A 72,089-nucleotide genomic window follows, 5' to 3' on the forward strand; every position below is an offset into this window, starting at 1 on the left:
TGTAATTCAACCGATGTTCGACTCAAATTAAATTAAGCACTGCATCAATCTTGGACGCTCATCTTAACCATCAACAATAAACTCTTTTACCACTGTGAGAAAATGAGTTTTCCCATCCATGTAGACCATCAAATTGGTTACGAAAAGGATAGGGTACCAAGTACACCACCAACTTTTTCGTTCGGAAACCAGTGTGGACAAAGCCTAATAATTGCAAGTTCACCAACTTAATAATCTTTTACAATATGTATATAGAGTTTATATATATATTTTTATCTTGATAATCACAAAGTCAAGACAACAAAGTACGTGAACCTGAATGTATAGAAGAGTAGTTGACGATCTCAAAAATCAATATCCAAGATCAACCTAGTCTTTTACAAATTTTCAGATCCGAGTTCTACCTTATCTATCTTTCAAGATGCGAATTATACAAGAAACAAGTCACGTAATCGATCTTAATTATATGGACGTGTATACTGGAATTGAATACACACTACTTGTGTAAATCTTATTATAAATATAAACAATGTAATGCGGAAAGGGAAAAACACAAGACACCAGGAGTTTTGTCAATGAGGAAACCGCAATAGCAGAAAAACCACGGGACCTCGTTCATATTTGAATATCAAACTGTATTAAGCCGATACAGATAATAACCTACTATCAAACTTCGGATTGGAATGTAGTTGAGACCGAATTTACCCTCTAAGCAATTCAACTACAGTCGTGCTCCTTATGTCTCTTGAAACTCGCGAGGGTCTACGCAATTGATTCCCTTAGTTGACGTCCTTTAAATCCTAAGAGTTGTTTCATCCTAGGTGAACACTTTTGATACCAATCTTCCTCTAACAGATAAGACAATTTTATTTCCCTTTTGATCTTTCGATCTAGGTTTGGAAATCTGTTTATAATAGACGAACCCGGAACACTTACACCTAGTTAGCTAAAAACTCTGGATTACTAATCAAATCTCGAGAACAATAGAAATAAATCGAAGAAGAGTTTAAATATCTATCTTGAGAAATCACAAATCCTGAGACGAAGAGATCTTTGTAATTTTTATTTATCTCGTTCCTAATATGAGATAACAAGAACCTCGAAGATCAATAAGAACAATATCTGGACACAAAAACTATTAGGTAATCAAAAAGATAGTCAAATTAGACATTACAAATTGTTAGACCACTGCTCGGTCAAACTCGCAAGTGTTTCTATATCAATCTTGTTTGTCAAGTTTAGGTGATCAAAACTGTTAGTCTTGATTTCTAGTCTACTTATAGCTATGTCTCAGATTAGGGTAGAATGTGTAGTTGGGAATTAAACTTCACGGCGTTCATCGATTGAAAGTGAAGATCTACTGAGGAGAGCTTGGAGGAACTTCATCAAAAAAAGGTATGTGGAGACTAAAACTTTTCTATCACCCATAAGTCTATTCTATTTTGTCCCCTAATGAGACTAATTCGTATAGCTATATAGACGTTTACATTATACACATTTGATATTTCGAACTGAGTTAAACTCCAATATATATTTCGCAAAATATGTGTTGGAAGCTTTTTTCTTTAGCTACGTTCATCATTATTCTTGACGAGTTTAGTTGGAAACAATTTATTTGTTGGAAATTAAATGATATGTCAAAATATTATCATGTGAAAATTGCCTTGAAACATCTTACATGATTAGTGTGAGACAGTCATTTGATGTCGACTCGGAATGTTTCGTATTGATCATACGATCATTTGAAAATTACTTATAAGCTAATGGTATATGTGAGACAGCCATTGTCGTTTTCTAAGGATGTTTCAATGATTGAAATGGGAGTTTAGAACAATTAACCTTTGTCTGGATATAACACAGTATGCGTACCAGCATGCAAACTGTTGTGGTATGATTCAGGTCTGGTAACCAAGTTTGCGTACCAGTATGCGAACGGTTTTAACTGTCAAAGCCCGTGAACCAAGTTTATATATCAGTATGCGAACACTTATACCTGAGTTATGGTCAGAGATGGCAGTGTGCGTACCCGTTTGCAAACTGCTGGACAAGACCAAAGTCTGAAACTAAAGTTTGCGTACCCGTTTGCAAACTTAGTGGTTAAAGTTCTAAAATCGGTTAAGTATAATTTCATACTCATGGACAAATACATTTATAAATTAAGGAATGCAATCTTTGCAAATCGTGGCTTAATGTTCATGAAATGATACTTGTATAAGTACTTTGTACAATCATGAATCAAATCTGATTTTGTTTCAATTGTGTCTTGTATACTTCTATGAGATATAAACAATTGAAAAACTCTATGAGTAACACAATTAGATTCATTTGATTATCTTTCATGATTGATTTATCATTATGTTTGATCTAGAAGTGTTAGATGAATGTGGTTAATACAAAAGTGTTCATATGGCTAACTTCGGTTAACTATTGTTGAGCCAACTCAATATACACGTTTAGGTAATGTTACCCATATATAAATCAAGGTATATTTCATTTGTGTGTAACAAGCTAAGACCATCTAATGGTGGAGAGATATTGCTTTGGTTTTAAACAAACTTAGCTTGAATCTTAAATCAGGTTTTCATATAACGGTGAATATTAAATGCTTTGTTACTAAACCACTTTAGCTTTGATTGAAAGCAACCCTGATTTGAAAGACTATATAAGGGAGAAATCTAGCAACTGGAAAACCAAATCCCGACACTTTCATGTTTCATAGTTGTGACTAGAGTCGATTCTCCTTTAACCTAGTTTTTTCCAAAATCATTATAGGTTAACGACTTGAAGACTTCATTTGGAATTCGTGAAGCCAGACCCAACTATTTTATCTGTAGTTGTGTGTTCTGATCTTACTTGTTTTATCGTATTGAGTACTATCTTCTCTAAGATTTGCTCGAGATTTATCTCCGATAGGTAAGATATAAAAAGTAATCACAAAGCTCTTCATCCCATTCTTTATGATTCCATAATAACTTCTTCTACTACCATATAGTTAAGTTATTGTGAGGTGATTGATATTTCTAGGTTGTTCTTCAGGAATATAAGACCGGATTATCAATTGGTTCCTTTTCACCTTGATTTATCAAAAGACGGAACAAAAACTTCGTAGGTACTTTTGTGGGAGATAGATTTATCTATCAAAATAGACTTATCCGTGGGAGACAGATTTGTTTATAAGTCTTCAACTTTGGGTCGTAATAACTCTTAGTTGTGGGTGAAATCAGCTAAGAGAATCAAGTGCGTAGATTCCTGCTGGGATTCAGAGACGTCAAGAACGCGACTGTACCTTAATCGGTGTGAGACTTGGTTAGGGCTCAACTACATTCCAGTTCGAAGTTAACTTGTAGTGGTCTAGTGTCTGTAGCGGCTTAACACAGTGTGGTGTTCAAAACTGGACTAGGTCCCGGGGTTCTTCTGCATTTGCGATTTCCTCGTTAAAAAACTTCTGGTGTCTGTGTTATTTATTTTCCGCATTATATTTGTTTATATAATTGAAATATCACAGGTTGTGCGTAGTTCAATCAATTGGTAAATCCAACCTTTGGTTGTTGATGTAGATTGACTGACACTTGGCATTGGTCTTTGGTACCGTCCAACTTATTTCTCATATCAATTAGGCTCACATATTTCTATCTGTTCGATTGCAGATTGTATTGAGAAATTGAGATATACCTCTTGGATATTTTTCCTTGATTGAGTCTGACTGTCTAGTTGATTCTCTTGGAATCATATTGGAGTTAGTCCATACAGATTTTCGAACGAAATATTGGGTGTGGTTGTTAGACCCCCGCTTTTTTTCAATTGGTATCAGAGCAGGCAAACACGTTTAAGACCTCATAAGTCTGTGTTTGTAGCAATATGACTATATGGACAGAGGTGCTATCTCAAACAACGCATCACCAGCTCAGAAACGTTCTGACTTGGTTCAAAGCTTTGTTTCTCTTGAGAAATATCCCACATCTTTTCCATTGTCTGAAACTGTGTATAACTGGTGTTAGAGCGTTGCTCGGTTGAACCCACCAAGCGTTGGTAATGTCAAATTTGGTTGTCATATTTTAGTGAATCAAAACTCATGTTAAGAGTCGCTTGATTATTTACTAGAGTTAAACTTCGTATACGTTAGGTTGAAAGTATTAGGATATGAGACATTACAAGTATTGCGAAGTCTTGAAGATGTGAAGAAGCAAGGAGATACAACGACAACAATCATCCTTCCACTTGAGGTTAGTGATATTTGACTTGAACTGTTTCATTCCATAACATATCTTTCAAGTCGTGCATATTGAAAATACAACTGCGAAACATATATGAACTCTAGATAGACATAGTATTAAGGAATACAATACGAGATTTATTTCTTAACCATTAAACTTTGTAGATAAGACATCGCCATAATCATTTGAATGCTATTGTGATTATGTATGGGTATGAGGTGAGGATTTCATTCTAGGGAACAATGTTTACATGTGTTCTAAGGAAGTAAGTTCATAAATTTGTTTGTGAGCCGAAAAGGAAATTTCCAGGAGTTATTGGTTTTGTTATTCATTGCATATCTTATGAACAACCAATATGTATGATATAGTATAACCGCTCACAACTTGTTGTGTTCTTGGTAGAACTATTCACAAAGTCCTGACTTATGTATTGGTATAACTTTTATTAGTAAAACCAATCTTAAGTAATCACCTGTGGTATGATCGGATTATGGATGAACTTGGGGAAAGCGAACCGATCCTAGTAAGGGAAAGGGAACTGATCCTTGTATGGGGTGCAACAAGGTTTATACCAGAAAGGGGAACCAATCCTATGGACATGTGCAACACATATAAGTTAGATACCATATATATGTGGGGAACCGATCCTAGTACCTAGTCAACCGAATCTTTGGGAAGCTAGTGTGACTATGCGTAGTACTCACATGGAGGTAGAACCGAAACTTGTTTTGGTAGAACCGAAACTTGTTTTGGTAGAACCGTTAAACCCATGATTGTGATTGAATGTTGGTTTGATCAATCACATAGTTCTAGAAAGTCAGATGAACCAATTCTAAACTTGTTTGGAAGTGTGGCAAATCGGTTTCAAGGTTTTAAGTGTGAAAGAGAACTTACAAAGTAAAGATGTCGACAAACTTGAACACGTGATGTGAATGTTTATTTCTATAATTGTTCAAAGATATTCCTTAACGGCTAAGGGAAGAGAATCCCAGGATCGAAACATAAGTAAGTTAAGAATCTTTTAATTAAGGTTATTAATTTTACTTTGTAGGCAAATTACAGAATTAGTAATGTGCATTTACTAATTAGATTTTCCGAGAGATTTTGATCGTTATTTTTGGACATAGCATTTCCAGGAATTATGGAAACCGAATTTTTGATTTAATGAATATCTTGAGAATATTTTTGGTTTTGGAAATTCCTTGGTGTCCAAACTTCCTTGTCTATAAATACACTAAGTTTGCCTTTCTAGCAAACTAATCCTTCGTAACAACAGATTTACTCTTTTGTTGTTGTTACGGGTGTAGCCGCCTATCGGAGAGGAGAGTAATCTAATTAGGTGAAATCTCTTACCGCCGCTCAGTTTAAAGTATTCTTTTGGATTGAGAAGCTCTAGCGCGACCCGTTGGTGGGAAACTAGATAATTGCGGTTTATCTTTGTTTTCGATTGATTTGATTGACTAACGGCGGTTGAAATATGATTGCACCTAGTTTGTCTATTCTTGAGAATCTTCTCTTCTGATATAAGATTCACTCAAACTAGTTCAGAGTTTCGACAGAGATCTTTAGACTGTTGTTAGTTCTAAAGACGATCTTGTGATAATCCATTGTTAACAGACTCCGTTCTGTCCGTGATTGATCACAAGAGATTCAAGTGATTGTGTGCAGGTTTTTATTGAAGATTTAAGAAGATTTGAAGACAAAGAAGATATTGAAGATCTGACTTGGGTTTTACAATCTTTGGTATGCACAATACTTATTTCGGTGAAAGAGGATCCGATTAATAATCGGTTTATCCTTGTGGTAGATTGGATTGATTAATTGAGTAGATCGGCATCAACACGGTTCTTCGGATTAAAGGTGTTGTTGGCTTAATCTTAATCGATTACCTTTGGGTGATTTAACATAAGATAGATCTAGACCTGACGAAGGAGTTTATGTTGAGATAAACGGAAGAGCCTTTGTCCGACTACATCACTTGGTTAAATAGAGTTGATACCAAACAGATTTCTTGTTCCTTTACTGTTTGGAATACGAACCAAAGGGATTGATCCAAGTACGTGACTTATTATAAGTTGGAAGTGTGGGAATACATACGGAACTAGGTGAACTATAGGGTTAGTTACTTGGTCTCAATTATACGAAGTTAGTGTAATTTTGTGTAGCGGCTTAATCCTGAGAGTATTCAATTCTGGACTAGGTCCCAGGGTTTTTCTGCATTTGCAGTTTTCCTCGTCAACAAAATCTTGCTATGTCATTTACTTTTATTTTCCGCATTATAATTGTTTTATTATAATTAAAGTAAATTGCACAAACTTTAATTTCTATTTACTTGATAAGCAATCCTATTGTGTTTGGTTAAGTCCGAACCTTTGTATCAAGTAAACATACTTCGTTGTTGTATAATCTCGATCTCGTATCCATAGACGATCACACGAAGTGTGAACCGATTAGTTGTATTGTCTCGACTCAGTCCATAGACAATCACTTTCGGATAAAGGACTTATAGGTAGGAAAAGTTTTAGCTTGATGTATATTTGGGTACCCTTGCCTTTTCAGCTGGAAGAAAACTTGAAAATTTTTAACCTTAGATCAACAAAATTATCCACTATGTTAGGAGCATGTAAGAAATATCGTGATATACGGGGTTTGGGATATGAAGGAATAGACGCTCCAAGTAATAGTAAAATTGATTTTGTTTGTACTAATAACAATTTCCAGCAGAAAAATTTACTAATGAACAAAGTGGAGAATTACCTTCAGCAGCGGAAGGTTCAAAGAAAAAGAGTAGTCAACCTCCAAAGACAACTCATGTGAGAACAATTAATAGCATTCCTTTCAGTTGTTATTATAGCGGAAACACGGGTCATCTTGAAAGGAGATGTCGTTTTCGACTGCGAAATGAAAAACTTTATAACATTCTTATCTGGATGTCTAAGGAAGTAATCAAACATGTTTCTCATATTACTAGTTTTAAATGTACAACTTTCAGACAAGAAAAGTGTTGTAATGAGCCATTTCTTGCCTGTAAGGATAACACAAAACCTTTTTACAATTGAAAAAAAATAATGTTATAAGCAAAATGACTGCTTTGTTGGTCCAATGAGTAAGAAATCTTCAAAATCCTCTTCCATGGCTGAAGGAAGTGTTGGATCAAAAGTGTCAACCGTTCCTCAACATATTCATATCAATAATCGTGTTTCGGAACTCAAGACCAGTATAAATAGACTCAAGCGTACCATTAAGAACGAAAGGAAGGCAACAACTTCAGGTATCTCTTGTCCTCCTTTTATTGATTCTCTTGAGACTAAGTCTATTGAATTCTCTAATTTTATTCAAGAAATAAAAGGATAAATGACTTCTTTGAATCCAGACACTACTTTGGTGTGTCCTAGTTGTAACTAGAGTCGTCCTCTTCCTAACCCTTTTAGGGTTTAGTGACTACAAAGACTTCATAGGAATTCGTGAGGCCAGTTATATTTCCTTGATAAGTCGAGTATCCTGATCTTGATCGATTGTTGAGTGTTCACTCGATCAAGATAGATAGAAATCACCAAAGTTATCTTCGTCCCAAACTTTGTTGATTCCACAAGTTTTATACTTGTGATGTGAATAATAATCTAGGCTGCACTTCGGGTTGCATAAGTCCGGATTTTGAGGTTAGCTAGACTTTGTCTATCGCTATCGATTTACATCACCTTTGATCAAACTATTTGATTGTAAAAATAAATCATATATAAGCTTATTTTGTGGGAAGCAGATTTGGTTTAAAATCTTCAATTGAGTTGAAGCAACTCTTAGTTGGTGTGTCGTCAGCTAAGGGAATCAATTGGGCGGAATCCTGCTGGGATTCAAGAGGCATAAGGAGCGCGATTGCACCTTAATCAGTGGGATACCTTTTAGGGCTCAATTACATTCCTGTCCGAAGTTAATTGATAGTAGTTTAATGTATGTAGCGTCTTAATACAACTTGATGTTCAATCTGAACTAGGTCCCGAGGTTTTTTTTTCATTTGTGGTTTTCTCGTTAACAAAACTTCTGGTGTCTGTGTTATTTCTTTTTTTCGCATTATATTGTTTATCTTTATAATTGAAATATCACAGGTTGTGCGTTAATCAATCATGGTAGATACATCCGACCTAGTTTGTTGGATACTAGTTGATTGATTCTTGTACATTGGTCTTTGATACCGTCCAAGTAATCTCTTTGTGATTAGGTTCACAGATTTGCTTGTGTAAACGTTTTAATCGCAAGAGGGAGGGAGAGATATAACTCCAGATATTATTCCTTGATTGAGTTTAACTCTCGGAGTTGTATTGAGTTTGTCCATACAGATTTCCTAAGAAAAAGTTGGTGGTGTATTTTAGTACCCCCGCGTTTTCATTTTCCATAAAACCTGGTGGTATTTTTGGAAGACTTGTCTCATGTAGAAAGATGAAGTTGATATATTGTGGATATCAAGTTTAATATTATAAATTGCCCATTAAAAATTGATTCTAGGAATACCACGTCTCTTGTTTCATTCATGCATGGGGCTATCAATGACATTGGTAGGGACCTGCACTGGTAATATCTAGATGACATTAGAGATAATCATAATAATAGTTGGGTTTTGATAGGAGATTCAAATTACATTCTTCATAGTGATGAAAATGAAGGTGGTAATATTCCTATCCAAACTGATCTAGACTATTACTATAATGATTTGATTCATATCAAAGGTCTTCATTGTATAAGTTATATTGGGAATCCCTTTACTTGGACTAATAGGAGAATGATGAATAATTGGTTCTTAAAATACCGGATAAAGCATGTGTTAGTCTTGATTGGCATAACACCTAAAATAATGTTGGTTTGTATCATCTTACAACATTAGGAAGTGATCATTGCCCTATCATGTTTGTCACCTCTAAGATGGATAATATTACCAAAAAAAACCCTTTAAAGTTAACAAAGCTTGGTTTGAGGATGATTCTTGTTCTTTTTAAAAAATAAAAATAATAAGTGGGTGGTCATAATACTGGTTCTCATGCTTTTGGGCTTAATAGGAATCTTTTTGAAACTAAATATATCCTTAAATATTGGAATTATAATTATTTTGGTAATATAAAACAAAAATTATTGAAATTCAGTCTCATCTGGTTGTCATTTCTAGGAGTAGAAGTACTCAAAACTCTGAACTTATTAGAGAGTTAACTGAAAAACTTAAGTTTTGGTATCAAGTTGAAGAGGATTACTGGAAACAAAGGAATAAGGATGATAAATTAAGGTTTGAAGATAGGAACACTGCTTATTTTCACCAAAAACCTAATTTTAGAATGCGAAGTCTCAAATTGATATTATACATATTAGTACAGGTTGATGGCTTACTGAGAGGGAAGCGATTGTTGATGAACTATTGAATCATTTTCCTAATATGAGCAAAACTACTAATCCTAGCAATCCTATTAATTATTTGAATAATGTTTTTCCTTGTATTTCTTCAACTGATAACAGTATGATCATTGATATCCCTTCTTATGATGAAGTTAAGTAGGTTGTTTTTGATATGAAACCATGGACAACTCTAGGTCCAGATGGTTTCCCAGCTGGCTTTTATCAAATAATATGGGAGACTGTGGGTCAGGATGTAGTAAACATGGTTAAATCTTTTTTTGAATCTCAGCAAATTTTAAAACAACTCAACCATAATTTTACTACCCTCATTCCTGAGTTCAATTGTTCTAAATTTGCAGTTGATTCCAGACCAATAAGCTTATGTACTGTGGCTTATAAAATAGTATATAAAATTTTGGCTACTAGGTTGAAAAGGATCCTTCATAAGGTTATTATTCCTAACCAAACTTCTTTCATTGTTGGTAGACTTATTCAGGATAACATTGTTATATCTCATGAAATGATTCTTTAAAGAAAACAAAAGCTAAAGATGGAGGTATTGCTATAAAACTTTAATGTGCCAAAAGCATTTGATAAATTTGAATGGTCTTTTTTTATTGCTAAAAGCTTTGAGTTTCTCTGATATTTGGTGCAAAATGATTGAACAATGCATATCTACAGTGTCAATTTCAATTCTTCTTAATGGTGTTACGGGTAAGATATGATTTCCTCAGATTCCTTTTGTGTATGGAAGCTTTTTCAAGGGCTTTAAAAACTGCAAAAGATTTTAATCTTATTCATGGTTTTAAGGTAACTAAAGATGCTCCTCCCATAACTCATTTGTTCTTTGCTGATGACTGTCTAGTTTTCATTAAGCTAGAATAAGTGAAGCTAATCATATAGCATCTATTATAAGTCAGTTCAGCAAAATTTTCAGGTCAAGCTTTAAATTCTAATAAATCTGCAGTTGCTTTCGATCCTAGAGTTCCAGGTAATATAAAAACAATATTTTTTGATATATCGTAAATTAAAAAGAATGGCTCTATAGGATAAATACCTGGGAGTGCCACTTGTTTTACGAAGAGATAAGTCTTAGTCATTCTCTCACCTGATTGATAGTTATAAGGTAAATTTATCTACTTGGAAAGGTAAACTTTTTGCACCTCCAGGTAGAACTGTTCTTATTCAATCTGTTTTAGGGAACATGGCTAATTACCATCTAGCTGTTTTTCCCATGCCAAAAAAGATCATAGATAAAATAGATAGTGTTCGAATGAATTTCCAATAGGGTAAAAATGAAACTGGAGGGTGTATATGTCCAAAAAGATGGCTATATGTTGTTCTTCCTAAAGTTCTAGGTGGCTTAAACATTAAAAGAACCCTTCTTACTAAGTTAGCTTGGAGTCTGCTTAATAATCAGGATGATTTATGGGTAAAAATAATAAGATGTAAATATTTTGTTAATATTAATCCTCTTATTAATGTTGTGAACTCTCAGGGTTCTTCGGTGTGGAAAGGGATATGTCAAGGTATAGATATTGTCAAAAAAAATTATGTCCGGGAGGTTGGAGATGGAGAAAACATATCCATTAATTTGGAAGAACAACTGGATACCAAACAAGAATAAGCCTCCTTACTCTGTCAATTATTCTACTAATATGATATGTGTTAGTCAGTTAGTAGGCAATGATAGTAAAACTTGGAAAGTAGATAATCTTCAAGCTCTATTTGATGAAGAGACTGTGAAAGAGATAACTAGCATAAGGATTCCTTTCTCTGGTTATGATAAACTTAGATTCTTCTTATAATGGTGTTTTCTGTCAAATGAATCCACTAGAAATATTATAAATGTAAATTGGAAATCCTTCTAGAGAATTAAGTTTCCACCTAGAATTCAACAGTTTATGTGGAAATGTCATGCCTGTCTCCCCACTAAGGATAGACTAGCAAGACTTACTAGGCATAAAAGTGTGTCTTGTCCTCTTTGTGACAATGGTATATAAACTGCCTATCATGTTTTAAGATTGTCCTGTTACTATTAGTTTCTGGAATATAGTAAATCCTAATCTCTATCATACTCTAAGAAACTATAATTTTCATAATTGGTTATGTACTTTTTTCAATACTAATAATATAAGTGTGCAGGTTGATCAAAGAAATTTTGAGTATGTCAGTTTCATATCCTTGTATATTTGAAAGGAAGGTGCTCTAAAATTTTCGATAATGTTGTGATGGATATTAATATCGTTTTTGAAAATATAATTAATCATGCTGAGGAGTGGAAGCTCACAAACATTGACAGATTGATCAGAAACAATGTTCAGGATAGACATGTCATGATACATCCTTCAGGATAAACATTGTGGAGAAAATTAATTTTGATGTTTCATACATTGATAACACTGTATCGTCTGTCATTGGACTAATATTTAGGAACCGTGGAGAAGAATGCAATGGAGTGAGATGCATACCTACAGGGGCAGTAGATCCAGAAAAAGCTCAAGCTTTAAGAGCTCTGGAAGCAATTTTATGGGCTAAGGAAAAAGGAGCAAGGAATATCCATCTGGAGGAAGATTACAGTAATGTTGTGAAAGCTATTCGGTAACATCCAACGACTGTAAAATGGACCAATAATAATATCACTACTAATATTATATCTATTTTAGCAAGTGTTGATTTTTGAAAATATAGCTACATTCATAAAGATGCAAATGGTTTGGCGGATTCATTAGCCAAATTTGCAAGAACTCAAATAACTAAAGTAGAATGGTACAATGAGTGGCCTGCTTGGATCGATAATATGATCTTAAGTGACCAAAATAATGTTTAATTGATTTATTTTAAATAAAATACTTCATTTCCTATTTTGAAAAAAGAGTGTTTTTGTCTCTAAGGCTGAGCCTAGTGATGCTCCCTTTCAACCATTAACTTAATCATTTTAAAGAACTGGGGCTGAGTCTCTAAGGCCGAGCCTCGTAATCTTAAAAGGGAGTTAGATCTGGTGGTTTAAACTGATTTAAGACATGTCCAAGGACGTAGTTCAGTGTTATCCCATCAATTCCAGTAAGGAGGAAGTCAGAGGTTCAATCCCCATCACAGAGGTTGGTATTAAGTTGTATAGAGGGGTTTGGCGGAATTGGGTCTGACAGTAGGACCAGTCCAACTGGCTGGATTCGAGTAGGGACCTGGATCCGGCTTTAGTTTAGGGGGACAAAAAGAAAACCATTCAAGACATTTAGAGTCCATCTATGTGCACCCCTACTTAACCAGGGGTGCACATTCCTCCCCTCAACATTGGCTCATATCTAACCTTAGATATTATAGTTTTTTATAAGTTTTGTATTTTAAGAAAAGGTATATGGTTCTATTGTCCCCTTATCACTTCTAAATCTATTGCTATTCTCTTTTTCTTTAGCTCTCTCGTATCTGTGTTGTATCACTTGTTATTTCTTTTTTTCCAACTTAGATAAGCAAGGATCCATGACAGTGTGTATTATGAATGTTACTGCATAAGTTATGTTTCCGGTATGAGCCTAACAAAAGAACGATCCAGATCTCCAATATGTAGTAAATTTCATCTGAGTAATCTTAAGGTTCTAGTTCTACTGGAAAGAAATGAATTTCTCTCTTTCTATGCTTCTATGTACTTCCCCAAGTATGAACCTCTCTTTTCAAGACGAAGAACATTTTTTTTAATGGAAATGGTAAGAAGAAGAAGATAATCAAATGGGTGCTATATGTACCATCGTGAAACACTTTTTTGTTTAGGATTCAGTAGGATGAACTATTTATTTTGGACTTGTGAATCTATTAGAAGATGACTACTCAATCTCTTTCAATAGCTATTGATTAAAATAAATCAAAATATCAATCACAATAACAGAAGTGTATAAAAGATTTAAAAGAAAAAAGAGTGGAAACAAGGTTGTACGTAATTTCTATGCCAAATCATCAACAATCATCAGTTTGCTTAGGATCATGGATTAACTTTTTTTAGATGAAAATAAAAAGAAACTAGGTCCCCATATATTTAATACTTATGAATCTGACGATGATTATGATTTTTCAATCTCCCCTAAACAAAAGTTGAAATTTTTCGCCACTTATCTTTTTCTCTTGATCAAATAGTACTTGGATAGTTGGATAAATCTTTGAGTTTCTTACCTATATATATATATATATATATATATATATATATAAGGACCCTCAAGCTCGTCAACGCTATTTGACTGGTCTAGCGATGATCAAGAGCCGACTTAGTCGCTAATGACCCGATTAGTTAATGTAATTTTAATTACTAGAAATTAATCTAACAACGATCTAGATACGAAATTAGTACCAGATAAATAGGTCTCGAAAAGTTATACGCAATGGACTACTCGAACGTGTCAATCGGATACCGGACGAAGAAGATAACATCAGAATTGTACAAGGGGAAAAATAATCGTTTTACATCTAAACCGCCTGGCTGCCCTTATCAATATCATGGGCGCCTTCATAAGTTTTGATGGTCCTTATACCATTACGTGTCGAAGAGAAAGTCATTTCTCTTTTCTTCTTCTCTTTTTTTCTCCTTTCTTCTTCTTCTTCTTCTTCTTCTCTGTTCCTCTTCTCCTTCTTGATGTCGATCTCAGTTCAGAAGAACTGAGTTATTTTCATGTGACATATTCATCGAAACTTATTAGTACGTTGAATTGAAGGAGATGAAGTTATAACTGGGGTTGTTTGAACTCCATAATGGGAAGAAGGTGTTGTTGAAGTTGAATCGAAGTTAGGGTTCGTGTAGAACGGATGATGTTATAGTATCGTTAATGGATGAAAAATTGAAGGGTTATCACCGAATTGATAAAGTGAAGCTGTTCTGAAAGTGAATCGATAAAAGGTAATTTAGAGTTTCGAATTCATTGAAATTGCTTTATGATTTTGATGTGGTTTGATTGATTATAGAATGGGTTTGTTGAGATCTGAAACCGATACGATAAAAATCCTTTGATTGGGGATTAGCCACCAATTGACAAACTTCAAAACTCTATATATTCATTGGATAATTAAAACCATAGAACAAACTAATATATTTATAGAGAACATATCTTGGGAAACAAGTAAATAACCCTAAATTAATTACTAAAGGCACCCGTATTTTAGATTGGTGTTGGTATCCCAACATCCCCAATCCCTTGAAACACAACTTGTCCTCAAGTTGGATCCTAAGACTAAAGTAATAACCCTTGATTCGGAAAAAACCAAGTTTCTAAAAACATTATTTTTAATTAAATCCAAAAGCTAATAAAAATCTTAAACTAACAAATCCTAAAAGTGCCCAAATATTTTGTATTCTTCGTGCATTGTAACTCCTCGCCAAGGCGGCTTCCATAACCTTATCAAGCTTGAACCGTATGACGGAACCACGTTACCATGGCCTAGAAGACATGCTCTTGTTATACGATGCACTTGGAAAGTCAACTCTCGCTCCGGAACCATAACAAGAACCGCCAGCATGATGCTGTTGAGTTTGATTGTGGACCTTGATGGCTTGCGGACAAATACCATGGAGCCTTTTGTTTTAACGTGCTTGATTGTGGAGGTTGCTGTTGACCTTGATGTTTACAACCAATAATGACGAGACCTTGTATTTTGTTGTGGCACCTTGTCAGTTATTGTTGTATAGTATGTAACCAACAAAGAATAACCAGCAACTTCACCTTTCCACTAACACACGCCAACCAATTTGTTTGTCGTCGTACTTTACTCCTCCCAGATAGATGATGCTACTTCCTTGATAGATTGTTGCGACAATCTTTTGGATTTCTTTTTTTTTTTGTTTTTTTTTGATTCGTTGACTTGATGCTTTTCGATAAATAACGTCAGCAGCAATCGTTCATTTTTCGTCGGCTTGATGCTTTTCGATAGATAACGTCAGCAACACCCGTTCGTTTTTTTTTCTTTGCAGCGGAAGATGAAATGTACCTGCTCTGATCCAAATGTTGAGATCTGAAACCGATACGATAAAAATCCTTTGATTGGGGATTAGCCACCAATTGACAAACTTCAAAACTCTATATATTCATTGGATAATTAAAACCCTAGAACAAACTAATATATTTATAGAGAACATATCTTGGGAAACAAGTAAATAACCCTAAATTAATTACTAAAGGCACCCGTATTTTAGATTGGTGTTGGTATCCCAACAGGGTTTGTGTTAATTGAGGTGTAAATAGATACATGAAGTTTAATTTGAATTTCATATAGAACTAGGGTTTGTTCTGTTCTTCCCCAATTTGAAATTAGTGTTCCTGAATTAGAAACTTTGGATGATTATAAAGATGTAGATGTTGCTGGTGGAGGTGGAGAATGAATTGAGTTGGTAATGGTGGTGGTTCTGTATTTGTTGGTGAACCTTAAATAAAACCCAGAAGTTAATAGAATAACATATGCTGCTACTGCGTGTATTGAATGAGTTGAAGATGCTGGGTTGATGCAGGTGGTGTTAGTGAGCTTAGAAATAGGTGTTACAAGGGTGGTGGTGTGATTAATGTATGGACTTTCTGTACTGAAGAGGGTGTTGCAAGTTAGGTGTTCAACTGTGGCAGAATTATGCAAGACAAGGAAGAGATTATGGTAGTGTTATTTAGTGCAAAGAAGGGAGCTGAAATGTGTATGAAGTATACTGGTGATGAGTATTTGTGGTGGTTATGGTGTATTGGTTCTTGTGATGATCTTAAGAAGATGATGAAGATTGATTTGTGGTCTTGAATTGAGGTAGTAAAGGGGTTATGTTTTAATTCAGCTGAATTGGTGGTATTTGATGTGTTGAGATTAGAAGATGAACTATGGATTGAGATGATGATTGCAGTTGTTGCAGGTTGAGCTAAAACAAATCATTAGTTAGTTGCAACTAGGCCTGCACAAAAACCGAACCGCAACCACAAACCGAACCATAACCGCACAAACCGAACCGTAACCGAACCAAACCGATATCCAACGGACGGTCACGGTTTTAATTTTGATAACCGTTAGATCTTCGGTTCGGCCAATGGCTCCACCATTAACCGCACCCTAACTGAACCGAAAACCCGATCATCTATAACCACTCATCTAATTATATCCTGGCCATCCATCTCAATATATATTACACAAACCCTAAACATCCGACCACTTCGTTTCCTTCTTCATCTTTCTTTCCAGCAGCGGCTCTTCCCTTTCCCATCACCATCACCTACATCACGTTCACCACAATCACCACCTTTCCCCATCCTAATTTCTTTTCTCCATCAGTGATTCAGTAATCATCTTCAGCAAACAAATCTTCAACTTCAAATCAGTTATGGAATATGATGAAACCCTAGCTTTATATATGAATTTAATCATCTTCTTCTTCTCGTTTTGATATATGAATCATAGCTACCATATGGGAAACCATACGAATTTGATTTTTAGTTAAACAACATATGAATCATATTCTTCTTCTTCTCATTTTAAAATCGTTTTATTTTTATTAGTGTTTTCATATGAAACAACAGATAATCATATGGGCCATATAAATCAAATTTGGGTTTTTCATGTAAATCATGTCTTTTTGAATTAGGGTTTCTGTAGAGTTGCAGAAGATAATTCGAAGATGGAATTGATACTTTTTGTTTAAAATTGATATTCTGTTTTAATTTATATAAATCATGGATGGTGTGTGTTCGTGCCAATAAAGAACATGGGAAAGTGGTTTGAGTTATGGGTTTGTGTTAGAATTGAATCTGCAGGAATTGGGGAACTTCACAAGATGATTCATTGACGCGGAATGATACCACCAAGTTATGCAGAAAAGTTATTTGAGAAAACGCCTGAAAGATCATTTCTTCTAAATTGTTGTTGTTTGTTATTCGTTGTAATCTTGATTCAATTGATGACATTAATTATTGAATTGAATTGTATTCTTGATTCATTATATCTGATTTAATGGTAAGGTTCATTTTTGATTTAATGGTAAGTTTCATCTTTTTTCTTGATTAAATTTATGAATCGGTGAAAACCAATTAAAAGCCGTAACCGATTGAATCGACGTGGATCGGTTTATAACCGAACCGATTCCAACACAGTTCGGTTACGGTTTTTAAAGTGGAAACCGTGCTATACACGGTTAGGTGAACGGTTTTAGTCATAACCGCACCGAACCGCACCGTATGCAGCCTTAGTTGCAACTTTTGGAAATGGGATGTACAACGTGCATGGTAGCTGGTGAGAACATGAGGAAGATGTTGGTGATGCTGAGGTGAACTGGATTGAAGTCAGCTCATGGTTTGGTTGCTGTCAGGAAATCTGTATGGGCTGTGTGAAATGTAATCGAAGTGAAGCTGCAATTGGTGTAAGAGTTTTAGATAAATGTGTAAGAAGAATGGGTGATTGATGTAATGAAGTTGCAGTTCATGGAGTCATGGAAATATAACGTCTGAATTGAAACAAGGGAGGGATAGTTAAGCTGTGTACTTTTGCAAGGAAGTTATAAATGCATTTTTCTTTAGTCATGGCATGTTTGTGTTGCATAATGAATGTGCATTAGTATGTTTGGCCTGTGCAATGGCTCAGTCCAGTTTCCTTTCAGATCAATCAGATGCCTAACTGATTTGGCCTTCCTGACTGAGTTGATTCAGTGTTTTGATCTGATTTGACTCAGTTGACTACTTTGACCGAGTTGACCATTTGACATGGACTTTAACCTTGACTATTGACCAGGCCTTGGATGTTGACTGTTAGTTGAGCCATTGACTGTTAGTGACCGTTAGTTGACACAGTTGGGCCATGGCTTGTGTAATGGTCCGGATTAATGGACTTGGCTTAGAGCCAGCTTTCTTATCTTGATGAATTGGATTCCTTATGGTCCGAATTGACCTTTGATTCCTTCTACAAAGTTGTATATCTTCTTAAGACCTATCTAATGGACTATAGAACCAACCTAATTGAATTAGTAACCTGTGTTAAACATAGATAAGAAAAAGGTGTAAAACCATTAGATATTCACTTAACCGATAACTAGAGATTTGTATAATGTTATGTTATGAACCTTGTGTGAGCCTATTGGATAATATCTTAGAGTGCTTGTATGATTAACAGTTAGTCTTTATTAACAACGATCGATTCAAAGGATGAACCAATGGATAGTGTATCTCGAGGTAGGCATGGCTTGTCATCAAATCAGGTGGGAACTCTGTAACCTTCTTGTAATCATTAAGCTTTATTTATCTGCGATCATGATGAGACTTTACTATCTGTTTGCATTAAATTACTTTATCTGCGAGCATGATGCGTCCTTATTTTCTGTGAGCATGTTGTTGTAATTGAATATGTTTGTGTTTGATATGCATTGTGAGATTTCCCTGCAAGGATTGTCTGTGTTTCCCCACGGCTCTTAGCTAAGTTAAGTAAGGCGGTAACTCATCCGTCGACAATATTACCTAGTAGGGCGGTAATACATCTGTATGCTATATTATTATAACTATTTCATTAGTAGGGCGGTAATTCATCCGTTATAGTATTATTGCTTATTAAGATAGTAGGGCGGTAACTCATCCGTTTGAATATTACCTAGTAGGGCGGCAATTCATCCGTTATGATATTATATATACTATTCTATTTGAGAGAAATCACTTGTGTGCATATTATACTTGTTTGTCTAACTTTCTGATCTTGATGGTTATATTTTGAATCATGGTTTGTATGGGCACTCTGTGTGGACGATGTTATTATTATTGATTAGAGTTGCTTTTGCATCGTCTTCTCCAATGAGTTTGGCGTGGTTAGAGTGACACTTGCTTCGTGATCTATAAATTGTTGTATGATTAGTTTCTTCTTATTTTCTTTCAATTTATATTCTTTAGAACTGTGAGGCATGTTAGTGATTACTTGAAAGTTATATGTTTCCATCGGGCACCCCTTTGGGATGATATGCTCACTCGTTCCCACTTCAGTTTCAGTTTTCCGAAGAGATGGTATGCTTGAAGACATCCGCTTCCGTAGTTAAACCGATAGCCGATTAAGAACGTTTTTTTGTATTTTTCTTATATATGAATTCTTGTTGTTTGTAAAACAATACACATATATATTAATATCTTTTGGGAGATTTCATCTATAAAGTATCAGAGTGCTTGGGAATTAGTTTTGTTTTACTTTATGTAATTATGTTCCTTAAGATCGATGATCTAGAAGTTGATACTTCAGGTTTAGGCTATAATCCTATTGGCTAAGAAGGTTTAAGATTAGAGGCGTGACAATATCTATATTATAAGGGACAATGGTGTTTTACCATATCGACGGTTATCCACAGTTTAGATACATAAAAGACGGTTGTGATCGATCCAATAATATCTACAATTTGGACATATAAAGGATGGTCCTCATTCAATCTGACCATAATTGGACGGTGATTTACAGATAAGAGTACTCAATCACCTCCCTTCAAGGCCGTGCTTGCACTTACTCACCCAAATCTCTCATTTATTTTGTGGAGTTAATTCTCATTGAAGGCCAAAGCCGTTTCTCTTTTTCCTAATGATGACACTTACACGTATAAATGTGTGAAGGAAAAACCTTACATGATCTGTTTACTCGGGTTTTTATTTCTCACTCATTAGCGTTGTTGAGTACTCCTATTTCTTTGATCGAATCTATTTCTCATCCATACAAAAAAAACAAAAAAGTATTCTGATCAGGTATTTCCGCCATCGATCATGCCAGAGGATAATAATTTAGGGCTTAGTTTTAATTTGATTATTGAATTGTTTTATTGTGAATTGAATTTCTTTGATTTTTCTTTGGTTATTCATACAATTCCGATTATAATAATCTCTGTTTAAAAAAAATTAGGTTACAAGAATTATGCAGTAAATATTTGATCTCATTACAACATGTAAGTTTATCTATCAATCGTTGTTTATGTTCATCATTTCAAATTAGTCTGTTAGTTTATAAAAATTGTGAAATGTAACTACCTTCGAGTCAGATTTGGAATATGATGCTTTACTGATCATGTGTTTAATTAAAAGGATCTAGGATTTGCTATATATTCCTCATCAAATGTTAGTCCATGTTGGTGTGTGCTTGATGTGTATTTGATGAGATTGAACGTGCTGGCTCTCAGCGTTACAATGGAAATAATCTTTCGGAAAAAAAAAAGCATTTTTATCAGTTGTGACCTGTATATACTTCTTTTGTCGTTTGATAATCTATCTTTTTCTCTTTTTTTAGTGCGATAAAGAAAGATTTATTAGAACATGAGGGAAATCCAAAGAGGCAACCCAACCAACCACCAAAGCAAAAAACAAAACAGGAAGAAAGCTTGGACAAAGCCAAACTGGATGAAAAACCAAAAGAGAAAACGAAGGCAGTAAGGGAGAGCTAAACAAACTGGTGACGTTAAACACGAAAGTCTCTGGCCTTATGTTTTAATACAACCAATGGGGCAAACCAATTTTATCAGCTATATTAATGTTTTGATAGTGCAAGGAAACTCAGTGTATATGTTTTTCGTCATTGCATATACTTAATTTTCTATTTTCTGTTATTGGTTGTTGCAGATGCTTAATCGTTGGTCTTCTTAACAAGCTTCATCCCCTTGAAAGTGGAGTTCATTGATTAGCTCGCAAGTTGTTTCTTTTTATCCCATACTATAGAGATTTGGTAGAAATAACACTTTTTTGGCCTCTGTTTGGCAATAAAAAGATGTTGGCAGTACACTTTCTTAGTCCTCTGATTCACTAAAAACCAAAATTATTCATCCCGGTTACTGCAAAACTCAAGCATGTTATTTAGAAAAACAAATTAATCATGTTTTTTGTATCTCATTGCGCGATATAGAAATTTTAAAGCTGTTCAAAAACTGCGGGTTACTGCTATTTCTTTCTTTGAAATTAATCTTAAGGGTACAATTTTTACTATATATTATGTACTATGATGTGGACGCCTACGTCGACACCACACAACTGCTTGGACGGTGTGAGAATGATTCTGTAAAGGATTGTTAACTGTACTTCAGCAGATTTGTTATAATGAAATTTCCTGTGCGTTTTAGATTTTACAACTTTGGATTGGAGTGGAATGGTCTCCTAAAATTCCACGCGTTATTGGTTTTTTATATTTTGAAACGGAAATGCTATTCACCTCCCTATTCACCTCCCTCTAATCTAAGCCCTACATCTCTATCGAGATCCGCATTCAGGTTCAGGTGGGGTTCACCATTCCCTTAATATGGGGTTTAGATTGTAGGGAGGTAGATAATAGGGAGTTGAATAGCATTGCCGATTTTGAAACTGTAAACGGGAGAAAAGAAAACTCAACAAAGACTAGCAAAACATAATACCAGAAGATACGTAGTGTACACTGTACAACAAAGAACAGACTCAATTGATTATATGTGATATAGGATGTGCTGTTTCGGTTAAGACTTTATTTATACTGGGCCTGTCTGTTCTTGGGTTTTTATAATCAAAGGAAAACACGGGGGCATGTATACAACCAACATCACAACCTGTCCTATGATCCCCCATTGCAATGAATCAAAGTTGAATGATTTCTAACATCAAGCGATACTTTTAGTGCTTATGATCATATCTTTTTAACTCATGGACGTTTCTTTTAACATTAATTTCTCTTCGTGATTAAAAAACCCATAAAAATCATTTATATACCACCTTAAAATTGTTTACAATTGATAATGAAAATTAACTCACGGGACCATTTTCACAACACCCAATTGTATAGCTTGTCTTATCAAGGTCATACTAAGTTTGTTACAACTAAGATAAGTCGGACCCATGTATCAAAAAAAAAAATTATACACTAATAGGATAAGAGTCAGATACATCAAGAAGCTATTATTCGGCGCTAGCAAGAACATACCAAAGCCCGTGTCGTTACGAAATGGGTCATATCCTAGTATATATATATATATATATGAATTTATATGTCACTAATGAGTTCATATTTCCAAGGTTTGTTTCTCTTTCCCCTTAAAACCAAGGAAATGATTATAGTTAGATATGAAGCAATAATGAGAGGAGGGGTGCACATAAATGGACTCAAACATTTTCGTTAAAAGGTTTAGTGTAATGAATACATGTCGTTAATCTATAATGGTGGGCCTACCCAAACCATTTTGAGAAAAAATAAAAAATATTGTGCGAAATGGTTTGTTATTTCATGGTTTTAGCAATCCCTTGAACAGAGAATAAAGGTGCTGAAATTGCTTTCTGGTGGGCAACACAATGGAGTGGTCATGAAGTAACTTTTCAGAGTGATTCAATGCCTACTTTGATGCTTCTTAAAGGAATGTAGATTGAAGCAAGAAAACTCAGATACTCTATTAGTAATGATTTCCAAAATATCAATCCTGAAGTAGCGAACTTTAAAATTTCGGAACTTATTTTTTGTAATAGATTAAATGTAATTTGGGCAGCCCACACTGCAGTTTTTTGTAATATCGGATAGGAAATGATCTAGGAGGCTTGCTTAACTCTTTTAATTATCAGTTTTTTAATGAACCTGTTCCTTGGTCGAATTCCAATCCGATCTTGGTAACAGACTATGAAAAAAAGGCAATCCCTTGAATCATAAGTTGAACCAAGTGAACGGGCAGCGGTTTTAACAGTTGAATCCCAATCTTAGACGACCACCGGACTTATGATCCGTTTGATTGCGGAATTCTAAAGGTACAAACTTCATATGCCTTTTCTAGAGCAACAGTCACCGTCGATGACTAGAAACTCGAGCCACATGATGTTGTTCCGGTACTCACGAAAACCTAAATATTTTCGCATTTTCTTTCTTCTTTTTTCGTATTTAATTCCTTTCGTCCTTCACTTATTTTTCAAAAACTTATGCGTCGCGCTTATCCATTGATGTAACTTCTGTTAATCAATCCGTGAGTTTTACATTCCTCTTTTGCACTTTTAATTGCTGAGGTTTACTGGGAACAATCTTGTTTTATTAAATCTCTTGGATTATGTGTTTTTAGTCGATTCTTTTTTTTTATTAGGGTTTTTAACTAAAAATTTGTTGTACCAGATTATGTTGATTCAAGAATTCCTCCCTTTAACAAGAGTACTTCTTGTTCTTTCACAAAAGAAGAAGGGTTACTTGCTCAGAGAAGGTACTTCAACTCAATCACAACTGTAGATTTTCTGTTTTGGCCAGTAACAGCTGCTCTAAGTTATCAGTGTTTACCAGTAACAAGTACTCTGAAATTTGGTACCATGAACTTTTTGATGCCTAAAACCCTAGTGAACAAAGAACAAGGCAATGAGTTTTTTAAATGGGCTCCCAAATGTGCTGATGCAACTGTTGTATATTAGTTTCTCACATGGGTTTTGACCGGTCTTATCGTTTGGATCCTATTAGTATTTAGGATTCCTTTTACCAAGAATGAGTTATGAAATGATCTTCAAATACAGTTTAGTTTCGAAAGAATGATATTTATTCTTTCAATTCCATTATTCATTATTCATTATTAGTTAGATGAAATTAATAATAATTTCGAACTATAGAAAACAATTTTTTATGATATTATTCTCCTTATAAATGATTATATCCCAACTTTATCATCGGGAACTATTTCTGATATGTGTTCTTTAGATTTTGTTTGTTACCTTTTAGCATCTTAAACAATGATTTAGTTTTATGTTCAACCACTAAATATTGTGAGACTAAATATTATAAATGTAATATCCACTTTCAAAGATATCAGTTTTGCTACACAAACCATTTAAGATTAGTGGTTTTATTAATTCTATGATTAATATATTCTCGGGTTTGATTTGTGCCTCCTTTGAAATCGGTTATAAAGTGATTTGTATCCCATAATTTGGTAAAAAGATAAAGTAATTTAGTACCAACCTTTCTTCTTGCCAAATTGTGGGATACGAACTACTTTGTAACCAATTCCATGTGAGAAGCACTAACCCGAGAAGATAATAGCCTTAAGATTAAGTAGTTTGGGCAACAAACCGATATTTTCAAAAGTGGATTACATACGTGATACTTAGTACGACAATGTTTAGTTGTTGAACATAAAATTAAACCATTATTTAAAAGCGCTATAAGGTATAACTTATGGGGATTTACATTGGAACAAACGAAATCTAGGGAAAACGTACCATAAATGAATTCCGAATTTGGTGATGAAGTTGTGACACAATCGTTCATAGAGAGAGAGTAGTATCATTGATGACTTTCATCTAACCAGTAATGAGGACTTGCAAGAATTGAATACAATTGTTTTGAAACTAACCTGCATATGAAGATAAAATTTCTCGCATGGGTTTCAATTGGTCTTGTCATATGGATTCTATTAGTACTAGGTTTGTATTGAAATGAATGTAATCGGCATTCGGATTTTGTTGTTATTGAGAAGGAGGCTGTAATAACATCTAGGGTTAGGTAACTGTGCTCGAGTGTTGCAACTTTGATAGTGAAAAGTTGTACTTTTTGAGGAAAAAAATTTGAAGGGGTAAATGATATTAATTAATGTACCCAAAAATCAAAGTTAGGATTTATCAAAAAAAAAAAATAGTCCTTTGGAGAATGCATTTTACATTTGAAGTTGATTCAAAATTTCTGCAAGCAAATTTCTGGATATGACCAGACATGATCTTGCAACTGTTGGTGACTTGGGGAGAGTACATGCTCCTTCAACTGAGGCTTTTTCAATGTCAGTTAAAAGAGATTGGGTCCTCTGTAAGTCTTTTTTTTTTTTTTTTTTTTTTGATGCTAGAGAAAAATTTATTAGAAACCGGAATCTGTTACACCTTGTATATTAGCATGTAATGCTTCAACAATAAAGTTTGGTGGATATTGTATCCAATTACTACTAATATGAAACTTCCTAGAGTGCTTAGCCAGCTTATCTGCTGGTTTATTTAATTTCCTACTAATAAATTTGCAAGTCCATAATGGATTCTTTCTAAGTAAACCAATAACATAATGAGAGCCTGTGATTCCCATCAAGAATGAGAGCCTGTAATGGGTCCTCGGTAAGTCTTCGACCTTCGTAGTCTTCATAAATTTTCATGACCCATTATTGAAATCATGTAATTTAGTTTGACCAACGAACAACTTTTTGTGTCTATTCATACGCAGAGTTTTTGCGCTGAAGTACAAAAAAAAACAAGTTCAATTAAAGAAAGAGTTTGCCGCGCTAGTTCCAGTTACATCCTGCCAGGCAATGCAGGTTGGGATTCTCCTTGCTCCTCCCACAAGAAGAGATCCAAGTAAGTCCCGACCAAGAGGTGATTTCATTTCCTCTCCCTACTTAAGAATTTTCAGAAAGATTTTGTTCATAGGTGCATTTATCTTCTCGGACTGTGTTCAAAGGTGCATTTTCTCCTCAAGGATAACAGTGAGCTAATTACGTACAATGAATGTCGATCTCTCTACTTCCAAAGAACAAACCACTACAAGAGCAGATTGTCCGGGAACAGGACTGTCAACCTTATGGTGGAGTGTTGTCTGGAAGCGCGTATATGAAATTCAAGGGCACATCCTTACAAAGTTACGTGAAATCGATCGGAGCCATGCCCCGTGAATGACTGACGGCAACTGACTTGGCCATTTGCTCACTTGCATTATAATTCAGAGAAAAACTTTCTATCATGTGTGCAATGTTAAATCAAGATCAAATTAACACACTATGTGACATTTTGATTCAGTATGAAAGAAAAAAGGTGGGTTTTGCTTTTTAAAAAAGAACTTTTAGTTGTTAGAGCCAACTTTTAAGTATGTGGATATTGGATGGATGTACATTGACCAACCTTCAGATGGGCTTGTACCACCTGGAACATCTAGTACAATCCTGCCAAGAATTGGCAGGAACTCGAACTCGAAGAATAGGACAATTATTTGGCAAAACTATTGGATTTTGGATGATTCAAATATTATCCATAGAGAGTGGTAACTGGGAAACCTGTGGACATACTGTGCAGCAAGGAGAAAACAAACCATATATAGTTTGATCGCAGTTTGTGAGGGAATAAATCTTGTCAATGTTTCATCTTACATCTTTAAGTCGAGTGGACATATACAAGTAAATACGCGTATTATTAGAGGTGAAAATATACATATACAAGTAAATACTTATGTATACAAAAAATACAAATACAACCAAGGTATTCAGTATCATACACTGTTAACTGTTAAAACTACTCAAGTCTTAAGCTTACTTATTCACCAGCTAATGGCCCGCAGTGGCAGGTCATTCTTTCTGAGAGTTGAAGTAGAAAGCCGAGACAGGGATTCCAAGATCATACTGTTCAGCGAAGTTTCGAGTGTTAAAGTGCGTCCGGGATGCAGGTTCCTCCACGACCATTTTAAGCTCGCCCTTCTGCTTGAACACCACCATCACATACCTATGCATCCCCACTGGTGGTTCTGGCCCCATGTATCATACTAGCAATAGATTGAATCAACAAATCAATTTAGTTGGTCACCTAAACAATCTATCAATCAATCATAAATATTTATTATAGTATAAACAAACGATAATCATATGAAGAACTTCAAAATAGATTAATATAATAACTCAAATCTTGTTTACAACTTAGAATTCATCTTCAATCAATAGGTGTTTAGCTACTCATGGATGTAGAAACATCCATGATATACATATAAGAAAAGGTTAGAGATATCGTTACGGTTGAGAATCACTCTGAAACCCTAGCTTTCACTCCGTGTGATTTTTCTCCTCTCCAAGCTTTACAATTTCGTGACCTCTTGAAGTGATATCACTTTACATAACCTAACACCTTTTTATTTTACATTGCTTGGTATTCACGTATTTAGTTTGGTTCAAAAACCCGACCCGAAATAACGAATCCAAACGTGCCCTTAGGCTTTCCAAGGTATTAATATAATACATGTTTTCCACTTGCTAAGTTCGCGAACCAGTCCGCGAACTTCAAATTCCAACAGAAAGTTTCGTAATTAAAGTATGAAACCCGTCTGCGAACTTTATATCTAGGTTGACAACATGCGCATTAACCAGGTACAAAGATAGAAATGTGTATTTATTTTATATCTAGGTTGTTTATTCGATCTACGAATGATTTCACTGTCATCAATGGTTAGAAGACCTATATTTTATGGGTTGCTTACTTATTATTGGTGGAAATATATACCGGTATGTATTTGAATGAATTGGATACATGGGATTAGTATTTCTACGGAATTTAGTGGAGGCCCCCTACTGGATTCGCCCCTACTAGGACTAGAATTTGATGTAGAAATTTGGAGGCCAACATACCGGTATGTCTCATTTTGGGTTATTTGGGGATACTGATACGTAGGCTTATGGTGTTTGAGTTAGTTGGAGAAAACTTAAGCTACGTAAAAAATTGGTGACATACTACTACTTGGATCATTAGAAAATTAATTGATTCGAATGACGGAGTTTGAGTTTAAACCATTTAATGAATCGGAGAAAACCAGTCATAGTAAATTGATTTTACACCATTTAGAGACTACTTGAAGTATGTGCATGGACTCAAAAGCATGTTGTTCCCAGTTTGTGTAAATGCCTAACAAAATATCATTGTTTCATTAAATCTTTTGTGTGCCTGTTCATGACGGATGTTAGTTCGCTTTTTTCTTTGGTTTTATTTGTAGAACAAAGGGTACATGCTTCCACACACTTTTTTTTATTCAAAATCATCTATGCACCTTTTGATAACATATTTTAGTTCACTTCTTGCTTAGGTTTCATTTGTATAACAGGGTAGGATGCTGTCACAGGCTTTTACGAAAAACTAAGATATAACCATAATATACCCTGACATTTATTACTTTGTAAAGTTTGGTCAAGTATCCTAAGGATTTCCTATCGGCTCCCATCAATAATTTTCGAACCATGAATTATATTCTACATGGTAAAGTCAGGGTTTGGTATGTCCCAATATGTCTTGGTTCTAGCTTGCTTAGTGTTTTTTGGTATTGGAAGTGTTTTCATCACTTTGTCTTCGGGACATATATGCTTGATGGTTGATGTTACAACTGTTAGTATTGAAGGGTTCCTAATTCGACACTCCAATTTAGACGATTGAAAGATGCAGTTGCTGAACCCCTACCATTTGTCATCACTCATTTCACATTGTTGTTGATTTTCAGAAATTGAAGAATTACCGATTTATTGTTCAACCAAATATTGGTGGATTGGTTACTATTATACTCTTTACTCTATAGTTAGGGGTGTTCATTTAGGTATTTATATACCTGCTAATGTTAAAAGACGGGGGGAAGAAAATGTACCCAAACATTCATGTCGAGTCAACATCTTCTTTAGCCTCATGGTCCAGTATTTCGTTTGTTATTCCATGATTTAAGTTTGGCAAGGAAGGGACGTCATCGGACGCATAACCAAGGCCCTCGCATCGCACCTTTTTTATGATTGAAAAATTACTAAATGAAAAGGTAGAATTTAGTTGTAATAATTTTTTGCGGATTAGTTTGAAATGAGTTTTCACCACTTTGTGTCAATTGTTGACTGTGAAAATTGATTGAGTGTTGATTTCGACTGTTGACTACTACACAAAAACAACAAAATTACGGAACAAACGGAAAGGCAGGCGCATCGCGCATGCGTGTTGTACTAGTACATATAAGAAAAGGTTAGAGATATCGTTACGATTGAGAATCGCTCTGAAACCCTATCTTTCACTCCGTGTGATTTTTCTCCTCTCCAAGCTTTACAATTTCGTGACCTCTTGATGTGATATCATTTTACATAACCTAACACCTTTTTATTTTACACTGCTTGGTTTTCACGTATTTAGTTTGGTTCAAGAACCTGACCCGAAATAACGAAATAACGAATCCAAACGTGACCTTAGGCTTTACAAGGTATTAATACATGTTTTCCACTTGCTAAGTTCGTGAACCAGTCCAGGAACTTCAAATTCCAACAGAAATTTTCGTAATTAAAGTATGAAACCCATCTGCGAACTTTACTGTCTTCGGTATTCAATAAAAACTTGTTTTGGCCACAACTTCTTCATCCGAACTCGGAATGACCTCATTCTTTTTGAATTATTTTTATCTTTCAATTCTCTTCAAGATGGTGATGAGAAATCCTTTATTTGATTGAGTTAAGATCGGTCTTTGGCCCTTCTCTTGATTTTGAGCGTTTTGCTCCTTTTCGTCGCACTTCTTCAACTTCTCTTGGACTTGGGCACTTGGATACATGGAATACTTCTCTTCATAGATATTTTAAGCACTTTGTAGCTCCTTTTTTGGATGATTCACCTAACTGAGACAAATAAGAGAAAACCAAAGTAATAATACGAAAATATGCAAGAATAATAGCTAAAACAAGTATGGAACTGACACTAAAATCATATGAATTATGCACTTATCATTTTCTTCTTTTTTGTTGTAGTTTAATCAGTACCACAGGTTCTCTTCTTTTTCCCTTTTGGTGAAAAGAGGGTTCTTCAATTACTTCTCTTTCTTGTTGTAACCATCTTCTGTTGCTTAGGTTTTCTACAGAAACCAAACTAACCATTTTTCCTCTTCAACGAAAAACAGATTGGGTTTTGGTTTTGATTTTGTTTTTCGATTTTAAAATGATTATTGAATAAAGATGATGAAACATACCTAGATTTAGGAGAAGAAAAACTGACCTAGTTTTTGATTTTGAATAAAGAAGATAAATTTGACCTAGATTTTGATTTTGTTTTTCGATCTGGTTTTGTGGATTTTGTTTTCTCTGAATAAGAATGAAAAACTAAGGAAGAAGAAGAATGAAAACTGAAAATATGTCGATGAAAACAAGAAAAAACTGAATTCGCGCGTGTTTTATTCCATGTGTTTTCTGACTACGACTCTAACGCGCGTGTTGTTAGGGTTAGCTTAGTAATTTTACTCTTTTCAAATGTTTTTTTGACTAGCGATTAAATGTTTTCTGCCGCTGGACTAGAGGATAACTTGGGTCGGATTTTGTGGACCAACCAGCAAATTTCTCATGTTTATATGCCGTTTTTTAGAGAAACCGGCGTCGTGGATGGCTAGAAACCCAAGCCACGGGATGTTGTTCCGGTACTCTTGAAAACCTAAATATTTTCGCTTTTCCTTTCTTCTTTTTATCCATCAGTTAAACCCTTCGTATTTCATTCCTCTCGTCTTTCACTTCTTTTCGAAAAACCTCTGGGCCGCACTTATCTATCGACGAAACTTCTCTTAATCAATCAGTGAGTTTTGTTTTTCCCACCTTTCACTTTTAGTTGCAGAGGTTTACTGGGAAAAATCTTGTTTTATTTTTAATCTCCTTGATTAGTTGTTTCTAGTCGATTTTTTTAAATTAGGGTTTTAATTAAAACTTTGTTGTACCAGATTATGATGACAATGTTGATTCAAGAATTCCCCCTTCAACAAGAGTACTTCTTATTCTTTCACAAAAACAGAAGGGTTAATTGTTAATTGTTCACAGAAGGTACCTCAACTCACAACTGTAGATTTCCTGTTTTGGCTAGTAACAACTGCTCTAAATTATCAATATTTGCCAGTAGCGAAATTTGGTACATGAACTTTCTGATGCCTAAAACTGTAGTGTCAAAAGAACAAAGCAATGAGTTTCTTAAATGGGTTCTTGTTGTATATAAAATTCTCACATTGGTTTAAGTGGTCTTACAGTATGGATTCGAATAGTATTTAGGCTTTCTTTTACCAAGAATGAGTTATGAACGTTATTACTGATTCTCCCGTAGAAAATGATGATGTTTTTTTTTGAGATTTTCCCTGGTATTCCCTGGACATGGAGATAGTTTAGTTTCAATGTAATGGTATTCATTTCTTTCAACTCCAATATTCATTATTAGTTAAATGAAAATCAATAATAATTTCGAACAATAAAAAATAATTATTCATGATATTAAAGTCTTCGTAAATGATTATGTTAATCCTTCGTCACCAAGTGTTTCCTTCGAATTTATTTCTTTTTTCAAAATAAATCCAGATAAATTAGACAACCTTTTAGCAAGTATAAACAATGAATTAATATTATATTCATCAACTAAACATTATAATTCTAAATATTATATGTGTAATCCACTTTCCAAGACATATGTTTTGTAACCCAAACCACGTGATCTTTAAGGTTATTGTCTTCTCTGGTTTGAGTTAAGGTTATTGTCTTCTCTGATTATATCGGCTAGGAGCGGTTGGCCCAGTGGCTTTGTGGGATACCAAGGGACTTGGAGGTCATGAGGTCCATCCTCACCTCATGTTTTTGTGGAAATCCAATTATAAGAGAGGGAAATGGGCAGTTGGGCTTAGTTAGCTGGGCCCATTTCGATGTTTTCTGTCTGGGCTGCAAGCAAAGCAGGGCGAATTAATACGCCGAACTTTTATGCGGCACGAATAATACGCGTATGATTCGGGACCTTCATAGAATCCGCGTACTAGGGAAGGGGTTCAACTTATTCGGCCGTATGATTCGAATTCGGACGATTCGGATGCGTTAACGAATTATTCCCGAATAATATGCCGAATTACTAACTAGGCCCCAAACTACTTAATCATAATCATAAGGTTATTGTCGTCTTCTTAGATTTGATTTGTGCTCCGTCTTGAATAGGTTACAAAGTGATTCGTATCCCACAATTTGGCAATAACCTTATGATTAAGTAGTACTTAAGATTTGAAAGAATTGATAACCATTGTTTTGAAACTAACCTGCATTTGAAGATTAAATTTCTCACATGGGTTTTCATTGATATTACTAGTATTTAGGTTTTTAGAAATGAATGATCATGGCAGTCAGATTTTTGTTGTTATTAAGAAGGTGGGCCGTGGGTGTACTAACATCTAGGATTAAGTACCTGTGTGGGGGTGTTTCTACTTTGATCAAGTTCTTTCGAGAATGCATCTTACATTTGAAGTTGATTCAAATGCAAGCAAATTTCTGGATATGACCGAATATGGTGTTGCAGCTGTTGGTGACTCAGGGGAGAGTACATGCTCCTTTCACTGTTATCAAGAGATATTTGCTCTCCCTATCTGCCCCTTAATCTACTGAAGTTCATTCAGATCCAATCTGGGGAGTATGACTGCAGAACTTCTCTTTTGCCATTGGTGAAAGGAAGCATGATTGACAGAAAAAAGAGGCTTTTGCGTTGTCAGCTAAAGAGATTGGATACTCGGCAAGTCTTGGACCTTTGCAGTCTTCTGAATTTTTCACGACCCATCATTGAGATCAAGGTTGCATACTGAAGTTGTTTGTTTTTTTGATAAAGGCAAAGTTCAATTAAGAAAGAGTTTGCGTCGCTAAAGTTCCAGTTTCATCCTGCCATGCAATATAGGTTGGGGTTCTCCTTGCTCCTTGGTGCCCCACTAAGAGTCCATATGAATCCCAGACGAACGGATTCAAAGATGCAAGTAGTATTGACCAGAGGTGATTTCATTTTCCCTCCCTCTCCCTAATTTTCAGATGTGCAAATGCAACGGTGAAAGTTAGATTCTGTTCATAGGTGCATCCATCTCTTACAGCGAATGTCATCTCTCTACTTCCAAAGAACAAACACTACAAGAATAGACTGTCCAGTAACAGGACTGTCAACCGTGCTTGGTGGAGTTTTTTCTGGAAGCGCATGGAGTTAAAGAAGTACATGTAAAATAAATTCAAGGGCACATCCTTACAGAGCTACAGTTACGTGAATCGCTCGGAGCCAGCCATACCACGTCACTCAGTGACGGCAACTGACTTGGCCATCTTGCTTACTTCATTGTAATTCAGAGAATAACTTTTTATCATGTGCGTATTGCAAGTGAAAATCAAATTAAATCAATATCAGATTAACACACACTGTGGACATTCGACCCAACTTTTAAGTATGTGCTTTTAACTTGTAAATTGACTAACCTTCAGATGGGCTTGTACCACCTGGAACATCTAGTACAATCCTGACGAATTCGCAAGAACTGGAAGAATAGGACAATTATTTGGCAAAACTACTGTATATTGGAGGACGCTGATATTATCATAGAAAGTGGGTACCTGGGAAAGCTGTGGAAATACGGTGCAGCAAGGAGAAAGCAAGTGGGTACCTGGGAAAGCTGTGGAAATACGGTGCAGCAAGGAGAAAGCATACATATATGGCGTGATCGCAGTTTGGCGACTTATGATAAGTCGAGTGGACATATACAAGTAAATGGGCATATAGTAGGCATCCACTTGTGATGAGATGAAAGGGAGCATAAAACACAAGTTCTAAACACTATTTTCAAACCAAGGAATGAGTTCTACACACATTATTTCAAGGGCAACCAAGGATCTGGCAAAATAGCTCCCACTTACATAACAAGCAAGGTATTTACATTAAACTACTTAAGCTTACTTATTCACTAGCTAATGGCCCGCAGTGGCAGGTCATTCTTTCTGAGAGTTGAAGTAGAAAGCCGAGACAGGTATTCCAAGATCATACTGTTGAGCAAAGTTCCCAGTGTTAAAGTGTGCGCGGGACGCAGGTTCCTCCACAACCATTTTAAGCTCGCCCTTCTGCATGAACACCACCATCACATACCTATGCATCCCCACTGGTGGTTTTGGCCCCATGTATCTTACTACCTCTTTCCCTGGGCAATGTAAAAATATCAACTTGAAACACGAAAACTAAATTTGAACTGTAACAAGATATATGTGCCTAAATGAAAAAACAAGATCAGTGCTTTTAAGTTTGATGGATAGATTTAAATTGACTAACCTTCGGATGGGCTTGTACCACCTGGAACATCCACTACAATCCTGCCAATAATTCGCAAGAACTCGATAAGATGATCATTTGGCAAAATTATTGGATGACTCTAGTATTAACCCTGCTATCAGTAAGCATATTTAAGATTGCTTAGATTACCAGTGAATATACTCTCGCATGGTGGGTTCGCTTGGGCTAGGGGCATCAGGATCTACCATCACCTGCATGTACATGAAGCGCTAGTGAGTCGCAGAATAAAGATGTAGGCTATGTGGATTTCCTCAATAAGAAAGGAGCAATTAACATGTACTACCAGCGTATAGAGATGTTGAGGAGAACCAGAAATCTGAACTTTAGGAGGATCAACAGCAACGGAAGGCTTAATTTCGCAACCAATAGTGAGATGCTTAGAGCCGTAACAAACAGATATGTTTAATCTCGGTACAAACATGTCAACTACATCTCCTATCACTTTCCCAACCACTAGTGGATCAACTTGTCTTGGATCCACCCAATTGTTATTAGAATCATCAGTGCCGGCCATCATCCACAGGAGACCTACAAGAAACCTAGACTGAGAGAAACGATCCGACGGCTTGTTATTGAAAAACATAGGTGTCAAATTGCCACACGTGTTGCAACTTAAAGGAGATAATTCATCTCATCTTCATCATTGTATGACACGTACTTGTTTGTACTTGCATGGGAACTCAAAAGAGGAGGCCAGAAGCAACACTGGCACTAGGCACTATTATACCGCGCTAGGGTCAGATTACGGTCCTTCAGCAAGGAAGATCCAATTTTGGGGTAGCTAATTAATAAATAAATAAGCTACCATATGGGACTGTGTACTTTTAAGAACCGGCGTTACTATTCATTTTCCGTTAGGATTTGGTGTTGAATTTGTACAAATTCAGTACACCAAACTATAAAAAATAAAAGGTTAAGATTATCCCGCCAATCAAAATCATACAAGAATGTACAACACAAGCTTTACTCGTGAACTGGCAGAAAGATTAATTAATCGCCTAGAATACAGAGTGGTTGTCGCATGCTAAGTTCAGCTTTCAGCTTTGGAAATTGCTCTAGATCATGGGAAGCAATCAAAGTTTTCTGCAAAGAAGCCAAAACAAGGAAACAAATAAGTCCTGTTAACATTTAAACATGGATGGTCTAAGACGCAAACATGGAAGCTACAAAATGGAAAGATCAGAAAGATGTAAGAAATCATAAGTTTTAGCTATGCAGCCAAGAAAAAGAAAAAAAGTTAAATTTGGAGAAGGCAAGGGCAAATGGCCCACATATGGAATCTGATGGAAGATGCAATACAGTATAGTATATAAGAAATAAAAATGACCGAGGCACAGAGATTACCAATGCAGCAATATGTGCATCTTCAAGAATAGCTCCATCAACCTCCAACCTTGCTATAGGAAACTCTGGAAGGTGTCCTGACTGTTTCTTACCCAGCAAATCTCCTGGACCACGAAGAGCAAGGTCCATATTCGCTAAGTGAAATCCGTCAGATGATTCTGCTAAGGTCTTCAATCGGTTTATACCACTAGCCGTAGATGAAAGAAATATACACTTCGACTTCCTCGATCCTCGTCCAACTCGGCCTCTTAGTTGATGCAGCTGTGCAAATCCAAATCTCTCAGAATTCATAACAACCATCATGGATGCATCGGGAACATCAACTCCAATTTCAATCACTTGAGTCAAAAGCAGTATACGAATTTCACCAGATCTAAACTTCTGCAGAGCTTCTTCTTTCTCATCACCTTTCATTCTTCCATGTAGTAAACCACATTTGTAAACCTCAAAAAAAACACGATACAGTGTCGAAATCTGTTGCAGCTGCACGAACCTGTGGTAGCTTCTCAGATGTTTCTATTATTGGATAAACAATAAAAACCTTTCCTCCTACTTCTAATTTATCCCGTATCATCTGTTGCATACAAAGATCGGTCAGACTCTATAAAGATTCTAAAGTTCCCACCTCACTTGTTTCAGTTCATTAACAGCATATAATCAAGTAGCCAAATTAGTTAAATCACCTGATTCACATTATCATCACAAACACTGTTCCCTTGCAAAACAAATGTCTCTACTGGTATTCTCCCAGGAGGTAAATCTGTAATCTGTTATCAACAATAAAAAAGTTACCATCAGATGATTCATTATAATTTATTTATCCAGTAGATACATTTATCAATGAGGAAAGTACAATGTACTTGGGTGAGAGACATGTCTCCATATAATGCCAAAGCAAGTGATCTTGGAATGGGTGTGGCAGACATGGCTAGAACATGAGGGGCCATCTAGACTTCGTCTTTGGGTGAACAAGCCGCGTTCTCACTCATCTTTGCGTTTCCAGATCCCATATATAACTGCAGAATTTAGAAGCTTTATTTTACTCCCCAATGATGATTAAAACAGAAACCAGTCCATCCGTTTAACTTTTGACCATATACAGCCTTGTACGACTATCGACAGTCAGAAGAAATTATTTTTTAACCTCACAGCATGTGTGCCTCCATGAGAGCAAGCTACCAACATTGCCTAACTTATAATAGGCAAAGATATATAAATAGCAGAAAAGAAGTTAATCGGGTTATATTAAATTATCATGCTAAACCAAAAGGTCTCACCTTACTAGTGAAAGTTCCTCTCTGGATCACACCAAAACGGTGTTGCTCATCTACTATAGCAATACGTAAAGCTGAAAATTCCACTTTGTCGGCAAATAGACTGTGAGTCCCAATTACCAACGAGATATCTCCATTTTGGAGACCCTGTAGGAAATAAGAATTTCAGACTATGTGCGATCCACCGATAAAGAAATAAGAAACAGTACATACCTGACGAATTATCCTCGATTGTCTTGCTGTGGTAGAACCAGTTAGTAGAGCAATTGAAGGTTTAGACTGGTCCTCAATGTTCTCAAGCAACTTAAGCAAGTGCTCATGATGCTGTATTGCGAGCAGTTCAGTTGGAACCATGAAAGCTGCCTGCAGTTAGGACCAAATACATACAACTCGAACTCATTCAGTGAATCCCTTAAAAATTGGATGAAAAGTTTGCAGTAGCAAGATTGGAGATGAATGTAAAACATATTATTGTAATTATACAAAATCTTATCAATGATTGATCCATAATTCTGTAATACAGAAAGGGGTGAATGCAACAAACCTGAAAACCAGAACTAACAACCTCCATACATGCCAAAAAAGCAACCACAGTTTTCCCACATCCAACTTCTCCCTGGAATACCATGATCATTTCACATGTTATTCATCCGCTGGATAAAATATATGTCATGACAAGTTTTGTGTTATGAGCCCTCCAATAAGATCTTTTAACTTCTCTAATCTCACACTTGGCGGGTTATGGAGTTGCACAAGCCTATGTACAATTGTGCATATTCAGGCTAAGGAATTTCCAGGAGCACTAACAACTAATCTCGTATAGGATAAGTTATCTCAACATTTTAGTAAACAAAAGATACAAGAAAGGGTTGCCAGGTACCACACCTGTACAAGCCGGTTCATAGGAACTGGACGCTTCAGATCCCGAATAATTTCTGAGATTGCATTTAGCTGACTAGGTGTAAGTTTATACGGAAGAGCCTCCACAAACTTCTTGGTGAGGCTGGACCACCCTTCAGCAACAGCAGCATCAGGTCCATGTTTTCTATAACTATACAACAATTCATCTCTTTCTATCCATGATCCAAGCGGTTCGACCATTTGAAACAGTCGTCCCAACTGCAGTAAATTAATAATTACGTTAAGTAGAACTAATTACCCTTCAAGTACAACATCATTTGTTCCAATAAGTAGAAAAACTTGTACAGGAAAACAGAGTCATTGCAATTTTTATAGGATGACTGTCTAATATACGCTCATAAGCAGTTCCCCACTGTCTCATTGTTTTTTTGGGGTAAACTGAGGCAGTAAATTGATTGAAAATTTGCAAACAGCTTAATAATTGCAGCATGAAGTGCACCTGAAGATAGAAGAAGTCATCGAATATTAGCCGCTTGCGAGCTAAATCAGCTTCTTTTGAGTCCTTTGAACCATGGTAGAAGAATTTAACCAATCACGTAACTGTAAGTTTAATTATCATGCATGGTCTCTATTTTCTGCAATGGCAGTATGGTTATTTGATGTTTCCTGCAACCATAATTAGAAGGTCCCTCGGATTCACTTTTTGTGCAAACAGCATATAAAAACACACAACTCCGCTTGACTGAATTGAGAACCTGGTAATACCCACATACTTTTTAAGTTTATTGTAGATGGTTGTCATCTCCCTACCTCCACTATATCAATCTGGAAAACAGTAGATGCTACTCCAAACCTTGCTAGTTCGTAGAAAAATTTAGTTATATGTTTTACACGTGTTGGTTGACTAACTTCATTAAACTTTTTCCAATAGCTTTCATTGAGAGGGGTTAGTCCTAAATCCTAATCAATGGTCATGAACTAAGGATTTACTTTGTACAAGAACCATATAAGCTTCGAGGTTGTTGAAAATAAGAAACCGCTAACAACTTTTTTTTTTAACTAAAGTGACTATGTGTAAGATTCTAAGCCTTGTTCTCCATTTATCAGACACTTTTTTAAATTCCCCTATTTCTTGAAAAGTATTTGATAGGACAGAGTCAGTTACTATGCTAGATAAAACACTAAGAGGAGCCATTTGTGTAGTGAAAGTTACCAACTTGAATTACAAAACCATGAGCTAAAAACATGGAGCATGACCAGAAACACATTAAAACAAACTCAACAATTTAACTTACGTCATGAAGACCTAATAATGCGTACTCCTCACAGATATTTTTGGGAAGAGGATCTATATCTGTTGATAATGATTGCAAGGCTCTGGACACGTAAAAGAAATAGAAAGGTAAGGCAGACAGTTAATGGTTCGCAACAGTTCAACTATAAGAGCGTATAAAAAATGCAAAACCATGCCTTTATCACATCTTACTAAGACATCTTGAAAGAAAGGTAAGAGAAATGATGACAGTCAGAGAAAAAATACCTGCAAGTATGAAGGAACTCACCTGGAAATGGTTTCTCTAAGAAAAGTTGGAGTCAAGCCTACTTTTGATGGATATATAGGATATGGCCTTCCTTCTCCGTGAACTGATGATTCTTTCTCACTTTGAATGATGTCAATATTGTATTCTTTCAACTCATAGTGATCTTTGGCAGGCATTAACTTGACCTGGAGTACAATTATCGGAACACATGAGCCAATGTTAATAATAAAAACAATAGAAAATTCTTAAACTTGAACAGCAGATTCTGTCATCCGAGTGAAAAATAAAAGATGAGATATTCTTCGCATCCCAAAAAGCTCTTTGCATCACATCAAATGAATGTGTCACCAACAACCGCAATACCAAGATTTACAAATGACAATAATTGTTTAGCAACTTTTTAATTAAAACAAGTGTCATCTAAGAAGCTTAAGAGAAGCTACCAACAGAAGTATGTAGGTGGCTTGACTTCCTTATCTGGTTAGACTCGATAACCCTTCCCCTTTCCCCTTCACAAAAATTTGAAGTTTTTTGCCATTTTGTTTATATATTTTGGTTTCCTATACCGGAGATTTTCTGAACTATGCATGTAGGGTTTGTAAATCGGTTCTCAAAACAGCTCGAGTTAGACTCGTCTGCAGATCGCCCAAGTTCGACTTGCCGAACATAACAATAGCTTCAGAACTATGGTGTTAAGCTTGTAAAAGTCACGAACAGGTTGTATTTACCTCAACTCTTTCTAAGCTCTACTATACGTTGTATTTTTTGAAGATTTTAAGATATTATTTAGTTTCTAAAACTGATATTAAGTAAGTAGTGCAAATCCTTACAGTCTAAAGGTGTGCTTGACTTGCTAATTCATAAACATGCCAAGTCCGGCCGACCGAAGCATGTGTGACCTCGTAAAAGAAAGAGTCCACGAAGGCCAAAGTCAAAATCAGAAAAATCCAAGCCAAACTTGAGCAGAAAACTTAAGCTTGGGTGCGAACAAAGACAAAAGAAAAACAGACTGACTTCATATTGTATCCGCTTCAAAATGCAACACAGATGACAGAAAACAAAGGGAAGACCTACCTTACCAGTAACACATACGAAATCTCCCGCTTTATGCTTGGACTGAATGATATCTAGAAAATACTGGTTGGTAAATCGAGGACCACGGAAGAATTTCTTTAGATGCAAATAAACCATCTTTCTTTTTGTAGTATCACCAGAATGATCATCATCATGACCACGTCTAGATGCTAATATATCATTTCTAATTTCACAACCCACGATAACCTCTAGGAATGAGAGAAACGAACTCGCTCTAATCCCCCTGCACAAAAGAACATCTCAAGTAATCAATTTTCAAGGATTCCCAAACATAACGAAATTTTATCATCTCCCCCGAAATAATAATATCAAGATCAAACCATAACTACTAAAAAGAGCAAATTGTGCTGCCCTAACTTAAATGTAGATCAGCTCAAAAGCATCAGAAAATGGAGAATCTAATTTACCTTGAAGATATGACTTTCCCTGTGGATATCAAATAGTTACCCTCGTCAACTTCACCCTGGACATTTTGTAGATCGGCGTATGTGCGAGGAAAATGATTTAGCAACTTTCTCACCTGTAATGAAGCAAATGATAAACGTGATCATAAGCCTCGCACTTTTGATCAGTAATCACAAGCCTTCTTGCAAGGAATACATAATAAATTACTATTTGCGTAAGGTTCAGAGATATCAACCGTGTGAAAGCTAACTTTTTCAAGCTGCTGACACTGTCTGCTACTTAATCTTGGTATACTGCTCAGAGGAGTGTCAGGATTCAACTTGGGCAATGATGTATTTTGTTGAGATTCCCTGACCAAATTAATGTGAGACTCCTTTGCAGTAGCTTTATGAATCAAATTCTTTTGGGGAGGAGGAGATAAAGGAACCACATCAGTAGTTCCCTCCTCTAATGAAAAAAGTTTATCATCAGAAATGGGAAGAGCCAGAGACGACCTTTCATTCAGTCTCTCTACGTCAAGAGACTGCCCTTCAGAAAGTGCAAGAAACGCATCGGAAGATTCATCCTCTAGTGAAGATATTTTTTCATCAGAAATGGGAGGGCCCAAAGAATGCGGTTTTTGGTTCTGTCCCTCTTGATTAAGTAATTTCCCACCTGGAGAACTTGGGAAAACCTTATCACTTTGAGCTGGTAACTGATTTCCTCCCGACTTAATCTCGCCATACAATTCAATTGGTGAAGCACTACCCAAAGTGATACATGCAAATCTTTCGCAGGTCAGTAGAAACCCTAAGTCGTCTACCCCATCTTTTAGATCTACAACTGATTTTGCCAGGAAATTTTCATTTCCAAGTAAATCTTTCACACTTTTATAACCCAAACAAACGGAAATCTGTGAAACAAAGCAAGAAATAAGCAACATCATGGAATTAATTCAAAAAAAATAAAAATGGAATGCAAAATCTAGTGAAGAATAACAACGCCATTAAACTACCTCAATGAAAGAATAAGCACAATCTCAAATGTATATATCAAGAAATGAAGATAATAAGATATACTGAAGCATCGCCAGGCAAATAAGCACTTCGACTCATGATAAATTGAACATGTTCTTTCAAGATATGCAGTGCAACACCTTCAAATTCATAGTTTCTTTTATCTAGCAAGCTAGATCGCATGCGACAATCACTTACTATTTACCACTTTTCCTGGTCACTACATGAGTGACTGATAGCGAACCAATTAGAGCAAATGATTAAACTACCAATTAGTTTAAAGAACCAACTGACCAGCACAGTAGGATATGCAAAAAACAAAAACAAATACATCTGATCTTGTATTTTGATTGAATCAGTTTCATTATCAGAACTTCTCAGTTGTACATATGTGCAAATACTATGACTAAATTTGTCATGTTTTGTGCGTGTGTGGATGGTAGTTCAAATTAGCAGAAGAAACGCGATAATACGGAACTAATACCTTACTCAACAACTTCGCACGATCTGAGGTGCTTGCAGTGCCATAATGGTTCATCTCCTGCAATAGCTTTTGAGCACCCTCATTGTTTGATCGAGAACACAACTTGGATAGTTTCGAGCGAACAATACTGCTAATTCTGTGACAAGTAGTTGATCAGCATGGTGAACCAAATTCCTAATTCTCAAGCTTAAACCCATAAACAATTATGTATAACAAAGCATGACTAGCCTACCACATATTTCTACCAATTGCATTCGTGTATCCTTTCTCTGCCTCGACTGATTTTGCACTTTTAAAGTTCTTCTCATTGAAATACTGAAAATAAAACTGGTTCATTTAGGTTCTACAGAGTTGAACTGTTGATACAATATTAGAAAAAATGAAGCTATGCAAATGGAGTGGTCTTGTCACATCATTAAAATGAAATTTGACAATGGTGGCAAATCATTATGTTAAGCAGAGTAGATGCACATTGTTCAGAACGGTCTCGCATGGACAGTGATCTTAAGCCACTCCACTCTATGGCTAGTGGTTGTAAGTTGGATATCTTTACACACATCCACAAACAAACACATCCAAAATCACTAATTTTCTACCATTAAGTCAATCGACTAGCACAAGAATTTGATAGAACTACATAGGTAGGGCAGCTACCACAATCTATTAAATAGAATTGAGATTTTTTTTCAGCGTTTTACCCCCCTAAACAAACTGAATAGATCTATTTTTTACAAAATTCATAAACGTATTCAAATTGTTATAATAGTAACACTAGCATTGACAACTAAAACTATAACACCAATAAGACAAGATGAATTCACTTACCGAGCAACAACGCACAACTGATGTTGTCAGTGCCATGTAAAGGCACTGCCCACATAAATACATGGAAAATTGGGATTGAACCAGACCTGTAGAATACAAATAACCAAATGGAATTCAGAGGATATCAAAGATCCTAGAACAACATGCCCTGATGAAAAGAAGACAGTGGATTCAGAGGCCATCAAAGCATTCAATTTAACTAATAATCCAAAAAAAAAAAAATTGTATGTGAAGAAATGGAGAAGCGAAGTAAGTAGTGATGATAAAGAGTAAAGATTACCTGTTTGGATGGAAAAGAAAGATGAATTTTGGAAACCCTAGATTTGATCAAGTATTGTCTGAGTTGCTGGTAAAAGAACTCTTGTTGTTGTAGTTCTGGTTCGTCTCTCACTCTCGACGGACTCGAGGTTAAGCTTTGAGCAAATGGGTAGTGTGTAGGAATTAGGAGGGAGATAGAGGGGGGAAAATCTACAGCATCGACGGTTGCCTGGCCTCAAGGTTATAGACTGACACGTAGTTAGGGCATGATATGTCAGCCCAATGTTTGCTTCATCAACCCAATTACGACACGGATTGGATGATGAAATGAATAGATCCATCTATGGTGAGCAAGGGGGAATGGACCGGTTTTTACCTCATCCCCATCCAATCTGATTTACCATGAATTTCAAATGGGAACATTATGAGGCCCGTATAAAAATACCCCTATAAACTTTACAAATACCCCTAAACTTAATACATTACTAAAATACCCTCTTTTATATACTGTATATACAAAACTACTAACCACTATTCAAAACCACTACCTCTACTGCCCACCACTACTATCCACCGCCAACCACCACCACCACTGTCCACCGCCACCAACCACCACCGCCGCCACCTCCAACCGTCATCACTTCCCGTCACCGCCGCCAACCATCACCACTTTCCGCCACCGCCGCCAACCACCACCACTTTCCGCCGCCACCACCGACAACCACCACTACCGCCAACCACCACCAATGTCCACCACAGCCAACCGCCACTACTGTCCACCACCGCAAACCACCACCATCGCCGCTAACCAGCACCACCATTTCCTTCCACCACCAATCATCACCGCCGCCGCCAACCACCACCACCACCACCGACAACCAGCGCCACTGTCCACCACCACCGACAATCACCACCACGCGCCGCCGCCGCCAATCACCACCAGCAACCACCAATTCGACCACCACTATGTGGAGTCAGCTTGTTGAAGTAGTCTCCAAATCTGAAGGCAACTTGCTGAAGTTGTTTCCAAAAGTTGAGGCAACTACCTCAAGTTGTTTTTGAATCTCGAGCCAACTAGCTCAAGTGGTTTCCATATTTGAAAGCAACTTGTTCAAGTTGTCTTCAAAATATGGAGGCAAATATGGAGGCAACTAGCTGAAGTTGTCTTCAAATATGGAATCAACTAGCTGAAGTTGCCTCCCAATATGGAGTCAACTAGCTCAAGTTTCCTTAAATATGGAATCAACTAGCTCAAGTTGCCTCCAATCTGGAATCAAGTTGTCCCCAAAATCTAGCTCAACAAACCTGCAATATCATCTTCTCAGCCTCTTAACATCAACATCTCCAATGCAAGGCCATCAGCCACATCTCCTAACTGCAGTTGCACTATAACCTCAACAAACCCAGCAGTAGAAAGCATTCCATCATTGCACCATTACAACTGCAACCCTTATCAGTTCATCTCACAAACTCAACTTCAGTTCTACCATAACCACCATCTTAGCAGTATCATTACTATAATCACCTGCAATATCATCTCCCATAATCACCATCTAGCATTTTCATCTCCTCAACCAATTGACTTTTGCATTTCAGTTACTACCAGCAACCACAGCATCCCCAACTCCATACTGCAACACAGGATACAACATAGACAACCAACAAACCCATGGCACTCCGCCGCAACACATTCCATTTGATGACACCACAGTTTACATTATCACCAGCGTCACCGATAACACCACATGTTTTTTTCTGCCTGCCAAACAATACTATAGCAGGGTTATGTACTAACAATCACAGTAACAACCTTAACAGCACATTCCATTTGATCACCACCACAATTTACCAGTACCAGTCACTACAATTCCAGCTCATTAACTCATTCCCTGGCTTCAAACAAAATCTGGATCTTACAACAACTTCTTAACCTGCCCACTGCATCACCGATTTCAGTTCAAGATTGATTTCAGTCTTGTCAGCTCTTGTAAAGCAACAACACCTCCTACTAAATCAACATCAGTCACCATCTTCATACAACACCACATGACACAACATATATAACCACCAGAACCAACATCTAAACTCATTTCAGTACGCTCTTCTGTTGCAATCCTGTAGCAATCATGTAGCTTCATAACCAACCCATTGAATCACCTACAGAACTAGCTCTCAGCATCATTCTTACCCTGTAATCATTCATACAGGCAGTAACGATTACACCCTGCAACCAAGTGTTCCTCATCCCTTCGAACTATCAAACCCATCTCAACAACTACAGGTATATCAAAATCATCAAAAACATCTCCATCACAAGTCATCTCCTAAATCTCCAAAAACACCACTACAAACCCTTCATTCTAATCGTTTCGAGGTTTCACTACCTGCAATTCATACGTTCCAACATACACCTGCAATCTCAGAAGACCTGCACCACCATCCATCCTAGAAAAACCTCATTGTTTCCTTCTAACTCCACAAGTTCATTTCCTGCAACAGTTGCTTGCAATAACCAACAACGACAACAGCCTCGACCACTCTGCAGCTTCAAATATAACATGCACAAGCACTGTATAGCAACAACTGTTGCAACTCTACCTCCACATTCTCAGTTTCTTCTCCAATACCACCATCTCCAATTGTTAAACCAACTCCAATTTTGAGTCATCTATCTGCCAAACACAGATCCATCTCAAACCCATTTTCAAAAAATCTTGAGATTCATCTCAGAAACACCAACATCAATCTCTTCTATCAGTTGAGTTCATTCTCTTCATAAAATCATTGAAAATCAACCATGGAAACAACAGTTCCCACTCAAATCCCATGTAAACCCCATCAAATTCAACTGCAACCTGCTTCTCAACTCTTCTTAAATCTCGTCAATCCATCAACAACATCAATCGCAGCAACTTTCCCTCTCTGAAATGGATCAAAACCGTAACATCAAATTCATCAACGGTAGTCTTTTCATTCCTCCTTGTTCATCATCAGAGACAACACTAGCAACTCAGTTTCGTCCCTGTTTTGACAAAACGTAAGATCCCATCTACAATAATTCAAACATTATTAATCAGCGTCTCCATCGTCAAAATCAAATTCTATACTTACCAGAAACCGAAACCAAAATCAAAAACCTAACATTCTATCTCAATCGCTTTAATCTTCATTTGATGTTGAAATTACAGTTAAAATGGGAAGAAGAAAATCTCTTGATGATATTTATGAAGTTTCATTTCGAGATTTGGTTGAAGTCGAAAACTTAAATCTCGATTTATAGATCTGTTAAAAATCGAACGTCCAATATGTAAAAGATCTGCTGATAATAGTGGCGGTGATTGAGACGGTGACGGTGGCGGCGATGGAGATGGTGACGGTGGTGGGAGAGATGCAGATGGTGGTGGTAGGAGAGATGGAGCATTTTTCTGAGATTTGCGAGTTAACGAAGAATGATGGTGGAAGGTTAAAAAAGGAATTATATGGTTTATGGTTTCACTGAAAATTTCAATTATGCCATTAGGGGCAAATACATAAATGGATAAGAGAAATTTCTTAGTTGGTCCAGAAAATCCGGATCCGTTTAATCTGTGGTCCATCCAGAAAAAATATTTAATCGGAGGTCCAAAAAAAATCACGGTCTTGCAAAAAGACTCGAGTGCCCTTCTTAATTTGTGTGCGGATAATAGAGAAACAACTTCTCTATGTTTCTTCCATTAAAAAAACTTCTCTTTGTTACTTCCTGTCATTCTCTGCTACCTCATCATATGTAATTGATCTTCTTAATCAATCAAAACATAAGAAAATCAACGAGAAAACCCTAGATTTGATGAAATCATCACAAAGATCTATTGAAACCATCAGAAAATCAAATGAATAATCAGATCAAAACGAAAAAAAATGGTGAAAACAAGAAGAAAAAATCGTAGAAGAAGAGATTGAGGTAGTTGCTCTAATGGAGATTCGTTTGATCTGATTTTATGATTCGGTTTCCTGTTACTCCTTCACCAACAATCAAATGGAAGAGAAAACGTTGTTGCTCCTTCACCAACAACAACAAATGAATGCAAAACGTTATTACTCCTTCACTAACAAAAGGGATGAAAACAATTTCACCAAAAAGGTACAAATCTAAAATCGCTTCTAATTTCACTTTTAAAAGGTACATTTCAATATGTATTGTCTGATAGTTAGGTTAAAGTTTTTTGTATGATCTAAGAGTACATCTGTTTTGTATGTAATTTAACACAACATATCAATATGTAGGACAATTGCATATCAATATGTATGATATTTGTCTAATAGTAACACAATTTTTGAATACTACTAGTTCATATTGATTGAATAAGCACTAGTTCATATTGATATGTATTACCGGGTACATAATTTTGTGTTGATTGTAACGGTGGATATTGATATGTACATGGTAAAATCCTAGTTTATACATATGTAATGAAAAATAGGTTTTCAGTTTTTGCAAGATGTGATTTTTTTAATATTACTTTAGGAGTTTTCAGTTTTTATTTTGATTTATGTAGCTTTTGTGAATGTACTGTATAAACTCCTAATTCATGTTTGAATATGATCATACGGTACATTTAAATATGTACTTAGGGAAAGTGTGACTAGTTGATGCAATGCATAATGATATGTACTGTATAAACCTCTATCATGGTTTCTGTCCAAATATGATCCTACTGTACATATCAATATGTACTTATGGAAAAACTATTGGGACATGTCGATATGTACAGTAGTTTATGACTGACTATGATCGTACGTATAGTATATCAACATGACTTAGGGAAAAAAAATCGTTGATGTTTATGATTATTATGCACTCTTGAATACCAAAATGTAACATTCATATGTGTTAGTACAGTACATATCAGGATGTAATCTATGCTTAAATACAAGTAGACCTTGTTGCTCATAACCTGCATTAGATCCAGCAGTTTGTTCTCGTCTGAAACAGTATTTTATAATAATAGGTACATATTCTGATTGTTCCCCATTGGTTTATGGGGGTCGAGGGGGCGGAACATCCCCTCGTAATCATTCGTTTCTCAATAACTGTGAGATTATTATTCTTTGATAAATTATCATCTGTTTATTTGCATGTTGAATCCCTTTAATAACTGTTGTTATAATCCCTTAAATTGGACCTTCTGAACCAAAAAAAGAAGAAAACCTTTTGTTTTCAATTACATGTTAAATGGTAATATCTATGCTCATGTGCAGACACCCCAGTTGTGATTTCCCAGCTTATTAGTTTATGCTACTGATTTGCACTATTATATTTTTGTTAAATCAAGCAGACAATGACATGAAAAAAGCCAAAGCTGCTAATTCTGATTCGGATGAAGAATTCCCATATATAAGTATTATATTTTTCTTTTTCTTAAAACGATTTTTTTCAACCTTTCTAACTACTATTTTATGCTTATTAATTGAAATAGTGATGGACCTGACAAAGCATAATATCGGTGGTCCAACAGCTGTATGTACCTTGTAAAAACATACTGCGTATTCAAGCTGAATATTTTTCTACTTTATAACTGATGTTGGATGTTTTCTAGTTTTACTTTTTTTTTTCTTATAATACATTTATTAATGTAATTATGTCCAAGATTCAATAATAACTCTTTTAAATTCCTAATGATTAAGTATTGATTCTTGATTGCATCTTTGGAAGCTGAAGACAGGATGTGGATGGAAATAAAACAAACTATGGCGGTATACTTGCAGTTGAGGTTAAGAGACTTGCAGGCACCAAGGTTGAGAGACGGAGTGGAGGAATTATCTCATAAAATTGAATGGGTCTGATACTCTGGCTAAGTTAAATAGTTTTTGGCAGAATTTTCTTTTGCACACTAGGTTTACACTACATGGAGATATGTACTGCAAGTATTTTAGGCTTCATTCTCTTTTTTTAGTTTAGACTAGTATGTTATATTATTATGAGAAGTATTGAAATACATTCAAATTTTGTTTTGCAGATCCTTTTGTACTAATATGATCCTGAGTTTTAGTTTTTTTATCCGCGCCAAGTTTTATAGTACACGGATATATGTACTGCCAAAATATTAATATAATTAAATTAATAATATTGAACAATGATACAACACTGCAGATATAAAACTGAATGAAGACATACTGCACTTTTTTTTTGAAACAGTGTATACAAGCACCAAACTATTTTTCTTATACAATAAAATACTGCTAGTATATATCGATATTTATTAGGTACTCGCAACAAAATTAATACATAACTAAAATCTAATGTCAACTAGTTTTCAGTACACGGAGATACCTACACTTGTCTTATAGTGTTGAAAACGTCTGTGTACCAAAACATTATGAAAAACAATTCGAAAGAACTAAAATCTTAATATTAGCAAAAGTTTCTTTCAGTTCTACTAGTAGCTAGGGAAAATAAACATAGTTCTTCAACAACAACTCTAATCTTCGTTTTTCAATGATAGTTCGCAACCTTGAGACCTTCTATGGAAATGTCTGGTATAATGACAAGTATAGATCTTCTGTTGCATCTTCATCATAATTCCTCTTGCGAAACCTAGTTCTTCTTTGGATCCAAAAATTGTACTTGTAACCGGCAATGAGGGTTCCCCAGCAAGCTTCCTGGTCTTGGGAATAATATTCTCACTACCTATCCTCATTTTTATTAAAAATTATATCATGTTCATCAATTGTCCCACAACACGACATCATTCTTCACCTGAAAATGGTGGTAAAGGTGATTCTGCTCTTATAAACACATACTATAAGGGTTTATCCAGTACATATTTATAAGTATTGCATCAATATGTACTTAGTAAAAACCTAGAACATATTAGTAAAAATCTAGTACTTATCAATAGTACATATTGATATGTACACAGTGAAAATATAATACATTTCATATGTAAGGAGTGAAAACCTAGTACATATTGACATGTACCATTGGAAACTTAGCAGATATCATACATTTGATAACGAAGAAACCCAATTACTACTAATATCTCTTACACATTTGATTTTTCGCAGTACATATCAATATAACGAAGAAACCCAAATAGTACTAATATGTGCTGCAAAAAAGACCCAGTTCTGAAAACCAGCAAGTCAACGAATTCCCAGTTTTCCACATCTTCAAGAAGCTTCAATGGAAGAACCTTTTATCGATTTCAGAATCAAATTCATTCAAAACAAATAGATCCAATTCAACTAAAACAAGGTATGAATCTATGAATCACAAAAAGAAAGAAAAAAATAGATCCAATTCGATCAGAACTCATAAATAAAATAGAAATTAAGAAAAAAAACAAATCAGATTGAGATAAAACCTAACTTACCATAATAACTATTTGAAAAACCTAACAAAAATCGCCATTAATACAGAATAGATCGAGAAATCGCCATCATGAGAGAAGAGACCGAGAACTCTGTTCGTATAGAACTGAAGTATATCAATCTCTATTGGTATTATACACAGAGGGCGATTTTCGGCATTTAAGAAAAATCAGCATAACGTCTCGCACATTTTCTGGACGACCGAGTAAAGAATCTGGTCCAAAAACATGTTTTTGGACCAGTGATTAGATTTGTTTTAGTACTGGACCACACACTAAGCGGTTCTTCTAAAACTGGATTAACCAGTAATTCCTAGAATGGATAAGGGTATCTTTGAAAGATCCATGGATAGTAGGGGCTTTTATAACATTCTCACCTTTCAAATTTGGCATCCGCATCCAATTCAACATCCAATGGATGCACGGATGAACGGATAGGGTGCGGATAATCCAATGGATTGTGTTAGTTAAAATTTATAATGAAAAAATAAAACCAATATGGATGACTTCTTGTAGAACCTACAAATTCTATATACGGATATAAATATAGAAGTGCCATGGACAAACTCCAAGCAAACACCTTAAAAATTCCAGACTATCTATATATTTTCTAGAAACTATATAAATGTCCTTAATCTAACGGATATGGATGTTCAACGGATTTTCAAAGTTGCATCCGAACCCAATTCGCAATCCGTTGGATTTCAAAAATCTCATCCGCGTCCAACCCATTAGCGAACGGTCCGGGCATCCATCCGTAAAAATATGGTTGGTCCCGGTTAAATCCTTGGACTACGGATAAGAAGCTCACCCCTAGGTCCATCTTGGATTTTTTTTTAGGATAATTTCGAGTGGGATAAAAAATTGGACCATTTTCTAATGATAGAAGGGTTTTCCCAATTGTCATTGGATCTACACTGATATCTCACCCTTTCTATGGCCGTCCTTTCGAGAGTTCGGGTTGCCAGAAGCAATATGTAATGTGTGATATATCTTATTTAACAGAGTTTTTGATCAAAGGTTCTCCAACAACTAATAAGAAAGGAGATAAAAGTTACTCATGCTACCTAGTCATGATTGTTATCAATTATACTACAAAATTTGGAGGTATACGCCGTTAGCTTTGTTGGTATATCTTTAAAAGAGGTAGGATCCATTGACATGGTTATAATAAGGGTCACTTATTCTACCAAACTCAATCGGTAATGAATTTAAAACTAGTTTTTTGATGACACGTTATTCTTATAAGCCACCAAAAATGAGAACATTCGGAGATGTATAAGACCACCGAATAATGTGAGTGGGTAGTTTATCTCAATGTTCTAATTCAACTATTGGAAATGATATTATTCAACCGTTCAAACATTGATATCATTTGGAAACATTGATGTTAAAAATAGAGGATCAGAGTACTTACCACCTTCACATCTGATTACAATGATGATAACACCACTCTCACAGCATCCAGTAGAAACGTAGTTTTAAGCTCGTCTTCTTCATCTTCTTGGTCTTCGGTCTTCAACTATTGATGATAAACTCTTGAACTTCATAAAACTTTGACAATTTGTAACTCTTTCTCTTCAATTTCCTTGTAGCTTCAAATTTCTTTATAGATTTTTCTTTCCCATGGCCTTATTGAACAAATAACAACCTAAATGCAAATCTTTTTGTATTTTTTCTTTCTTCTTTTTTTTTTCTTTTTTTTTTCTTTTTGATAAAAAGATTGCAACTACAAAAATAGTAACGAAATTAAAATAACATGGTCATGAAAGAAGTACTTTACCACTTTGATCTTCACAACTTGTATCGTCTTCGTATCATAAACTTCAATAACTCTCATCGTTTGATTTTCTTCGCTCTTGTAAATAAGTCTTCATACTTAGATATAAATTACGCTCCTTATGTGTAAGTCTTCACATGTATTTAAAAATCTGCTCATTGTATGTTGCTTTACTCGGATATGAAATTTGTTCTTCCTTGTATTGTTGCTTGTAAACCTCAAACGTCTTCAACTTTCCTTGTAGATTTTGATGTCGCTCCACTTGTTGATGATGATGGTGTTTCTATGGATCTGTTGTTGGTGAGAGAGAGAATGGTGTTAACTGCAAATCAAACTACAAGAAGGGGGTTTTCATCTATAGACGTCACCCTCATGATTGACAAAATTAGCACTCAAGATATCAAAAATAGTGCTTCTATTGGTGGGAGGTTGGGTAGCTGACCATTCTACCCTGAATTAATGTATGGTGACATACACTCAAAAGAAAGCTCTTTAATCATATACAAATAAATATGGTCTGGTGCCTCAGTTGATTTTCTGAGTGAGAAGATTAAAAACACCAGAAAATCATGATGAAAAATCCGGACTTTCAATCGCCAGAAAAGTCACCCCCACATCACCGGACACTCTCTCTCCTAAAATTATTATTGAAATTATTTTTTCTCTCCAAATTATTTAATTTATTTTTTATGAGTTTATGTTTATAGCTAATTACTTTTTTTTCTGACACTTAACTAATCTAGTTTTAATCACATGTTCATATACCGAATCGAAATCCATAAAACATCAATTTTTGTACTTGTTACCAAATTTGTTTCTCTCGTAAGACTTTATTTTCCTCCTAATAACTAGTTCTTATAATGGGTTAAAAATTCCCCTAGGTTGCCTAGACATGCTAGGCCAAACAACTCCAACCAATGTTGAGAAGACATCACTGCTTATAATACATCAAAATTAATCAGCTGGACACCTATAAACTGAAGTATAAAAAACCCATGCTTTCAAATCACCTGAACTGAGATTAAATAAACCATTCTACAAGTATTGGTATGTCTACTAAGTCAGTCTCGACTACGGTTAGATTTAGGTAGTTAAAAATCCTAAAACACCACCTTAAAGATTGAAGACCAAAGAGCACGAAGATCTTGGCTGGAACTTCATCAACAAAGGTATGTAAGGAATGACTATGTTATTTAATCATTATGCCATTTTATCTTTTGAGGCAATATCGTACGACATTAGTATGGTGAGTTACAATGAGGAAATTTCGAGTTCAATCTTGTAATTGAATAATCTCGAAACACAAACTCAAAAACCGATGTTCATAGGATTTATCGCATTTGAGGTTGAGAGTAATTTTATTTTCTAACAACAATGTTCACATTTTTTTAATATATCAAGTTGCATTAAATTTTGTGAACTGAAAATTATGGTTCGTGAACTGTACATAAACTAGATGTTACTGAACTTCAAGGTGCAACAAAGTTCACGAGTTATATACTTTTTACCATGTTCACGAACTCGTGAATTTTTACCGAGTTCCAGAACTAATTTTCCAAGTTTTTGCATTTTGGGTATAATATCTAGAGTTTGCGAACTAAGTTTTTGAAGTTCGCAAAATATACAGGATTTTGGGTGTTCCTGAACTCCAACTTTACTTGATGGTTCACAAACCACAATGGTTAACTAGTGAGCTAACTTTTTGTGCACGCTCCTTAATTGATAAGTACGCGGGTGCATGTTCCTCTTTGTATTACAATAAATACTCCTCGGATGCTTACATGGTTACCATTCGTTGGGTTAATCTCTATAGAGAACTTATTGTTTGCTTGGGATCAAAGTAATTTTTAAACATATAAACTAGTTCATAAACTTGTTTTCAGTACAAGTAATAGTTGCTTGAAATTTAAGCAACCTAGCGTTATCTTTCATCAATATAAATAGATAACTCTAAGTAACTAAGATTCTCAATCCCTGCTTGATGTATATCTTGTTGCTATAAGAGTCATCCTCCAAAAATCTAGGTTTCCACGTGAAACATAATTAGGTTATGACATTGAAGCCCGACCGACTATCTTTTACCTTACAAGTCTTTGTTATCTAGATTAATATCTTGATCATGGTAGTTCTTGTGTATTTTAAAGGTTCATGTCTTCTGCTATACAAGGATTTCTTCGTCTCTCACCTTGTAGTTTCGCAATATTGAAATCAATGCTATGATCTTCTGAGGTAGAATCGATTAGGCATCTCTATAACTTTTAAAGAAAGTAAGTTGTTATAACTGTTGAGGTTTGATTGATATCTTTACTTGGAGATCCTCCAAGAAAATAGATTTCTAATACCTTAATTGAAATATATTTGAAAGAAAACAAACAATAAAATAAATTTCTAATGCCTTAATTGATACATATCTGCAAGAAAACAACTATCTGTCATGTTGGAGGCAGGAAAACACTAGTCCTCACGAAGGACTGCGGAGTAAATACTAGGCATGTAAAGGATGTTAGCTAGGTGAATCAAGTGTGTAGCTTCTTGCAAGATCCAAGAGAACAATAGAGCACGACTTAAGCTGAACTGCTCGAAGAGTTAATTTGGTCTCAACTACATTCTATTCAGTAGGATAGCAAACTAGTATTTATAGTAGCTCAATACAATGTGGTGTTGAAGCTGGATGAGGTCCCTGAGTTTACTATTAGATTGCAAGTTTCATCATTAAAAAAATTTATGGTGTTTCTTTGTGTGTTTTCCCATCCGTTTTTTTTTTATCTGTAAAATATAAATAACATAAGTAGTACGTTAATTAACCTAGATAGCTTGATATTAAATATCTTATGAGGCTTGTTCTTGTCGAACTTATATCTTGAAATACAAATCATACAAGCATTTTTCATGTCTTGATTGAATTTGGATCTTGAAAGTTCAATTACAAACTAAGTTGACCTTGTAGATCTGTGTCTTAATTGATCATATCCAGGATTCCTCACCTTACAATCTTGAGTACATCGTATTGAACGTATAGATAATACAAGATTAGTCCATACATGACCACAAACAAAAAAAAATGATGGTGTACTAGGTACCCTGTCCTTTTCATGATTAACAATTCAGAAACTTCTTCAATTCCAAGAAGTATAACTACAAATCCTATGGATTTAGTATGGGTCTCTGGGCTTATTGATCATACTACTCACACTGTAAACAAGATTCAGTAACAAGTTTGTCTTAAGATGATGTTGTCCAGAAAAAACCCACCTTGAAAGATCCAAGGATTAGTAAAGATAAGTTGATATGGACAATAATCGTGAATCGATATTTTCAGTAAAAAATGCTTATTACACTTTATACAATATCATGCATCATATAATTAGTAACTTCCAATACCATATTTATAATATATGGAACATATATAGATGTTGAATATTCCAAGAATAAATTTACTCCTTTGGAAGCGTGTAAAAGATATTATTCCAAGTAAGAAAATATTTGCTAGAAACCTTTACAGAAATGACATATAACCTAGTAAATGCATACAACAAATGAAATATGCAAAACACATTATTCTGGATTACCCTATTGCTAGGATTGTTTGGTTCAGAGCTGAAGGATTTATAATTACAAATGCATGACGGGTTAACTTGAAGCAATGGATAATTGAGAAGAAAGAAATTAAAAGTTATAGTGAAGAAACTAAAGTCAAGTTTGTTATCATAGCCCGGTTCTTAAGGGATGTTGGACTATAGTCTTAGAGGAAAAAATATTGGTCCTAAAAGCATTATTAAGAAAAACCCCGTTTTCTTACCCGATGTTGCTACTGCTCATAATAAGACTAGAAATAATACTCTGAAATAATATTAATATAGGATGCAACAAAATTTGGGAGACTCTTGACAAAAATATCACTAAAGTAAATTGTCTCGTTTTTTTTTTGTTAAACTACAAAATTTTGAGGTATTGGACTAATAGATCGTAATTTTTCTGGTGAACATTAGTGATCTTGTTGTATATTCATCAAGCAGGAAATAGACATCGAGCATGTTGTTAGATCATTGCTCGGTTGAACCCGACAAATATTGGTTCGTCAAGGTAGTAATCATATTTTAGTATCAAAATTCAAAGTCGCTTGATTAGATTACTAGATTCAACTTGTTAGGTTAGACTAGTGTCAGAGCATTGCTCGGTCGAACTCACAAGTGTTGCTATCTCAAGCTTGTTGTCAATTTTAGTTGATCAAAACTATATCTTGATTTTTAAGCTACATTTAGTCAAGCCTCAGATTAGGATTAGAAGTGTGTAGTTCAGTATCAGACACCACTGCGTTTTACCATTTGAAGGAGAAGATCAACTAAATACATTTGAATGATTTCATCGACAAAAGGTATGTGAAGATTGAACCAACCTATTACTCAAGTTTTTACCTTTATATCTATGAGACTAAGTCGCATGACTAAGTGGATTGTACAATGGAAATTTTAAGTAAAGTTTATCTTGTTAATTATTCTCGAAATATGAATGACTAAGCTTAAGAACATTTGTTCAAAACTTGATGAATTTGGTTAAGAAAAATTTATTATTTATGACTTAAATCATGATTCAAGTTAATCATTTGAAAACATCATGGAACAATCATATGTGTCATTGATGTTATTCGGGAATGTTTCAAATCGATTATCAGAGAAATACATAACTATTGAAAATCTGGATACATGACAATACACATACCAGTACACGTACTAGCGTAACTGTTAAAGTTTCGGAGCCGTAGTACACATACTAGTGTGCATACCAGCGTAGCTATAGTTCGAAAACGACCTTGGGTACACACACTCCTATGGATACCAAAAAGTTCTATTGACTCGTGAAATCAATAAGGTACACGTACCAGTACGGATACCAAAAGTTACTGAATTTTTTTTGTCTTAAGGGTACACATACCCGTTACACGTATTATGACTGAACTGACCCACGAACTGGAAGTAAGTACATTTACCAGTATGCATACTTACCCAGTCGAATATTATCATATGCATCAGAATTATTTCTCTGAGATAATCAACACTTGAATAACTCTCTAAAAACACCTCTAGACATATTTGATCACATTATAACCTATGATTGTGACTCAAGATTAAAGTCTAAAGAATTAAATGAAAATGGTTGAGCTTATGGTTCGTCTGGCTAGTTTCGGCTAACCATACTTGAGCAAGTCATTAAACACGCTTCGGTTATAGTTCATCCTAATCAGAATGTATATTTTATTGAGTATTTCTCAAGTCGAAGATTCATCTAACGGTGGATGTTGATTTCTCGATTCCAAAGCTATTGTAGCTTAAATCTAAAGCAACCTTCGATCTTGAAAGTCTATAAAAGGAGAACCTCAAGCAACTGGGATTTTTGAATCCCTGCGACTCTTCTTGTGTGTCCTGGTTGTAAACTAGATACATCCTCTCCTTTAAACCTTTTTAGGTTTAGCGAGTGATTGCTGGATCACACTCCGATCAGGTAAGATAAATAAAAAACACAAAGTTTTTCGTCTCAAACTTCGTGATTCCGTAAGCATATTTCTCCATAACGATTCTTTGTTGAAATCAGAGTAGGTTTTACTTGTGAGGTGAATAATAATCTAGGACGCTCTTTGGGAATCGTAAGTATCGGATTCTAAGGTTTGCTAGACCAAGTCCACTGAAAACGATTTCCCATTTCACCTTGATCTAACGATCAAAACGAAATTCACATATAGGATTTTCTGTGGGAAGAATATTAGTTTAAAGTCTTTACTTAGGTTGAAGCAACTCTTACGCTGTAAAGTAACTCATCTTAGGGAATCAAGTGCGCAAAATCTTGCGAGATTCAAGAGGCGTAAGGAGCGCGACTGTAACCAAATTAATGTGACGGTGGATTCGGTCTCAACTACATTCCAGTCTGAAGTATTGATAATATGTTAGAGTCTGTAGCGACTTAATACAGTTTGGTGATCAAGTTTGGACTAGGTCCCAGGGTTTTTCTGCATTTGCAGTTTCCTCGCTAACAAATTTTTTAGTGTCCATGTTAGTATTATATTGGTTACGGACTAGTTTCTGTTTACATATTGATCGTGAGATAAAGACATATAAACTCTTGATATAATTCTTGATTGAGATTCATTAAGTTATAACTCTCGGGATTGAATTTGGGTTTAGTCCATATAGGTTGCCTACGAAAAAATTGGTGGTGTATTTTGGTATCCCCGCGTTTTCAACTAGGAAGTCTAAAAATGTTGAGGCATACAAGTATTACTCTGAAGACCTGAAGATTCTGAAGACATATCGACATCAACGAAGACATCATCCTTGTACTTGAGGTTGGTAATACAAAACTTGACTTGTAACATTTATATCCACGTTACTTTCAAGTCCTTTAGATTGAAAACATAACATGCGAAGTTATATATATATATAAAACTATAGTATTAGATACTTGATCATCTTATTATGATCAAAGTTTCAAAGAAGAATATACAAGTTGTATCACAACTTTGATATATTGAATTACGAAGTATAACGCCTATCTTTTGAACCTCGTAATAACGAAATATAAATAATCATTGTAACTTGTTACTAGATTGTGCAATGAACTTAGAATTGATTTCATGTCTAGATAACTACGTTTCGTGACATAAGTTTAAGGAAGAATACGAAACTTGTTTCGTAGTTGAAACAAATCAATGTATTGGTAGTCTGGTTCCTAAGTATCACCACAATAGCGAATGTAAGCAACTAACCAAGATAAATCATATGTATCTTTGATAATGAACATATTTTATGGTGATATACTCCCTCCGTCCTAAATTAAGAGTCCGCTTTGACTTTGTCAAGATATTAAGGAAATCCTATAAAATGTCATGACTAGCCCTTGACGAGCCTATTTAATATTAGGTTATTACCAAAATTAGTGTTAAAAATTCTAAGAATAAATAAAAGTATTAGGAATTTTGTAACTACCCATAAATACTTTTATTTAAAAAAGGAATGGTAATTAATATAAAAAAATATTGAATGGATTTTCTCCTTATATATGGTGATGATATTTATGATTTTGAATTAAGTTTGTATTAAAATGATTTTATAATTATAAAAAAGAAAGGGTATATTTGATAGTTTAAGGGAAAAGTATGTCTATAAACAGAGCAAACAGATAAAAATGGACAGATCAAAGTAGAAATTAGGACAAATAAAAATGGACAGAGGGAGTATATGACTTGAAATTGGCTTTTGGAAGATGTTTTTCGGACACATATACTGTCTCGACGAAGAATTGTTTCATGAAGATCCAGTTGCTATAAACTTCTTAAGGAATATCATCAGAAACTTTCTGAAACTGAAAGCTCTTTATTCGGTGAGAAAGTTCAAAATGACAGACTTCGTAATGAGAATAAATACTTGAAAGAAGAACTTGATTTTATTGGTGCAAGGGATTATCTCAAACAAATACGAGGTCTTAAAGAAAAAATCTCCAAAGGACGTGAACGAGAGTGGGTACTTCAAGCGAAACTAGATAATTTGGAGAACATTGAGATGAACTTATTATTTGATTCAGAACAAGAAGATTTCAAGGGTCAATTTGAATCATCCAAGAACGCTCTATTTATTGCGCTTGAAAGGATAAAAAGGTTGGAAGTAGAAAATACAAGTTTAAAAGAAAGCTTGGATAGTAATAGTAGTTCGGATAAATTAACCTCGATACTGGGAGCATGTAGAAATTATCGTGATACGTGAGGATTGGGATATGAAGGAATATATGTTCCTATAGTATTTGCAAAGAAGTAAAGTTTGTCAAAGCTAAAGATACTTCTCAACCAAAAGCTCCCACTGACGACAAAAGTGAAGTATCTCCATCACTGGCGGGTGACGGAAAGAAGAAATTCCACCAAACTCCAATGCAAGCACATACACATCCAAGTAACATAAGCATCACTTTTCTCATTCTACTAAGAATTGTGTTTATTTGGTAAATCGGGTCACTTGCGAAGGGGATGTAGATTCCTTAAAAGAGATAAAGCTAGATCCGCTTCAGTTCATAAGATGACAATATCTAATGCTTCCAACTAGAGAAATACTAAGTTGCATGATATTAGTTTTTCTAGTGTTCCCCAAGGAAGTTTCGTAATGATATTGGGGATAAAAAGAAATCTTGGGTTGTAACAAGTCACACAGACACGGGTGCCAAAGAATAACAGAAAAGCAACAAGTCATTAAGAAGAAGCTCCCAGAAAATAGTGCAACAAGGGACAACATCCTAATGAGGTACGAAAAAGTCGTTGTGAAGGTCAATTTTACAATTCACCCTATTGGGTTGTATTTGCGGACATATGCCAAGTTGATCGAACCATGTTAAACATTGCCTTCATTTGATTTTGATATGTACTCCCTCCGTCCTATTTTATAAGTCTGTTTTGACTAAGTCAAAATATTAAGGAGACCGGAAAAAATATCTTGATTACCCTTATTAATTGTTAGATTATCACTAAAATTTAAACTAACATGTGAAGCATATAAGAAACATATATTGGATATTTTAATTATTTTGGAAATTTTCGAAAGAAGATGAAAACAAATATCTAAGAAAGGTAATTTATTACTTTAATTATTTTTAAAAATTGGAATGAAAATGAGTATGATAGATATTTAGCAGTTTTGTTTTATATTAATGAAGATATCCTTTAAAAAATTTCATAATTATAAAAAGTTGAATGGTATATTTGAGAGTTTGACTAGAAAATATGACTATAAACAGAAGTTGACCAGTAAGACAGACGAAAGTTGAATAGAGGACAAAAATAGAGAGACAAAGTATTTTTTTTATGATTTCTATAGTTCATCATGATTAATTTCAATATTGTCTGCTAATCAATGATATCCATCTTAGTTTTTTCCATATCATACTATTTTATTTACTTTAGATTGGTTATTACAAGAGCAAACCTTCCTTTCCACCGGTTTTACCTCACCAAAGGTCTCTTACATTGTCAAAGCAAGCAAACTTGCATCTGTTTTTGAAGAGAGGTACTCCTGATACGAATCATCCACTTTAGGAAGAAAAAATATCTCAGACTTGAAGATGTTTATCATTTGACCTGAGGATTTACCATAACTTTTAGCTTTTAAGAGTCTCAATAAGATTATTTATTTTTTCGTTTTTTTAATCGATAAAGAATTGGTGACGACGAGTTTCGAACTCAGGTCATTGGTAACTTCATCCAGTGACTTTGTTGGAAATTAGGGTACCAGAAATGAAAGCAAAGCAAAGAAAAGAATGTTGTATCAATGACTTCAAGGGCTTGCGATTCTTTTCAGCAATTATTTCGACCATTCCCGAGAAATTGGCGAGTACGATTGTCAATGCGATATTGCTTTCAGGATACATGAAGCCCTAACAACTGTTGGATTCAAGAGTTGTACTCCCTTGACCAAACCAAGAACAGACAATATAAGATTCTGATAATACTTATAGAAAAAAGAAAACAAAGAACACACAATATACATGAAGCCCTAACAACTTTTGGATTCAAGAGTTGTACTCGCTTGACCCAACCAAGAACACACAGTATGAGATTCTGATAATACTTAGAGAAAAGAGAAAACAAAGAACACACAATATACACGAAGCCTTAACAATTGTTGGATTCAAGAGTTATACTCCCTTGACCCAACCAAGAACACATAGTATGAGATTCTGATAATACTTAGAGAAAAGAATGTTGTATTAATGACTTCAAGGGCTTGCGATTCTTTTCAGCAATTATTTTGACCCTTCCCAAGAAATTGGCGAGTATGATTGGTCAAGGAAATGTTGCTTTCATGATACATGACGCCCTAACAACTGTTGATTCAAGAGTTGTACTCCCTTGACCCAACCAAGAACACATAGTATGCGATTCTGATAATATTTAGAGAAAAGAGAAAACAAAGAACACACAGTATACATGAAGCCCTAACAACCATTGGATTCAAGAATTGTACTCCCTTGACCCAACCAAGAACACACAGTATGAGATTCTGATAATACTCAGAGAAAAGAATGTTTTATCAATGACTTCAAGGGCTTGCGATTTTTTTCAGCAATTATTTCGACCCTTCCCAAGAAATTGGCGAGTACGATTGGTCAATGAAATATTGCTTTCAGGATATATATGAAGCCCTAACAACTATTGGATTCAAGAGTTGTACTCCCTTGACCCAACCAAGAACACACAGTATGAGATTCTAATAATACTTAGAAAAAAGAGAAAACAAAGATTCAACAGACGCTTTCGAAAAGATATCAATTAACGGGAAGAGACGTGTTTGCAGAAAATTTCGGGAAAACAAGTCATAGTCGGGAGGGGCTACGGCCCGAGGACCCTTCCCGATACTGGCAAACGTTATAAAGTTATCCAACAGATTTTACCATTGTCCTCTAGTAACATCGGCTCAATAAAACTTTTACTTGGTTGATAATGGTTTTGATGAAGATGGGGCACTTATTTAAACAAATGTGGTAACTGGTGGGAGGAGTTTTAGGAGTGACTCCGAAACCGGTGGTAATGCCGTTACTTGCGCATGAGAGACAGTTCTGGAGAAGGATTCCATGCAAATGATGGATAGATAATTTGAAAGATGGTTTCCTTACCAAACGCCTCTACTGGGTTTAACGGAGTTGTTTGGAATACACGGATAGTGGGTTTAAAGGAGTTGCTCACAATGCCATTTATGAAATTCTAGAGGAAATGTTGAACCGGTACATACATTTAATGTTACCTTCCATGAAAAGAGAAAAATGAATTTTCATATAGTAATCAAGTACGTAACAGATCGGCCACTTGGGAGCTCTAATAATGAACGTCATTGTCTATACACTACAATGCCGGCCATTGATAGCTAACCCAGCACAGTACAAAATAGAAAACAAATTAATAATTCACTCCCAAAAAATGCATCACAACAAACCCAAACTAGTACTAGCCTACAGTCCTAAGCTACATTGCACATGTTAGTGGACCCTCGACTCTACCAAAATTGTCGACAATTTTCCGATCAAAAGAAAAAACAAAATTGTCGACAATTTCCCATTTCTATCACACAACCAACCCATAGTATATTACATATCCGTGACCAAAAAAAAAACAACTAAAAGAGTGAAAAAACATAAACCAAAGACATTGATACGATGATTAAAACATTAATACAAGATCTAATGGACGATGACTGATCATTCAGCTCAGCTGAATCGACGGCCAAGGGTAGCCCTTCACTTGTAACACTGCAAGATCGAGGTTCCGAATTCTCCTTATTCATCATCAAAGCTCTTAAAACTGATGTCACTGTTGGCATATACGCCGTTCGATTCTTCCCAAGCAGCCATGTTAGTCCCATCAACTCGCAACCTCTACCGTGCATTTTACTCTTATTATTATCCGTCTTGTTCACATGCTTATCTCCGTTTAGCTGCAGCGGAAAAGTAAAAAGTTTAACGGTAAAGATATATTCTGGTAAATAAGTAAAAATGACAGCTAAACATCAATGAGAAACGTGGGGCAATTATGACAATGATGAGTAATTACCCGCCAGAATTAAAAGTAGTAAAAAAGTAGGAATGGACGGTTGTTGGCATGACATGTGTCCTAGGGTTTTACTTTGGCTTGTAATCTCGAGGAATTATTCAGACATAAAAACTCTGATATTCGCTTGATTAGACTGTGAGAATGTCTAACTTCACTAGAACTAAACTAATCAACAAAAGATAAGTACAGAAGCACTTTTTATAAAACCAGAATCTCAACTAAAAGTCATCACGGAAAAACACCTGAATATATCTGAAAATGCACCTGGATGTATCATGAAATAAACCAGACCAAAAATTGAAGAAACAAAAATGGTGGTGTTAGTGTTTACCTTGTATAGACTGTTTAAGCATTCAGAACAACCAGAATGACTTGATGAAATACCAGCTCCATTGTTGTTGTTGTGGTTCAAGCAATCTTTCTCAAGCTTCTGAACACTTTTATCACCAACCAATTTAGTAACCCCATTAGTAGAAGAAGTTGAAAAGGCTTCAGTGCAGCTCAAAGGAGGTAATCTAATACCACAATAACAAAAAACCAAATCACAAGTTTGATTAGGTTTAATCAACTCAATTCCTTTACTTTTCAAAGCTTTATCTAGATTATCAACACAAGTTTCTGAATCATCAGGTAAGATAGGTAATGAATCAACTGATGTTGTTGTGGTCATTCTAGTAGCTCTAGCTAAAGCTGTATCTGAATAAGCTGAGTAAAGCCAAGCTGCTAAAACAGGACAACATTTTGATTTTGATAAGTAGTGATGATGATTATCTTTGCCTTTCACATTATTACTGTTGCAAGCTTGATTGATGCTAGTGAAGAGTTCTGCTGGTAAGTTTAATGGACACCCAGCTATGTTTGATTGTTCAGGAAATGCTGGGATTGTTGATGGTAGAGTTTGGGTTGGATGGAATGCTTGAATTGGAGCTGATGATACTGATGATGGGTCTGGTTGAGGAATTATGGGTAAAGATTTGATTAACAAGATGGATTCATGGAAAATGAGAAGGGAGATGAAGAGGATTTGGAAGGACATTTTGATTTTCTTTTCCTCTTTGGGTTTTTTTCAACAACTAACTGTGATTCTTGTGTCTGAGAGAACTGAAATGAGAGTATGATAGTGGGGGAGGGTGAGGGGTTGCTTTTGTACGCCGGAGGGTACACAGAGCCCAATAAAGGAGAGGTAGGGTCGTGATATTTTAGTAGTATTATTTATGTGCGCATTTTGGGAGTTTGAGAGTATGTTTTCTGAAAAAGAACAAAAGTAGTAGGGAATTATTAGTTTCTAAATGAGTAGAAGCTAATTAGTGTTTAATCTTTGACTAAGCTACTTATTAGTATCTCGAGTGGTAGTAGCATAGTTTGAAACTTTTTGGAGGATGATTATCTGTTAATTTGGGAATATTGCACGGAACGGGATTGAGTTAGCAAATTTTTAGTGTATGCCTGTGCTGCTATGCACAGTTCCTAATCACCTGTGAGCAAAAAATCCATCCGAACGATTATAAGTTTATGTAACTAGAATATGGAATATGTTGTCATTACTGAGTTTGTATTATCCGTACACACAAACCTGCCTGTTATTTTAAAACGGAAGGACCGTAAAAATTAGTTACATTTAGCTTTATTCTTCTCGTAAGTTGTAAGAAGTAAGCAAGTCAATGATCCAGAGTTGCTTTTGCTTTGTGCACAATCTTAGATCCAAAACCATATGGAGAAATCATCAACAGACGCCAAGAGCAACTACTCATTTATTTCTTCATTCATATCTGTGCAGTCATTAACTGTTTTAAACTAGGGCCATTTTCTCGTGAAAGAGATGAATGAATGTATACAAATTTAATTCGTATAGCTTGGGACACATCACGTGGCCATGCATGCCCCAATGCTGATCTCATTTATTGTCTTGGAATTTCCTTGTGCAAAACAAAATAGTGAAGCATTTTTCTCTGAATTATCTCAATCTTCAGTTCAATCACTCGTTCTAAACCATACAACAGTTGTGTGATTGAGACTCATCATATACCCTACTCTCCTCTGTACTATATTCCATCTGTATGTTTTTAATGTTAATCGAGTTTGATTAGTGTCAATATTGGCCAATTACTTAAAAATGTATTTCGTTCCCCTTTTGTGTTTGATGACACTTTTCTCTTGTTTGTTTTTCAATGAAAATACTCTTTGAGATTTGCTAGTGATTTCTTGATCATTTACGAATCATTTTTATAATCATGCAAAAATTTGAATTGCTTTCGGCTTTCCCACAATCCAATGTGCATATGTACACGGTATGTTAAGTTTGCAGCCGCATTATTCTTTGTCCATGGAAAGCCAAACCAGCTTTAAGTTGTAGTTTCAATGAAGGTTTAAAGATCAGCAAGAGATATCCAGGAATATGTGTATTGCATGCGAAGAACTACTGTGTTAAAGTAGAAACAAATGAAAAGTAAATAAAGTATGGAGGTATCTATCTGTTTGCCCGTCTGTAAAATCAGGGATATCCAATACAATTCATCTTTTACTGCATGACAGATATATCGTAAGAAAAAAAATATGGTTTACACTTTAATCACAAGAGTAAAAAGGAAAATATAAAGAAAAGGAAGCCAGTAAAATTGGTATTCAAGATGAGGAGAGCAAATGATCAAAAGCAAAAAAACGTGGTCGACTCAATGACTAGAACAACAAAAGTGGTAGTAAAATTTGTACGCACAAACTCTAAACGAGTAAGTTAACACTTTTATTCATAGTCTGCTTTTCGATTTTTCACATTAAAAGTAAAAAATAAAAGTTAGTTTAGATATATATTTTAGAATGATTTTTAGAAATAAAAAAGTTTGTGAAACAAATCACAAATATAAATATTTTTGTTTCTGACGTATGAGATTTGCTCATGTTTTTGGTATCCAAATGTACAACTAATGAGTTGATTTCTATCACCATCGCGTCCCATTTTATGTTTATTTTTTATTACCATTTTATGAGTCGATTATTATTTCTAGTTTTTTTTTTTCTAAAGCTGGCATATAAAAATCTAAGCGAGTAACTGGCACTGTTGATTCGTGATATATTATTATTGAGACTCGGGTTTTAGATGCTAAGCTATCCAAAATTCAGATTGCGAGAGGCATAAGGCACAAGATGTAGGCTGGGGTTTTTCATTTTAGTGCTCAATGTTCAGAGTTTAAGATCTAATGCTTGATTCTTGTGTCTCTTCGGTACATTTGAGAATTATTAGTGCCCTCTTTTTTTAGGGATAAAGAAAAGAAAACATTCCAGTGATCCCACTATGAGTATATCCCCATTATAATATGCTCTAATGGTGAACTTTAAAGTTTGTAAAGCACAAAGACTTCTTTTTTGACTATTGAGTAATCACTTATTAAGGTTCCATTTATAGTTTAAAGCTTAATAGATTCTTTACTTTTTCCATTTATCTTGATGGAAAAAGGAGGTTAACGGCACTTTTTCTTAATGGCACTTAGAAATAGATGAGAAAAAGATTTTGGTCTCAATGAATAGAGGATGATGAGGTACTTTTTTTACTTGCACGCCATTCTGGTTTAAAGCTGTAAATGTGAAGAAAAAGAAGATACAGATTATAAAAGATGAAAGAAAAAACAATTCAATTGAGGGATTCAATGTTATTAAAGTGTTTTTCACTTCATGCGTGTGAGTGTTTTAAGTATGGTTATATTGATTATTTGGATACCTCTGTCTATTTGCATTAACTTTCATGGATATTGCTGACCCAAGCATGAAGCCATTCAGAAACATGGTGAAATTTTTCATGGTTGTTTTTTCATTTACTTTTTTAATAAGTGAATCTGTATGGTAGCAAATGAAAAAATTTCTTCAAGCTCATGTTTTCTGTTATTTTCAAATAAATTTTTCTACAAAGGAAAAAATTAAAATATTAACAATATGTCTTGTGGTTGTGGCTAATGTATTCGTATAAAATCATACTTTAAAAAAAAAAAAAAAGTCATAAAATTTGGTAGAGATACCCCATCCATTTCGCCAATGCTAAAAAATTAAAGTGCTACGTGAATAATTAACCTGGCTAAATTCGGGCCTATACCAATTAATTGGGGCCTATTAAATTTTACTTCCCACACCCACCAAATTACTCTAAGCATCCAAATTTATAAGAAATACTAATTTACCCCCACATTAATTCCTAAAACTCCCTCGTATAAATTCTTTCCATTTTCAGTAATCAAAAAAACCTAAACCTAAAAAAACTTTCTATTTCCATCATAAATTTTCGAAATTCTCAAAACCCTAATCAATTTTTTTTTCATCCTCTTCTCCGACGATCTTCGATCGAACCAAGAAGAAGGTAAATCTCCATCAACCCATCTTCTTATCTTATTGATCTACATCTTTAAATCATCGTTTTTGACAAATCAAAACTCTGATTACACCCAGAATCGGTTTTTATTGACCTATCGAATAAACCGATTATGGGTTTTGTTTTCGACATGAAGAGCATGCACAGTAATCGGTTTACATAAAGATTAACATCTACTGATTCTGGCTTAGAAATGAAATATGAAAATACTTCGCCAAAATCGGTTTATATATGTAATATGTATAATCCGATTAATATTGTCTTTTCATCTTCCTTTCCACAATCGGATTTTATACATGTACCACATAATCCGATTTTTGGAGTCTCTTCAGAATCGGGCTACATATTTTTCTTTATGTACCGATTTCTTACTTGATTTTTGTTTATTTTTTGTGTAGAATGGACTTCGGACACCTACCATTTTACAATCAAGATTTAACATTGGAGGATATCCTGAGGAAACCACAAAGAGTGCCAGTGAAGAGCTTATATAAGTTTGCTTTCGGAGCTGAAACACGTCTTGAACAAGCCCTCACATTGATTGATAAGCTTTCACTTGAAGAGCTTATTGAGGTCGAGACGTTCGCCAGGATGAGGAGAAACATGATTTCAGCTCAGAAGGAGCTCCATGCATAAATGAAAGGTATGTAGGAACTAGTGGCTCAAGCACAAGCTGCTGCTCCTGATGGTGGTGATGTCGGTGATGCTGATGTTGGTGCTCCTGCTGATGGTGGTGCTGCAAATGCTCCCGGTGGTGTTGTTGTTGCTGATGTTGGTGCTCCTGCTGTTTAATTTTTTACGTTTAAGTTTTATATATTAAAAGTTTAGGTTTATAAGACTTGTGGTTATTTTAAGTTCTTAACAAGAAGCAGAAAATTTGTATTTTGGATGATATCTGTGTTGAACTTGATGCACTTGAAGTTTTAATTATAATTATGTGTTGCTCGATAATTCTAGGCTGACATGCCAACAATCGGTTTACTGGATATGTTATTATAAACAGATTGTGCAAGCCATTCTTTCTAGATGTTTTAACCCAAGCTATAATCGGACCACATATGGAAATATATAAACCGATTGGCGTCGGTGAAAATTCAAAATTTAAAATGATTCTAATCGGTTTACTTTGGTCGCAAGAAAGACCGATTCCTTGTGGCATATAAACACAATCGGATTTTATGGTCCTTCTAAAATACCGATTATTTCACGTTTTTCAAAAAAAAAATAGTCGTTTGGGACTTTCTCTATAAATAGAGACCTCACCCTTGGACCCTATTTGCCCCAAAATTGATCATTTTATTCCCCCTCACTCCATATACTCCAAAACTACTCATTTCAAACATATACATACAAGAAATGGCATCATTCGACTCCACGGAAGATTTGACAATCACGAAAGCATGGTATGCGGAAAATCGACTTAGACGTCAATCCTCCGAAATGGAGGATTCAATAACCTTTTGGATAAAGTACACAACAACATTTATCCAAGAATTTGGAAATCCTTCAACAAGTCCATGAAAGGCACCTAGTCATCGAAAATGCGATACTTGCTTTTTTATCTCTCCAACCTCCGATTTTTAGCACTCGCCCCTTCACCTTGTCCATTGCACAGTTTGTAAGTAATTTTGTGGTTCTTTTTACATACCCCATGTTGTGTTATCTTCCAATGAAACACCACTAACAAATGTAAGCTTGTTTTTGTTTTTTTGTAGCACGAAGTCGTGAAAGCGCGCTACTTGGGGGAAAATGGTGAAGCATTCGCCTTTGATGCAAGCTATCACTTCTTGGAAGATAGAATCCCGGAGGATAACCCGGACTACTTGGGTGCGGTATCGTCTTCGTCGGAGGAAGATTGATGGCTTTAGATGTTTTTGTATAGGTTTTTTGGGTAGACCTCTATGTAAACCCTCACGAGATTATAACTCGTCCACTAGGGTCGCCTGGGGGTTTAAAGGCTTGATGCATGTGCTAAATGCATCCTACAATAATAATGCGATGAACGAAAATTGGTAATGAAAGGAAATAATCAGTTTATATATGTCATAAGTAAAATCCAATTTCCAAAATAGGATTGTAAAACATGTCAAAGTTAACTGATTATGGATGCCCTCTGTTAATTCGTAAACACTAATCCAGAATCGGTTTACAAGCGAATGAACGTAAACCGATTCTGGATTGGTGTTTACGAAAAAAATAAAAATGTTGATGTTTTGATGAAATCTCTAAGATTAGTTAATCTTACATCCAAAACAAAATTAACCCCTAATACGATTAATTAGTGTTAATTAATCAGGGATAAAATAGGTAGTTTAGTAATTATATTGATAAGGGGTGGTGTGAAGTGATTTCTAGTGACCTTTTTTGTCATCTAGATCGCCCCAATTAAGTGGTATAGGTCCCAATTTATCCAGGATAATTAAATTATTAGATAAATTTTTCGTTGAGAGATGTATGTGAAGTTAAAAAGAAACAACAGATAAGCAAAAAGAGCATCTGAGGACCGTGAAAAAATGGCCCAGAAAAACCGTCCTCTCACATATTGGAGGAGTCCACTCTCATGGATTGATATGGGTGTTTTTGGGTCACATCCATGTAAGAGAACGTTTTTTCACGATTTTTTTTGGACGGTTGATCTATCTACGATCTTGTTTTACATATACCTAATAAATAAGTAAATAATGGATTAGATTTTGGTGGGCCAGCTATTCTACTTATATTGAAAAAATAGTTAATAAGATTGATTTCTTTTTATTGAAATGTTTTAGTCTGTATCTAATAATTTTTCTACATCACTGTCTCAATAATAATATTTTTTCTTCAAAATACTGATTGTTGTAATATACACGTAACTCCTGATATTATTTGTGAATCTTCCTTCAAAATTGAAACGTTAATATTTTTACAATAATATTGGAGTCTATTAGAGAGCTGTGCAATTTTATGTTTCTCCAAGTTATGTGTTATTCAAAAAACTTTCACATAAAAAATGCCACCTCATGTTATTAAATGCCTTATCCATGTCAGTCTTACACATAATGCCTGAAATATTCAGTTTAAATCTGCTACCAATGCACACATTTGTTGTTAAATTCTATAAAAAATTTAATATTTTTTTTTATGAATGCACCCTGAAAATGTCATATAGGAGCTTGCATAACTACATTCATTCTATCTGTGAAAGCTTATAAACAATCCAATAAAGTTAAATTTGTATAAGAGTGCATCACTTAATGTGAGCGCTCATGATGAAATGGAATTGCTGGCAAAGGAAATGAGACACAAAGTTAAAAAAACTTTCTATCAAATATTTGGGTCCTTTTCTTGGAGCTTCAACAACAACACTCTTTTTTTGGGAGGCACTGCTAGAGAGAATAGAGAAAAAATGGCACAATGGAAGACCAAGTTATTAACATAAGCAGGACAGATTGTATTGATAAAGAATACTTTATGCACAAATAAAATCATGAGAAGTTTTGTGGAACTAAAGAAAACAAGTTAAAAATATGTTCGATAATACTTCCAGCAAGAAGGTAATGAAAATCATGAGAAGTTTTGTGGAACTAAAGAAAACAAGTTAAAAATATGTTCGATGTCATGGGAAAAATTTGCA

General features: G+C 35.2%; 2 protein-coding genes, 1 long non-coding RNA gene and 1 pseudogene across 3 annotated transcripts; all 4 read right to left on the reverse strand.

Annotated features, from left to right (window-relative positions):
- Positions 1-33,809: 33,809 nt before the first annotated feature.
- On the reverse strand, positions 33,810-34,885 carry LOC113273875 (protein MOTHER of FT and TFL1-like). The gene is made up of 4 exons (XM_026523464.1): positions 34,620-34,885; positions 34,466-34,527; positions 34,316-34,356; positions 33,810-34,187 (listed from the first exon to the last, which is right to left on the reverse strand). Exons 1-4 carry the CDS (start codon positions 34,851-34,853, stop codon positions 33,982-33,984), a joined length of 543 nt encoding a protein of 180 aa, XP_026379249.1. The 5' UTR covers positions 34,854-34,885; the 3' UTR covers positions 33,810-33,981.
- A 278-nt stretch (positions 34,886-35,163) lies between these two features.
- LOC113275486 lies at positions 35,164-44,102 on the reverse strand (annotated as a pseudogene).
- A 1,080-nt stretch (positions 44,103-45,182) lies between these two features.
- LOC113275487 lies at positions 45,183-46,758 on the reverse strand. The gene is made up of 2 exons (XR_003323625.1): positions 46,530-46,758; positions 45,183-46,440 (listed from the first exon to the last, which is right to left on the reverse strand). It is a non-coding gene; the product is annotated as an uncharacterized LOC113275487 (long non-coding RNA).
- A 16,567-nt stretch (positions 46,759-63,325) lies between these two features.
- On the reverse strand, positions 63,326-65,237 carry LOC113275488 (uncharacterized GPI-anchored protein At4g28100-like). Its single transcript, XM_026524991.1, has 2 exons — positions 64,454-65,237; positions 63,326-64,006 (listed from the first exon to the last, which is right to left on the reverse strand). Exons 1-2 carry the CDS (start codon positions 65,156-65,158, stop codon positions 63,689-63,691), a joined length of 1,023 nt encoding a protein of 340 aa, XP_026380776.1. The 5' UTR covers positions 65,159-65,237; the 3' UTR covers positions 63,326-63,688.
- Between the last annotated feature and the right edge of the window lie 6,852 nt (positions 65,238-72,089).

Source organism: Papaver somniferum, chromosome 4, assembly GCF_003573695.1.
Source record: "Papaver somniferum cultivar HN1 chromosome 4, ASM357369v1, whole genome shotgun sequence".
Classification (NCBI taxonomy): Eukaryota; Viridiplantae; Streptophyta; class Magnoliopsida; order Ranunculales; family Papaveraceae; genus Papaver; species Papaver somniferum.

Bases quoted from the DNA above. Each gene is read 5' to 3' on its own strand.
- LOC113273875 (XM_026523464.1), bottom strand. From the start codon at position 34,853: ATGATGGCCGGCACTGATGATTCTAATAACAATTGGGTGGATCCAAGA. The intron at 34,357-34,465 runs GTAATCTAAGCA...AATTATTGGCAG, and splicing joins ATGCGAGAGTATATTCACTG to GATTGTAGTGGATGTTCCAG. The intron at 34,188-34,315 runs GTTAGTCAATTT...TACATTGCCCAG, and splicing joins TGGTACAAGCCCATCCGAAG to GGAAAGAGGTAGTAAGATAC.
- LOC113275488 (XM_026524991.1), bottom strand. From the start codon at position 65,158: ATGTCCTTCCAAATCCTCTTCATCTCCCTTCTCATTTTCCATGAATCC. The intron at 64,007-64,453 runs GTAAACACTAAC...TTTCCGCTGCAG, and splicing joins GCTTAAACAGTCTATACAAG to CTAAACGGAGATAAGCATGT.